This window comes from Castor canadensis, chromosome 3 (assembly GCF_047511655.1).
Source record: "Castor canadensis chromosome 3, mCasCan1.hap1v2, whole genome shotgun sequence".
NCBI classification, from domain to species: domain Eukaryota; kingdom Metazoa; phylum Chordata; class Mammalia; order Rodentia; family Castoridae; genus Castor; species Castor canadensis.
Window position 1 is genome coordinate 113,151,894 of NC_133388.1, and position 59,767 is coordinate 113,211,660.

Consider the following 59,767-nt stretch of genomic DNA (forward strand, 5'->3'; position numbering starts at 1 on the left):
GAAGTGAAGCTCTTCAGTGAAGCCAGTTCAGTGCATGGCAGCAGCAGTGCATGTGGAGGAAGGCAGCAGGGAGGCTTCACTCAGGAAGTGCCAATGCATTCTGCTCCTCAAACCATCTTCTGCAGATCATTTCTAGAACTTTCATCAAGTTACACATGCTGTTCAAAATTGATGTTGTGGTTGAGGAAACTGAAGACAGATGGATGTTGAAAACTAAAGCAACACAAAAGTAACAAAAAATGATAGCGTGATTTCAACTGACTAGTCCTCTAGTGTACACATAAAATGTCCTTTCTCAATAAGAATTTTCACTCATTTAAATATTTAACATATCAGTGTCCATGAGATCACAGAATTTAGTGAATGGTCTGTAGCTAAATTTTTAATGTGAGATGCACAGACATAAAATCTTTACATTGAGAAATATGGGAGCAGGCGTCTGAAACTTTGGATAGAAGCCTTTTTGGCTTGAGATTGACTAATCTGCTTTACAATACTGAAAGTGGATGTCTAAATGGCTGATGCTTCCTTGTTCAGACATCAATAAAAATAATTAGTTCCACCCTCTCAAGCAGGAGAAAGGTTAGCATAAATAAAGAACATTCCTCAGTAGTATATTAGCCCTAAGTGTAATTGGACTTGCTTATTTAAATGTTGACCACACAGCCCATGGTACTATTTTCAGTGTTTGCCTAATATTTATTTTTCATCATTTGTTTTCTGTAATAGTTTGAACTGGGTTGATATTCTGCTGTGCTTTCCATACTGTAACTTATTTAGTAGGACAGAGCCCTTCTTGTGCCATTTTTAGTACCTGAGTATGGTAGGCAATAGATAGCTGGAAAAATAAATTGTGTTATGATAAAACTTCAGTTTCCTTACATGTTTTCCACCTCTAATTTCTTTTAATCTAATATTTGTCCAACATTCTTGTTCTCTTGCATTATGTTTTTAGAATCCTTTTACCTTTTAACTAGTTCTTCATTCTTTTTCAATCCTTTAATTAATTCAAAGTATAATGAGCAACTTTGATAAGCTTCATTCCGAGTACAATACCAATATAAGAAAATTTCTGCCTAAAAGTACATTGTGACCTAAAAAGCTAAAAAGTATGGAGGCACATGAATGGACTTCAGATCCATTATGGTGGGGACCGATACAGGTCCTGAAGCCACACTGGGTGGAGAGTGGTGATGAGGATGCCTCCACAAGCTGAGTCCTTAAGATGAACAGGAGAGGCTCTGATTATGAAGTCTCCGTCTACCATGGACAATTTTTGTTGCTGTCCTCAAATAAATTAATGATCCTTTTTAGAATGATTGTAATGTAATTCCTTTATAGTATTTGTCTGCTGTTCTTTCAAGGCACTTTTCATTTATTTATGTTATTGCTATACTTATAAATTCCCCTTGAGAGAGTTGCCTATCTTCTTACCTTTTGTACCCCGATGGCTTTCTTATGAAACATACTGAGTAGCTGCACTGATGTGTCACAGTAATGTTACGAGGCTCTCCTGGGTAGGGTGTTTTGTCATGCTTTTGCTCAATAGTCCTTCTCAAATGTGGACTTTGTGGAACTCAGAAATACACATGGTACTTGCTTTGTTCAATAAAATGTGAAGGAAAACAATGTTTATAATTTCAGGAAGAAGCATTAAGATACTAAATGTGGTTCCATGCTATCTTTTACCGTGTGAGAGGAAGAATGTTTACCAAAGATACTTATACTCCAATCCCATATCTGTGCTTATCTTATCTTGGGTGACAGGAAGACTCTGAAGAAGTGGTTAACAATACGATGGGGAGATTATCCTGGGTGATGTAATTGCACTGGTCTATAAAGGCAGTGGGAACATGCTGACTGTGGTCAGACAGGAATATGTCTGAATATGAGAGTGAAAGAGATGTGAGTCTACAGCTGCCATTGTTGGCTTTTAAGATAGAAGATAGAGACAGTGAGCCATGAAACATACAGGTATTCCTCTTTGAATGCTGCCATAACTAGGCATAACTAGGCATCACAAAATTGGTATCTTATAACAGCAGAAATGCAATTTCTCCCAGTACTGCAGGCCAGAAGTATAGAATCATGATGTCAATAGATCTGTGTTCCTTCTGTGGAGAACAAGCATGGTTCCTTTGCTCTTCTGGTTTCTGCTGGTTGCTGGCTTCCTTGGTTTGTGGCCAACTTACTTCAATCTCTGCCTCCATTTTCACCTTCTCCTTGGGGTGTTGAGTAAGTCTTCCTTTGCCCCACTCTTATAAGGGCCCAGTCAGATAATTCAGGAGGAGTTCCTTCTCTCAAAGTCTTTAACTTCATCACATCTTTTGCCATGTAATATAATAACTTTAATCACAGCTAGTAATATTCACACATCTTGGGGATTAGGATGTATACATATATTTTGGGGCCATCACTCGGCCCCAAAGTGAGTATCCTCAAGAAGTGAGAAGCAAAGAAATGGATTCTCCCCTAGAGCCTCCAGAAGAAATGAAGTCCTGCCTAGCCTTGATATTAGCCAGGCGACAATTGTGTTGGATTTCTAACCTACACAATTGGAAGATCAGAAATGAATGTGGTTTTGTGTCATTGAGTTTATGGTGACTTATTGCAACAGCAATATAAATGAAGACATTGTGTGCTGGCACCTGGCTGTGTCCCAGATCGAGGCTGTGTTACATACCTCCACTATGCAGTAATGAAGACTGTAGAGTTATATGGACATGTTTCATGAGCACCAATGCTTGTTATAATCTTCTGAGTCCTGAGGTATCTTTTGTCTGCAAGCTGACTTAGTCAATGCTGGACAAGAAGGTTAGAAAGCCTTCATGAACCTGAAAAATTTAAAAACAAAACAAATAAAAGCCAGTAGATTTGAAAACAGTCAGATGTAAGTGTCAAAATGGTTCTGCTACTTGTCAGAAGACATTAGATACATCTTACTCATTTTGATAATTGAATTTAATTTATAAAGTGAAAGCAAGAGCAATAACTGAATCTTCAGTCATATTTAAGACTAACATTTTTGAAGAATGAATATTATTCTTAAATTTGCATGTCAATAATCATTATTCTTTTCAAATCTGAGTTACTCTTATTGATCTTTTGTGTTGTTTTCTTTTGAAAATAAATGTATAAGTATTGTCCAATTTTCTCTCACTGTCAATTTGTACTTTGTTTCTTGCAGAGTGACATAATTCCTATCTGCTCTTGGATCAGAGCTAAGACTTTACACTAGCATGATTATTACACATTTGATTTGATTTCATTTTAAATATCCACTGACATACCCTTTTGGGGCTTCTATCAAATAATACAGACACTAAGCATCACTAAAATCTATTCGTTTTCCTTACCTTTGAAATGCTTTGCTTTGGATTATAAGCCTTCAAAATATTTTCCAATGCAAGGTGACCTTCATGCAATGAGCCATTATAACTTGCTCTTCATACATGAAGGCTGTGAAATAGTCCATTCCTTACAGCCCAAGTGACAGTTTTATCATCATTTCCAAAAAGGTACATTATTAAGGAATTGATAAAATATCACTGACAATAGCATTGAAAAATGCAATTTCCTACCTGTGAAATGGATGTTCTATATTATTCCTTCTTGAGTACTTTTTGATATGCTCATGGGAAAAGAAAAGATAAATCATTTATTTTAAGTATGGGAGCATCTATAAATATTTATGTAGGATTATGTATAACAAAGATTTTTTAGCCTGTACTTTGTACTAATAACTTCCCTTTGAAAGTGTATTTATTTTTCTAAAGTATTTAATGCTGTGAGAATATTTCTAATGCATTCATTATTTTGTTTTTAATGGATATTTTGAGTTCTATGTGTGGGTATTCGCATATACATACATATTTATCAATGAATTTAATAAAGATGAAGTACTAATATTACTTTAACTCTCTAATATAAATCTAAATATAAATTTCATTGCATAATATGCATTCAGATGAATATATTTTGTTGTCAAATGTTTTCTTCTTGAGTCTTCTTTCTAAACTTTGATGTTGATAATTTATAACCACTGAAGAAAACAGAAAAGGCCTCTCAGCATGCTTATTATTATACATGAAAAATAAAAGTCTTATAAAAGTAGCACCAGAAGAAAGCATGAAAAAGCATTATAAAATGTAACATATAACATTAATAAATAGAAAATGTCACTCACTTGGTTTAAACAAAGTTAAAAAATGGCCTTTTGGGAAAATAAAAGTTACATTCCTGTACAAACTTCTCATAGAGTTTGAAATCATAGCGACTTGGAATAAGATGTTATTGAAAATAATTCAGTTCTGAATGTCCCATAGGAACTAAATATAAGCCCAAGCATGATTAATTAGTTAATTTTTGCACCATTGAAGGTGAATTTATGAACAGGCAGCTGTATTGACATTATCACTGAAATGGTGGTTGGGATAATTTAATTACATTCAACAAGCTGCTCTTTGAGGCATTCAGATACCTACTTACATGCTAGCTTCTGCCTGCATGTGCTATTTCAGTACATTGAAGTGGAGTTGAATGAAGAACTAAGAGTTGTTTGAGCATTATTTGGCAGCTGCAATGTCTTAGTAAAATAAATTGTATGGCTATTATGCACCTTCTCCACACACCAGGATCTACCAGCTACCAACACCATTAAAAGGAAAAATAAGTTCAAAAGCATCTACACTTTGCCATTAATGAAGAAAGGAATCAAATAATGACACTTTCATTATATACATTGTTTGTAGGACTTAAAAAAGCATTTAGTCCAGAAATACAGTCAAAATTTCCTATGAGCTGTAATTACCTTCCTTCATAGTTAAGGGTTCATAAATAAACTCATTTGGGACTCTTATGTATTCCTTAATTAGAGTAAGATTTCTTTTAGCATACTTAATGGGTATGTGTTTTGTGCTATAAGTCCACTGTACCAGGGGGAAAAAACCTGATCTGGTTGCAGATTGGAAGAATCAATTTTTTTTTAAAGTTTACAGGCTCTGCAGTGAATATTTTGAATGAGAATGCTCAATCCATTAACAGTTAATGCAGTTATTAACATGCCAGTATTCCTGGTCATTATGTGTTTTCTGTTGGCATTCTCTGTTCTTGTTTGCCCCTTTTAGATTGGAAAGAGGAGTCATGATCTCAACACCTGCAACAAGGTATGCTTCTAATATAACCAATGGAAAAGTCAACGGCCTAATAATCACTGGCCATAAGGAAGAGCACATTCACTCTTTGGCCATTCTCTCTGTCTCATTAAAGAGAGAGTAGTACAAGGAAATTTAATTTCCTCCATGTAAATCAAGTGACATAATGTTGACTATTTCACTTTGGACAAACCCTGACACATGTTCTGAACTGTTGAAGCCACTGGGACAGCAGTGGGTTGTGGTGGGAAGTGGGAGGCCTTAGATTCAGTGTGAAATAATAGTGGTGCTTGAGAAAGAACAAATTTAAATAAAATAAAAATGCCTTTTGAAAATGCTTATTATAAAAATTTCCAAGCATACACAGATAATTGAATACACAGTGACACCAAGAGGAATCTGAGCAGATACCTTGCTGTGTAACCCCAGTTTGTGAGCACCAAACCATGTCCCCTTTACTTAGTCTTACTTCTGCAGAACTGCCCTGTCTTCATTGATCTTGGTCAAAAAACACACGGTCTTCTTGTTTTGGGACCTTCACCTTTGAATGCTTCTATGTCATGTGAACCCTAAATAAAATAAATGTGTATGCTTTTCTGCCTTAGAAATGAATCTTGTGAAGAGTAAGAGAAAGGTATTTCCTTTTATTAGCAAGCTTTGCATTACTATGACAAAATACCTGATATGCCTTATTTGTGGAATAAAGAGAGACTGACTTAGCTTACAGCATTGGAAGCTCAGAGTTCAAACAGGGTCTTGTGGGTTCAGCGAGTACCAAGTACTGCCCCTTGGCTGCATTCCTTCATAGCGTTGGTGGCAATAGCAGGAATGTGTGTCAAGAGAAAGTACATGACTACATCTCAATCCAGGAGCAGGGGAGTGGGAGGGAATAACCCAGGGTCCCATCACATTGAAGGCAATGCCTCCAATCACCCAGGACCTTCCACAAGGCCCCACCATGGCTCCCACATATGGTCCTTTGGGGGACACTATCTATATGCAAACCACAGCACTCCTACAGGTGCAAACTCTCCATATCTTTCTCCTTGCTTAATATTTTAACATAATTCTGAGATTTCAGTTTAACACACAAACATTTCAGTGTCTCCAAAAGACAACAGTATTTCTAAAAAACATCTGACAATACTATAATTGCACCAAAAATTAAACTACATAGATAAAAATTTCTCCTTGTTTACATGTATTTGTTAAGAAAACTAGATCACCCTTCCTAAAGAATTTAGCACATTTTTCATTTGGATTATGTACTTCATTGTGTCTTTTAACAAGTTTTTGCCCCCTGCCTACAAGCTGCTGGTTTGAGCTAGAGGACTGGCAAGGAACATTTCATAGAGTATGGCTGTACTCCTCCCATGCGGCATACCAGGATTCCTGCAGCTCATTTACCATGCTTAAGTCACAAGATCCAGTTATGATTATGACAAAAAAGCTTGCAGTCCATCAAAAATCCTAATGACAACTATAGAAAGTCTAGGCAATTTTTTTAAAAACCTGTTTAAACGTATCCAAGATTTACCAAAGTCTCTGCAGAGGACCACAGCAGGAAGGCAAGGTTGTTACATTAGGTTACCAAAACAAGAGGAGCTACCAAGATGCAGCTACTTCTTTCTAAAAGCCCATTACCAGTTTAGCACAAAAGAAGGAAATTTGAGAATTCAGACTGTGCACAGAGAGGAGAATGCTTTTGCCATGGAGAGACAGAAATTAACAAGGTCTCCAAAGATGAAGACCTGGTCAGAATATAAGGCCATCTTTATTTTAAGGAAAATTTTCAAATATTGCAGTGGCCTAGGATTGTAGGTTAAGAACGAAACTGTTAACCCTCTGAAAATCAGAGCACTGTTTCAGAAGCCTTGTTGTAGTAAGAATGAGGACCTTCTCAGGAGAAGGGCCGTGCCAGAGCACACCATCGTCATTTGTAAGTTGGGTGGGATTCACACTGGTTGTGGGAAGCACCAAAGTAGATGGAAATTTAGCAAATGTGTATTGGAGCCCAAGTCACAGAATCACCCCTGTGTCTGTGATTATGGAAGAAAATGGCATCATTTTACACTGTGCTTATACAAACATTGATTGGGCATCCAGTCAATGATAAGAAGATAAATAATATATTAAAATACAAATTAAAAAAGTGAAGAAATAGACCTAGACCTAATTCAGATATGAGATTAGCAACAAGGACTTTATATAACTAAATTTATTATCTACAAAACCTCAAAAAGATGGAGAAGTATATACAAAAAGTCAACATTCGCCAGAGAATGAGAACTCATAAAACTTTCAATTGAAAGTTATGCAGTCTAAAGATGGATTAGCTAAAATTATGTATTCAATAAATGAATGTAACAGTAAATTAAATGTAAGAATAAATCACTTGCAAAGAAGTCGGACCTGTAGAGAATATCCAAATGGAAGCACACAGAGAAAAAAGTACAATACAAAAGCTGGCATAAGAGATATGTGGAAAAAATTTAAATTCTATAAGTAAGATATTAGAAAGAGACTCCCATCAAAATTATGCAGGAGAGCAGAGATAATGGACAGAAATTTTTGTAAATTAAAGTGTTCATCCCAGAGTCAAGAAGTTCTGTGACTACCAAGCAGAATAAATAAGAAGGAAATAGTTACATTATCACAAATGTGATGAAAGGCAAGGGAAAAGAGAAATCCTTACAAATAGGTAAAGAAAAAAGGTATATTGCTTTCCAAAGAGCCAATGCTGATTCTTTGGTAAAAATGTTGGGAAGCTAGACAATATCGACAGACATTATTAAAAAGCTTAAATCAATGACTGCCCAAGAAATCCATTCACATTTAATATGGGAAAGACAAAACCTTAATAGAAAATAAAGATGCTTTAAAAATGAAATATGAAAAAGTTCTAAATACAGTAATTCTTGTGGGAGAGAAATGATTACATGTTTGAATGCAGAAACGCATAAAGAAATAAAGAGCTGCAGAAAAAGTGCCTGCCTCCCATATAATGAAAGTATGTATCAATTTTAAATACCTCTGAAGTCATTATGTAAGTCATGTTAGGAGTTAAGCAGAATTACAGTTTTAACATACTTATCTAGTTTTCTCAAATAAGTAAAAGTATTATGAAAGATGGAATCTGAATTCAAATAGAGCTCAGCAAGATAAAGTGATGATTAAAAACTAAAATTGTAATTTAAGATGAATAAGTATAATGACCTACATTCTGGTCATGTGAAATCCTGTAGGGCTCTTGAGAGTGTGTGTTATGTGTTGTTTATAAGATATCAATAGAGCCCTTTCAAATGGTCTTGGGCATGGTAGGAACAGGAAACTTTCTGCATTACTAAATGTAATTAACAATAATGTTTTACATATCTCAAAATAGATTTCCAATGTATTCATTATAAAAATGGTAACATTTATCATCATTATTATGCTAATTACCCTGATTTGATCATTGGCCAGTATATACATGAATACAAACATCATATGTATCTTACAAATGTTATGTATCAATAAAAATTAAAAAGTGGAACTAAAGAATTACAGTTTTATGATTCTCACATTACCAAGGAGTACAAATGCAAAAGTTTTCCAAGATATAACAATTAAAATCCAAAAAATAAAAACATAAACTAAATTAAAAGTCCTGAGATTTAGTCAACAGGACAGGAATGTGGAGAAACTAGATTTTTTCCTTTATACCCTACACAAAAATCAACTGCAATTTGATTACAACTCTACTTATAAGGGGTATAGCACAAAGAAAAATCCATAGAAGGATACTGTCACAGCCTGGGATGAGGCAAAGAGAAACAATAATTGTGAATTTGAATTGCTATTTCCAACTCAAATTTAAGATTAAATACTTCCAATTCATATTTTATTTGCCTGCTCTTAATGTAATAATTGTGATTCATAATGGCTTTAAAATAAATCATATACTTTTATAGTTTCAAAATAAACACTATATTTCTACTGAATGTGGTTAGTGAAAATACCTCAGAATTTCTTTGCACTTCTATTTTTAAGATAGCATTTTAAAGGCACTTGAAAATTCTTTTCTTTGTGTGTTTTAGCCATCAACTTGTTATATGGTTCTATTTTGAAAAATCAATTTTTGTATTTAATGAGTAATTTTAAAATTCCATTTCTAGTAAGTAATTTCTTGTGTTTTTCTTATTTCCCTTTCTTTGTACCAGTGCACATATTGCTCAGCACCTTGATTTTGTCTTTGAAGAGTATCCTCTAGGGATTCCTCCAGAGAAACAAAAGTGTAGGAAAAATTATCCTTAGCGATGTTCACAATCCAGTGAGACATGGGGGGGAAGAGGTTTTTGACAGAAAGAAGTTCTTGGTCTCTGTTCACGTCACAATTCTTCAGTCAAAGCAGCTGCACCTGACCCTTCACTTTGCATGTAAGAGAGGCAGCCCCATCCATAGGAAGGCTGCCTAGGCAGCTGTCCTTGGATCTCCATTTTCTTTGAAACACTACAAGTCAAGTGAATGTGGAGTGTTCTACAGTAGTGAGAATCAGCGGTGGGCTGCCAGGCAGCAGTGAGACTCATGATATAAAGGAAGTAAACCTTCTGAGCCTTTCCTCAGTGTTGGGTAGAAGCATGCCTCCAGAAATGCTAGCATACTATGCCTAGAACTGTGGGCATTTTTGTCAGCTGTTCTGTTCCCAAGGATCATAAAAGTTTCGTGATGTCTCTCAGAGGGCCACAGGCTGCAGCCCAGACTACATCCCAGGTTAAGACCCAAGGTCCCAGATAGAGGTGCATAACTTGCCAGGACTATACACTCTGAGGGGGAAGGAGGAATAGAAATTTGGGAAGACATCCAGATTGTAAAGGGCCAGACACATGGAATGTGTAGCTCCAATAGAGACTTTATCTACATTTAAAAAGTTGGGGCTGGACTCAGGGCCATCATATTACTATGGAGACCCTTTTAGGGATGGAGGAAGACACCTGTCTTCTACATCTTTTAAAATAGAGTTCATTTATCCTGGACCCTCTCCAATGGGTGTCTGACTTGATGGACAGAAAGACTGCCCTGAATCCCTTCATGTCACCCAGGGGATAGGACTAGGGTGGGGGCCCCCGTACACTTATGTTTTGCTATGAGAAAGAAACCTGTCTTCAGGCTGGGAATGCAGCTCCAAGAGAGAGTTCTTGGTTAGTAAGCATGTGACTCTGGATTTGATCCTAGGAAATATACATGTACACACACAAACACACTCACAACACACACTCATACAAATGCACATGCACACAAACACAATTAAAAAAGAAACCTTCATCCAATCAAGCCCATTCCATGTACACATTTAGGATAATTTTATTAAATGTGAATATTAAAAATATAATAACTATTACTTTCCCCCATATACACATACTCTAATATAAATACATCCCTTTAATTGTACAACTTGCCTTCTGATTAATCCTAAGTGGAAGGAAGACTTCTTTAATTAGACCTACTCCAAGACTGACCTCAAATTTGAGATCCTCTTGTTGCAGTACCACCACGTGGGGCTAGTGTATTTTTTTTTTTAATTTGAAACAGTTAGTTGGTGTTTTTATTCTAGCAAAGTCAGCTCATTACTCAGGCAAGAACTGTCTCCTGGAAGATGAGGAAGTGAAGGGAAAGAGACAGCACAGAGATCTGTGGCTTTTGGGGTTAGAACAGTCACTGCTTTTGGACTCCAAATAGGAAGAAGTGGTCCTGAGAAAAGGCTTGAGCAAAAAACTCCTGTATGTAGTGTGTTAAAATGAGGGCACAGGTACAGAGCAAAGAAAATGGAAGCCTTTTTTTTTCTCTTTGTAAAACATAGTGTGACTATAAAGATTGACCCTACGTCTTCAAACTCTTGCCAGCAGAAAGGAGCTGTGAACATGCTTGGCCTCCACTCAGTCAGATCCAAAGCTCCATCAGATGTGGCCATGGAGGACAATGTGTAAGAACCCAACAGAAGTCAACCAGAGCCAAAGAAGAACCAACAAGGGAATCCTGTATGGAAAGCAGAACTGTGGTACAAACAAGGGTCTCCCCACAAGCCTCTGGGTAAGGGGTGCCCTGTCTGGTCATAGGGATGTCACAACTGTGGACCCAGGTCTATGCTTTGTCCCCAGACTACTCTTCAGTCCACTGGAGGTTTTTCTGGAAGCATCCTGGCCACTCATCACCATTGTGTTCTAGAGGTACCGGTGTAGGAGGCAGACAACTTGTTTCAATTTATATCGAGGTCAATATATACAAGGGCAAACCAGAAGGATAGTTGGAGAACATGCCACACCTACTTTGAGTTCAGTTCACTGCTGGGCTGTCTGAGAAGGAACACATGTGTTTACATGTGTGAAAGGAACAGAAATAGGATATTTGGTAATGGGAGGGTCAAACTGATATAATTTGAATTCCATGTCTCATGATTTTCAGGTGTCCTGGGATGTGGCTACAGCTTGATAACAGCTGTATTTATAGTACTAAGCAATTGTACAGAAAGAAAATATGGAAACCTGTCTTCTTCCTCTCACAGTGAGAGTTCATTCCAAGTCCTGAAAGACATCTAATCAAAAGATGTGCTGGAAAATCCTGCAGAGTAGACCTTAACAAACTCGTGTACAGGATTTTCCAACTATAAATAACTTCTCCAGGAGCCAAGGATCTGAGAAAACTACATACTCATTAATATCAACCAGATATTATTTTGTCCATCTATCCTATGTTTTGAACATTCATTCTTGAATAATGTGTAATTGCTATTAAATCAGTAAAAGTGATTAATGAGTGGATTTATAAAACAATAAATGTCCAAGCAGTTAGTTAAATGTTATCATTATCAATTCCCCATAAAATATACTATGACCATTAAGCTTCATGTCAGCATAAAGTTACATATATTGTAAAAAAATATGGTAATCATAATAAGCTATCTTTAAACATAATTAGTGAGAATTCAAATTTGCACACAAGAATTCAAAGTGATCAGGAAAAGAAAAGGAATTTTATTACAATCAGTATATCAATATTTTCACAGGACCATATGAGCACTGAACAGTGAGTCATTCAACTTGTGAAACATAAAGACAGCATTTTTATCATGGTTTTGAGGACAAATTCCAGCTATGGTGTATGCGATCCAATAATGGTTAGATGTATCCAAAAATCTGCTAAAGATGATGAAAATAATGGGTTAATTTAAAACAGTGTTACATTGAAGGAATTCATTCTCTCCTCTGCACAGTGCAGTAAAGTTGGGGCATTGGTTGGAGTGTGTGTTGTAGAAGCTTCATTACTCTGTGTAGAATATTCATTCCAAGCTTTTGCTTACATTGAGTTTGCTGGCAACCAAAAGGAAATAAAGCAACAGCACCTTTTGTTAGCAGTCTCAATCATGAATGAAAAAATGGAGCCACTGTAGTTAACACATTAAGCAGGAAGAGTATTATAATCTCTCTGCTCCTTTCTTCCTCTTGTTCTCTTCGGAAATGCATATTGTTGATGCCCAACCTGTCCCTTTGGCAACATTCACTTTCTTCAATCTTTTTCTCTATCTGTTCCTTGGACTTGATCATTTCCACCATTTTATATTCAAAGTTCATTGATTGCTATTTGTGCACAAATCTGCCATGGAGTTCATCTAGCAAATTTTTATTTCAATATCTTTCAGCTCCATGCTTTCTTTTAGATTATTTTTAGGTTTTGCGTCTCTTTATTGATAATTCTGTTTTGCCCATAAATCATTTTCTTTGTGTTCCTCATGTCTTCCTGTACTTCTTTGAGCATCTTTCAGAAGTGGTTATAAAGTCTTTGTTTAGCAGACCCACCATTGAGCCCTTCTCAGGGACAGTGTCTGCTGCTTTATTTGTTTGCACAGGCTGTGCTTACTATTTCTTGGTATGATTTATCAATTTTTTTTTTTTGCTGAAAACTAGGCATCTGAATTTAATAATGGTTAACTCTGGAAATCAGTTTCTCCCTTTCCCAAAGTTTCTTTCCTTCCTTTCTTCCTTCTTTCTTCCCTCCCTCCTTTTTCCTCCCTCTCTATTTCTGTTTTCTTGTTTTACTTTTATTAGAGATTGGTACCTTCTTTTTGTGTTTTTCTTGTTTTTAACTTCTGTGTGCTGTCTTTGAGCCAAGGTTCAAACTTAGCGTCCTTTCAATCTTTTCTGAGCCTGCCTCTTTCACTGGGCATGTGGAATTCTAATTTCCCCCATACATAGACTGACTTCTGAGTGTCCTTGTTTTTATGTTCATCTCTCCAAAGGGGGAAAAAAATGATGAAGTCGGGTGGATGTGGGTCCCTTAAATACCCTGGCACACGTATCAGCTGGAGTGGGAGGGGTTAGCAACTGTTGGGAAGCATTACAACAATGGCCACCTGCACCTCTGTGATCAGAAGCACCAATCAGTGATCAGAATACAGATTCCATCTGTTTGGAGGACACACCTTTTGCTCACTTTATCTCCAGCAAGTTGGGTAGAAGCAGCTCCAGGAATCTATCTACACAGGGCTCTCTGCCATGGGACAGGAGTTGGGGATGGGCAGCTGCTACTGTGCTGAGAGTTGGAATTGACTGAAATTAACTGCACTTACAGCCCAAGCCTTCCTCTGGGAGTTGTAAAGCTTTAGTAGAATCCATAGTTCCAAAAATGTTACACAGTACAGATTCTATCAGGGAAAGTGCTGTGAATAGATGGGACAAAGCTTCCTGGTGCTTTCTACTCCATTATTTTCATATATGCACCCATATGCACCTGTATACATCTACAGGTGTTTATTTACATCATCATACCAGTATGTGCATTAAATAGCAAATTATAATCTTGAGTAATTATAATCTGACCTTTTCAGACTTTTTCATCATTTTCACTTTAGCAAAGATAACGTAATTAAGTTTGTAACTAAACATAGCATGCAAGTATGGATTCTAGTTGCTTATTTTCAGTCACATTATAGGGAAGACACTGAGTTTAGAGGAAAACTCAGTGGTTGTTCAGCAGAACAAGTTATATAAGAAAAAAGGAGATGAATCATAAGGGTAAAAACATAGATTAACACTCTATAATTTATAAAGAAGACAATTTTGAAGACAAAGAAGCTCAGAGCAAAATCCTGTTCAAAAAATTAATTTTTAAAATTAATACAGCTTTGTTTATTACTTGTGTTCCCTGAGAACTTGAAGAGATTCCCAGAAAACTTCATTACCATGCCAAAGACTGAAAGAAACTGATGCATACCAGGCATTGCTCTTTCTCTAATCATTGATCAATACCATATGAAGGGTTCCAAAAAATTGTCTCAGGTATGTATAACATGCTAGTATTTTATCTAATGTGTTTATGCAAACTAAATGACAAAATTTGCTATTTGTGAAGAAAAGAGAACAGATATGTCTCAATGGTTACTCACCAGTTTTGAAATCTTCAGCTTAAAAAAACAGAGGCAGCTTAAGTCAGTTTCTTTTCTCATGTTTCAGGAGTGAGATGTGGGAGCAAGTGAAGGGATGGCAGAAAATCTGGATGGGAGATGCGGTCTGCTTCATCATGTGGCCAGTCTCCCAGCAATCTATGTGTCCATCCATTCATATCTTTAGCTCATGATAACCAAAAGAAATTAATTATCTAATCTTCATAACAACCACTTATAGGAAGGTTAGATGAGAACTGAGGTCAGTTTACAATATCATTAGAATGGTGAGCTTGCTGCAAAGGATCAGGAAGAATAGGATTTAGATGTAGATCTAGCTATAGATGAAATAAATGTGAACATACAGAAAAGTATTTTCTATGAGAGATTAACTAATGTCAACATGAGAGCGGAAAAATCTAATCTGTCACCTGCCTTGACTTAAATTTTTACTTGATATGTTTATTTTTCTCAATGTATTTTTCTTTAAATGTACATGCCATTTATTTTTTATTATTATTATTATTAAGATGTCAGGTTCTTTCTTTTTTTGTTATTCATATGTGCATACAATGTTTGGGTCATTTCTCCCCCCTCCCCCCACTCCCTCATTTACCCACCACACCACCCCCTCCCTCTTCCACCCACCCCCTTAATACCAGCAAGAACTATTTGCCCTTATCTCTAATTTTGTTGAAGAGAGAATATAAGTAATAATAGGAAGTAACAAGGGTTTTGCTAATTGAGATAAGGATAACTAAACAGGGAGTTGACTCACATTGATTTCCTGTGCATGTGTGTTACCTTCTAGGTTAATTCTTCTTGATCTAACCTTTTCTCTAGTTCCTGGTCCCCTTCTCCTATTGGTCTCAGTTGCTATTAAGGTATCTGCTTTAGTTTCTCTGCCTTGAGGGCAACAAATTCTATCTAGTTTTTTAGGTGTATTACCTATCCTCATATCTCCTTTGTGTGCTCTTGCTTTTATCTTATGATCAAAATCCAGTCACCTTGTTGTGTTTTCCCTTGATCTAATGTCTGCATATGAAGGAGAACATATGATTTTTGGTCTTTTGGGCCAGGCTAACCTCACTCAGAATAATGTTCTCCGATTCCATCCATTTACCAGCAAATGGTAACATTTTGTTCTTCTTCATGGCTGCATAAAATTCCATTGTGTATAGATACCATATTTTCTTGATTCATTCCTCAGTAGTGGGGCATCTTGGCTGTTTCCATAACTTGGCTATTGTGAATAGTGCTGCAATAAACATGGGTGTTCAGGTGCCTCTGGAGTAACCTGTGTCATAGTCTTTTGGGTATATCCCCAAGAGTGGTATTGCTGGGTCAAATGGTAGATCAATGTTTAGCTTTTTAAGTAGCCTCCAGATTTTTTTCCAGAGTGGTTGTACTAGTTTACATTCCCACCAACAGTGTAAGAGGGTTCGTTTTTCCCCACATCCTCACCAACACCTGTTGTTGGTGGCATTGCTAATGATGGCTATTCTAACAGGGGTGAGGTAGAATCTTAGCGTGGTTTTAATTTGCATTTCCTTTATTGCTAGAGATGGTGCGCATTTTTTCATGTGTTTTTTGGCCATTTGAATTTCCTCTTTTGAGAATGTTCTATTTAGTTCACCTGCCCATTTCTTTATTGGTTCATTAATTTTGGAAGAATTTAATTTTTCAAGTTTCCTATATATTCTCGTTATCAGTCCTTTGTCTGATGGGTAGCTGGCAAATATTTTCTCCCACTCTGTGGGAGTTCTCTTCAGTTTAAAGACCATTTCTTTTGATGAATAGAAGGTTTTTAGTTTTATGAAGTCCCATCTATCTATGCTATCTCTTAGTTACTGTGCTGCTGGGGTTCCATTCAGAAAGTTCTTACCTATAGCTACTAATTCCAGAGTATTTCCTACTCTTTCCTGTATCAACTTTAGAGTTTGTGGTCTGATATTAAGATCCTTGATCCATTTTGAGTTAATATTGGTATAGGGTGATATACATGGATCTAGTTTCAGTTTTTTACAGACTGCTAACCAGTTTTCCAAGAAGTTTTTGTTGAAGAGGCTGCTATTTCTCCATTGTATATTTTTAGCACCTTTGACAAAGATAAGTTGGTTATAGTTTTGTGGCTTCACATCTGGGTCCTCTATTCTGTTCCACTGGTCTTCATGTCTGTTTTTGTGTCAGTACCATGCTGTTTTTATTGTTATTGCTTTCTAATATAGTTTGAAATTGGGTATCGTGATACCTCCAGCATTGTTCTTTTACTGAGTACTGCCTCGGCTATTCGTGGCCTCTTGTGTTTCCATATAAATTTAATGGTAGATTTTTCAATCTCTTTAATGAATGTCATTGGAATTGTGATGGGAATTGCATTAAACATGTAGATTATTTTTGAGAGTATAGACATTTTTACTATGTTGATTCTACCAATCCATGAGCATGGAGGTCTCTCTACTTTCTATAGTTTTCCTCAATCTCTTTCTTCAGAAGTTTATAGTTTTCCTTGTAGAGGTCGTTCACATCCTTTGTTAGGTTTACACCTAGGTATTTGATTTTTTTTGGAAAATGGAATTGTTTTCATATATTCTTTTTCAGTTTGTTCGTTGTTAATATATAGAAATGCTAATGATTTTTCTATGTTGATTTTATATCCTGCAACCTTGCTATAGCTACTGAAGGTGTCTAGGAGCTTTTGAATAGTTTTTTGGGTCTTTAAGGTGTAGGATCATGTCATATGCAAATAAGGATATTTTGACAGTTTCTATATCTATTTGTATTCCTTGTATTCCTTCTTCTTGCCTAATTGCTCTGGCTAGGAATTCCAGTACTATGTTGAATAGGAGTGGAGATAGTGGGCATCCTTGTCTTGTTCCTGATTTTAGAGGGAATGATTTCAGTTTTTCTCCATTTAGTATAATGCTGACTGTAGGTTTGTCATATGTAGCTTTTATAATGTTGAGGTACTTTCCTTCTATTCCTAGTTTTCTTAGAGTTTTTATCATGAAATGGTGTTGGATCTTATCAAAGGCTTTTGCTGCATGTATTGAGATGATCAAGTAGTTTTTTCTTTGCTTCTGTTAATGTGGGTTATTATGTTTATTGATTTTTGTATGTTGAACCACCCCTGCATTCCTGGGATGAAGCCTACTTGGCGGTGAATAATCTTTTTGATGTGTTGTTGAATTTGGTTTGCCATTATTTTGTTGAGGATTTTTGTGTCAATGTTCATTAAGGAGATTAGCCTATAGTTCTCCTTTTTGGAGGTGTCTTTGCCTAGTTTTAGAATACATGTAATACTGGCTTTGTAAAATGTGTTAGGCAGTTTTCCTTTCCTTTCTATTTGGTGGAACAATTTAAGGAGGGTTGGTATCAGTTCTTCTTTAAAGGTCTGATAGAATTTACCAGAGAATCCATCAGGTCCTGGACTTTTCTTTTTGGGGAGACTCTTGATTGCTGCTTCAATTTCATTTTGTGTTATAGATCTATTCAGGTGATTGATTTCCTCTTGGTTCAGTTTTGGATGATCATATGTATATAGAAATCTGTCCATTTCTTTAAGATTTTCAAATTTATTCGAATATAGGTTATCGAAGTAGTCTCTGATGATGTCCTGGACTTAATGGTGTTTGTTGTTATCTGCCATTTTGCATTCCTGATTCTACTAATTTGGGTTTTTTCTCTCCTTATTTAGTCAGGTTTGCCAGGGGTCTGTCGATCTTGTTTAGTTTTTCAAAGAACCAACTTTTTATTTCATTAATTCTTTGTATGTTTTTTTTTGGTTTCTATTTTGTTGATTTCAGCTCTTATTTTTATTATTTCTCTCCTATTTGTTTTGGGATTTGCTTGTTCTTCTTTTTCTCAGAGTTTGAGATGTATCATAGGTCATTGACTTGGGAATCTTTCAGTCTTTTTAATATATGCACTCATGGCTATAAACTTTCCTCTCAGCACTGCCTTTGCTCTGTCTCATAGGTTCCAGTAGGTTGTGTTTTCATTTTCATTGACTTCCAGGAACTTTTAAATTACCTCTTTTATTTCATCAATGACCTATTGTTCACTAAATAATGAGTTATTCAGTTTCCAGCTGTTTGCATGTTTTTTGTCTTTACATTTGTTGTTGAGTTCTAGTTTTATTTCATTGTGATCAGATAGTATGCACGATATAATTTCTGTTTTCTTATATTTTCTGAGGCTTGCTTTGTGTCCTAGGATATGATTTATTTTGGAGAAGTTTCCATGGGCTGCTGAAAAGAATGTATATTGTGTAGAAGTTGAATGAAATGTTCTGTAGACATCAAGTAGGTCCATTTGAAAGAAATCCTGGATTTCTTTATTGATTTTTTGTTTGAATGACCTATCTATTGATGATAATGGGGTTTAAAATGTCCCACAACCACTGTGTTGGAGTTACTATATGCTTTTAGGTCTTTCAGAGTATGTTTGATGAAATTGAGTATGTTGACATTGGGTGCATACAGGTTGAAGATTATTATTTCCTTTTGGTCTATTTCCCCTTTTATTAGCATGGAGTGTCCTTCTTTATCTTGTTTGATCAATGTAGGTTTGAAGTTTACTTTATCAGAGATAAGTATTGCTACTCCCGTCTGTTTTTGGGGCCATTGGCTTGGTAAATCTTCTTCCAGCCTTTCTTCCTAAGCCTATGCTTATTTCTGTCAGTGAGATGTTTCTCCTGTAAGCAACAAAATGTCAGATGTTCCTTTTTAATCCATTTTGTCAAATGGTGCCTTTTGATGGGTGAATTAAATCCATTAACATTAACTGTTAGTACTGATAGGTATGTGGTGATTCCAGTCATTTAGTTGTCTTAGTTGTTTGAAGATTAGATTGTGTGTACCTATGTTGTGGTTACTCTCTACTTTCTTGCTTTTTCTTTTCCAGTAGTTTGGTGCTGCCTGCCCTTTCATGGTTATGTTGGGTTTCACTTTCTGTGTACAGAATTCCTTGAAGAATCTTTTGTAGTGGTGTCTTTGTGGTCATGTATTGTTTTAGTTTCTGCTTATCATGGAAGACTTTTATTGCTGTATCTATTTTGAATGATAGTTTTGCTGGGTAGAGTACCCTGGGGTTGAATTTACTTTCATTCAATGCCCAGAAGATCTCTCCCCAAGCTATTCTTGCTTTTAATGTTTCTGTTGAGAAGTCTGCTGTGATTTTGATGGGTTTACCTTTGTATGGTATTTGGTTTTTCTCTCTTACAGCCTTCAATATTCTTTCCCTGATTTCTGAACTTGTTGTTTTAATGATGATATGCCGTGGGGTTTTTGATCTGGTCTGTTTGGTGTCCTGGAGGCCTGTTTTACCTGTATGGGAATAGCCTTCTCTAGATTTGGGAAATTTTCTGTTATTATTTTGTTGAATATGTTACGCATTCCCTTTGCTTGCACCTCTTCTCCTTCTTCAATGCCCATGCATCTCAGGTTTGGTGTTTTGATGGAGTCAGTGAGTTCTTGCATTTTCTTTTCACAGGTCTTGTATTGTTTAACTAATAGTTCTTCAGTTTTTCCTTTAATTACCATTTTATCTTTGAGTTCTGAGATCTGTCTTCTGTTTGTTCTATTCTGCTGTATTGGCCTCCCGTTTTGTTTTGCAGTTCTGTTTCATTCTTTTTTCTGAGGTTTTCCATATCCTGGCTGGTTTCCTCTTTAATGTTGTCTATTTTTGTCCTGAGTTCATTTATCCATTTATTCATCGTGTTCTCTCTTTCACTTTGGTGTTTATACAGTGCTTCTATGGTTTCCTTTATTTCTTCTTTTGCTTTTTCAAATTCTCTATTTTTGTTGTCTTGGAATTTCTTGAGTGTCTCCTGTACATTTTGGTTGACCATATCCAGTATCATCTCTATAAAACTCTCATTGAGTACCTGTAGTATTTCTTCTTTTAAATTATTCCTGTGGGCTTCATTGTGTTCTTTGGCACAGTTTATCTTCATTTTGTTGGAGTCTGGATCTGAGTATCTGCTCTCTTCATTTTCCTCTGGTTCCTGTACTAATTTTTTGCTGTGGGGAAATTGGTTTCCCTGTTTTTATTGTCTTCCCCTCACTGCCCTTGGTTTTGTTATTGTCTCTGTACTGTGTGCAATGAAGTATTTTCCAGCTTGTAATAATAGCACTGGTGATATTTAGAATGGAAGGGTGAGAGGAGATGGAAAACAAAGAAGTTAAAGGAAAAGGGAAAAACAAATAAACAAGTAGAAAAAAGAAAACAAAGAAACAAACAAAAAATTTCAAACATATAAAGAGGGAGAGATAGTGTACTAATCAACTGTAAGCTGAACAGGCATTACAGAGACAGAGAGAGGATTGAAAATAAAAAATAAAATAAAAATAAAAATAAGAAATAAATAAGTGAAAATAAATAAATTAATTAATTAAAAACTGTAAAAAAAATCTCCAAGTTCAAATGCAATAAAGTTTCAGTCATAATAATTTTGGTGTTAGTCCCTCAGCCTCCAATCCTGCAGATGGTGCCTCAGAATTAGTTCTGTGGTTGTCTCATCAAAGGGGAAAAAACTAGAAAGAATAAAATAAAACAAAACAGCACAAAACAAAACAAAACAAAAACCCACAAAGAGTCCCAAGCTCAAGTGCAATACAGTTTCAGTAAGTCTTTCAGCATGCAAGTGTAGTTCAGTTGTTGTCTCATCAAAGGTAGGAAGAGAAAAAAAAAAGAGTCTAGAGACAGTTCTGTGAATGGCTATCTGCGGCTGTGGCTCACTTGCCCACTGCTGTCAGCCTGCTGTTGCTGGAGGCTTTTTCATGCAGATGTCAGGAGTGAGCTTAACACTCACCTGGCCCTGCAGGCTTTGTTTACTGAGAGTTCTCCTGTGTGTGAGCCGCTGCTACAAGCTTTCCCCTTTCCAGGCACACTGGGGGAGGTGACACTGCACCCGCTTTCTCAGGCCTGCATGTTTATTTACAGCTCACATAGGAAGTGGTCTTACCCCCCTTCTGTGGAATTTTCCTCCCTCTGCCACTTTTACAAGCTTTCCTGCTCCTGGTTGCTGGGTGTGTGCTGCTGCTCCTGCCTTCTCTGGCCTGGCTTGTTTATTTACAGTTTGTGAGGGATTCACCTCCCCCATCTTCGGTGCTCAGGGTGCCCCACCCTCTTTGCTACGTGTCTTTTTTGTTGTTATTGCTTATTATTCAGTTTCTTTTTTTTCCCTGGGTGGGGATCAGTCTGTCCAGGGGGCTTCGCTGAGCTGGCCCAGGGTTGTCTGTGGGAGTACCGCATACCACTTAACTCACTTTGTGGTCTGCGTTTTCCTAAGCCATCTGGGTGCTGGTGTCTTGCGGAGGTGCGGGAGCCCTCCTGGTTTCTCCATTTAACGTGAAGTGGAGATGCTCTGCTCAGACTGGAGGTGTGGAGGAGTCAAAGTTTTGCCTCTTCTCGGTGGTTTTTCCTGTAAGGTGTGTCTCCAGTGTCTCTCCCAGATTTTACTTTAGGAGGCACACTTTCTGCTCCCTCCCTCTAGCTGCCATCTTGGAATTCCCTGTCTCTATGCCATGTTTTTTAATACTTCAACCTTTATTTCATAGGTCCACAAAACAGGTAAACTGGGGAGCTGGACACTCAGATTTGCTGGGGTATCTTAAAATTTAGTCCTCTGAATCAGATTTAGAAACACACTTGCCCACATGCTCATGCCTGAGAGACTATAGACAGGCTCCTCCTTCTAGGATAAATCTGCTTCTTCTGATCTCTAATCTGTCAAAACCTATGGACTCCTCAAAACAAAACTTTTTCCTAATAATGATGAATAGTTGATTTTTGTAGCCTCTGAAGTATTCTTATCCTGGCCTACCCTATCTCATTTGCAATTTTGTCACTATGCTAGATTCCCCAGGAAGGGGCCTCATCTCTCATCAGATAGACTCAGTCATCATTTTCTCCAGGCATCCCCTCTCTGGGCTCTCCAATGCATCTCTTAACCCAAACTTTATAAAAAAAATGTGAAACCTTCTAGAATTCTGTTTAAACCCTAGAATTGCTCTGCAGTACCTAAATGATGGTGTTCAACTTCCTTACAGTGGGATAGCGAACTACCCATGACCCCACGCTTGTCAATTTGCTTAGTGTTATTTCCTATGCTATTCCTTGACATATATTCTGAGTCATGGACAATTATTTACCATTTCACAATGCATTTGACTATGTACATTTTGGAATCTTTCTGAAATACCCAACTAATTATTCTTACCAGATCATTTAAGATTCACTTATTTTTATCTCTTCCTCTGTCCCTCTCCCTCTGTCCTTCTTTCCTTCTTTCCCTATTCTATTCTTCCTTCCTCCCTTAGATCTTATTAAACATTTTCTCTCCCACAGATACACTCAAAGGGTAGGGAAAAACATATGCATCTTTATATTCCTGCTTGTTCCAGATACATTTAAGCATATATTCCTGTGTGATGTCAGATTCATAGTCATAAAGTTTCTGTTTTTTTTCTACTTCTCTAGGAGCTGTGCTTGTAATGCCATCATATAGCACAGTACCAGCACACTAGAAGTATAAGTTTTAATATTTATCTTTCAAAGCCATTCTCTCTGGTAGCATAAAGCTGCAATGTACAGCATATTCAATACATACTAGCTGGATGCCACATGCATTGTAAGGACAGTTATCTAATGGAACATGGGTCAAACAACAAACCCTGAGCCCCATTTTTGTCCTGACAGTGGTTGCTTAGTCAGCTCACACTGGGTTTCCCTGATTCATATTTGTCTCAGAAGGAAAGTAAAGAGATTGTTTCAGGAACATTTCAAGAGTTTCTTCCTTATGTCCACTGATGTGATACTGAGTTTGGAAATATGTTACACACAACAAAGAAAGTTTAATCATTATTCAGCCCTATTGTCTCTAGTCAGCCTAAAATAAAATATTCTGAACTTTATGTCTGGTGCCAGTGGACCAACCTTATCCTCATTCCATTCACTCACAAATGTTTGCTCTTAAAAGAAAAAAAAAACACAAATAATCCATAAGGAAACATATTTTATTGCTTAACTTAGCCTTTTTCTAATTTAAAATTAAAATGTAAACATAGAGATGAAGAAACAAAACCTTTTCAAAAGCATATCTATATGAGGTTATAAATGATTGATAGGGAGATTTCCTTCAATCAATGTTTCTAGTTTCAATGAGTGGAAAATTTAAGGTAAGCACAAATAACAACCCCCAGACATGGGGTTGGGTTGAGAACCTGAGTTCTCTCACTTTGTGATTCTTATATTCCTTCAATATTGTGGTACTTGTTAGAGATGTAGGTAGGTAAATATAGATAGATAGATGATAGATAGATAGATATGTAGATAGAGATACAGCTATATAAAAGACTTGATTTTGCTTTGCACTCTCCTAAGAGAAATAGAGAAACTTGAAAGTCTGAATGAAGACAACACTTACACAAACAACACTTGTTGACTAGCCTGTTCACTTTCTGATGATCTTCAAACTTCTGTGAGATAAGTGTGACATCCAATCCTTGTCATTATTCTTAGAAATCATTTGTATCATACATGCAGCATAAGTTATTTATTTTCTTTCCTTTTTCTATGGAAAAAATTGTTTCTATATCAAAATAGAATTCTCATTTTCAATGTTATAATTTTAAATTTTCTTTTGAACACATACTAGTGGACTAGTGCCTCCTATAGACACTAAATGTTGGAGTTACATAGAAAAACCAGTGATCTTTTTGTAGTACAATAATAGTAGTTAAATTTCAACTAAATAATAATGTAATCTTTTTACAATATGACAAAGTGTCTTCCATACTGGGAAGACAATGAAATTCTTCCTTATCTTTCTAAATTTGTTTGAGAACTCCAGAGAGTTCTAAAGAAGTTAACTTGGTATTTTGGTCATGCTTCACCATTAATAAGTGAAAGGATTTGAGCATATTATGTGTGAGATTTTAATATTCTACATTTAACAACTAAATGTGACTTTGATTGAACCTAAATACTCATGGGAATGTTCAATATTAGGCTGAGGGAAGCTGTGGAGATCCATCTTGACGTGACCCAGCCATCTTGTTTATAACTACAATTTTGCCTGCCTGGTGACTGGCATGCATCCCAAACCCTACAGGACAAACAAGTCACTAAGTCAGGCAGCCAGGCATTGTGTGTTGGTCACTGACATACAAACTGTCTCTTAAATGGCATTAGACAGGTTAATATTTTTTGAGAAAGACCAGGTAAATCCAGGCTGGCCATGGTGAACATTTGTCTAGTATGGTATAAGCTCCTTCTTCCTCCTTGAGGTGTTGGGATCACCCATCTTGGCCCTTCCCAAAAGACTCTTCTGTGTGAAAGTCCTCAGTAAATCATACTATTTGCAATCCTGGTTCTATTTGTCTCCCTTTTTTTCCCTTGGTCTCAGCACCTTCCACCTGGGAAGGTAGCTGGTTCTCATATACCTGGACCATTCTTTTCTAAATGAAAAGTAAAGAGATAAAGACACTAACTGTAGTCAGGAGATAAAATGATAGCTGGATGGGGCTGGAGATGTGGCTGAGTGGTAGGGCACTTGACTAATTGTGTGAGAAGTCCTGGGTTCAGTCCCTTGCATTGAAGGAAAAGAAAAGCTAGACACATGGATTTACTAAATTCAGAAGGCATTTTTCTCAGGTTACTTTCATCTATGCATCTTTTCTTTCTTCTGAGAGCCACCTAGTGAAGCAGAAGTCTGTTACACATGACAGATAGAGATATTCTAAGCCAGAACTAATAATCACCTGCCTGCCATCCTCAGCTTGCAAATGAGCCTTGAGAATACCACTTATATTTTGCTACTCAGAGAACAATGGAAAATCAAATCTTATGCTCTCAAGAATTCTGAAAGGCTGGGTATGTAATCCCAGATATTTGTAAGATAAAGATTGAAAGAAGCACAGATTGAGGCCAGCCTGGGCAACAAGTTGGTAAGACCCCATTTCTGCTAAGAAGCTGGGCATGATAATGAATGCCTATAATCTAATCTATGTGGGAGGCTTAGGTAGGAAGATCACAGTGCAAGGCTGAACCAGGGCAAAAGCTTGAGACTTTATCAGAAAAGTAACTAAAATGAAAATGGGCTAAAGGGCTGGGGGCATAGGTCAAGTGGCAGAGTGCTTACCTATCAAACACAAGATTCTGAGTACAAAAGCACGGTACTGAAAAAAAAAAGAATTCTTAGATGGTGTGTGAGCTGGCTCACTCCTGTAATCTCAGCACTTGAGAGGCAGAGGCAGGAGAATCATGAGCTCCAGGTCAGCTTGGGCTTCAGAGAGATCTCAACCTGTCTCAAAAAAACAAACAAAGAATTCTAAGATGGATATAACTTAGAATTTAATGGAGAAAAATACAACATTAACACTTCTAATCTATTTCCTTTTTCCCCTCAAAACATGTTGTTTGTGCTATCAAAAATAATTTTTATGCTGCACATCATCCTGGTGGGACCACAGTGGAAGTTCTAATATTATCCATGGCTCTGAGAATTGAGAATGACAGGGAATTTTAGAAGTTTTTGGTATTCAGAAATCCCCTTTTAGACATTGTTCATCATTATTGTATCATAATATTGCATTGTTTCTTTCAAACAAAAACTTTCAAAGAGCATAAATTCTTCTGGCTTTTCTAAGTAGCTGAATCATAGCACTACAAATTTCAGTATCCTAACAGGTAAAGCAGAACTAATATGTCAATTAGACACAAAAAGCTCAGAGGATAGGTCCATCCACAGAAGGGTAGAAGTGTGCTCATTATCTGCTGTCAATCAAAGTCCAGATAATTTCAATATGCTGAGACTACAGTGCTCTGGTGTTACCCTGCTTTTAGGATTTAGGTCATTCTCTTCTTTTCTCTCGTAAATACCATCCTGGTTACAAGATAACTGAGCAAGAACAGGGCTAGGCACAGATATCAGCAAGGAAAGAAAGAATTGGAAAGGGAGAATATAGCTTGGATTATCCATAAAACTAGAAGTCACCATGTTGTAATTGAGGACACAGTAGAACACAGAAAAGGAGGAGGGTGGGGCAAATGGCAAGGCCTTGGTGGTGGCCCTGGTGTCACTCACCAAGAAGAACCAAATGTGCTCCATTGTTTACATCTGTTCTGCAGCATGCCTGAGTACTGACTACCACAGCTTTGCAGCCCCCAGTGTTCCAGGAAGGCCTGTGCTATCAGGACCTTAAAAGGCTTATAAGACCTCTTATTGTCTCAGTGCAGGGACCAGTGCACTGGTCCCTTGAGCCTCACTGCACTGGCAGCAGCCAAAACCTCCCTCAGGAAGCTGCAGATCAAATCTGGAATCAAATACTTGTTCTGGAAGCACTAGAGTCTACACATCCCAAGCCCTATTGCTAATCCTAAGTGTTTTAGAGTCCTAGAATGTTCATTTGTATGTCAGCCATGGTTTCTAGGTTTCAGATGGTTGGGCACCTTGAGTACTGACAGATTCATTGGAAAAGACCACATTGTAAGTGATGAAATTGCCTTTCGGATATAGAAATTAGGAAGCAAGAGTAAATTTTCAGAGTTTTATTTTGCTCCTCATTAATGATGTATGCTGAAGCCACGTTGCACTGCGTAAAATGTGTTGAAGAAATTTAAACAATTTTGACTCAAAAGTTCCCACTTGCATAGTGGGAACACACATAAATGATAAATGCAAAAAACAGGAAGATCCTGAGCCTGAGACAAGCATGGTAGTACATATCTATAATCTCAGCTATTCTGGAGGTAAAGGCAGGAAGATCAAGATTTTGAGGCCATACCCAGCATAGCTAGAGACCCTATCTCAAAAACAAAATAAAAATAAAATGGCTGGGTACATGGATCAAGTGGAAGAGCACTTGCTTTAGGCAAGCATGAGGTTATGGGTTCAATTCCCTGTACCAGAAAACAAAATCCTCACAATAATAACAAAAAAAAAAATCCCCAAAACAGGAGAATATAAGAAAAACCCTGAAATGATATCTTTGTAGCATAACTTAATAATTCCAGGGGCAAAGCACAACTCACTATTCTAGGTCTGTTGCCAATCCACTCATTAAAAGATATACTGTGCCCATTCTTGTGGGAGAAAGCAGAGGTAAATATCCAAACATAATTTTGCATTATTAGTACAACATTTATCATTGACTAAATTGTAAATGTACTCTAACGAATAAAATTTCAACATTTTATAGTAAAATCCTTACCTTGAGTTTGGGTATCAGGTAAAAACTTTCAAAGGGTGTTGGCCAAAAATTACCTTCATGGGGACGGTAGGAGATACATTTCTTTACAAACTTTTTTTTGTACCTTTTAAGATTCTTTTCATGTATCAGTAATAGAATCATAAACCAGAAGTTTGTGTTTAAAAATATTTTTAAAAATATTTTTACTAAAGAAAATGTCTTCCTTTAATTTCTCATTCTCTTCCCTATTTTATAGCTAGTAAATTCTCTAAGTTAATTTAACTCAAAGACTCATAACCACAGGCCAAGTATTGAAACTTTTTAACCAAGAAGGAACCCATTGAATTTACATGATAAATTTCCATACAGTCTATTTACCATTTCAGGTACTCTAGAATTCTTTGCCCCGGGTTCTGAAACCAACCTTGAAGTAGAAATTAGGAAGTACTGAATTGACTACAGGTCATTTGCAAACACTGACCTGCAGTTTAAGCTGAGCAGCATCTGGGATCCTACACCTCCAGTACTGAGCTTGGAAAGGGGCTACAGTCTCAGCCCAACACATGCAAACACTCAAACTGCCAACTCCACAACATCAAAGGAGAGTGAGAGACAAGGCAGAAGACCTGAAGTAACAGAGAGCCTAAATAATGCTTGAAAGGAAGAACTGTGTGTTTTAGAACAAGATGTTTTCTTTTAAATGATAACAAGTGTTGCTTCTAGGGAAGCAAGGTATTTGAAAATCTTAACAATGGCCACCTTTTCCTAAAACTGCATGATCTTGGGTATTGGTAAGAATAGTTTCGGAGGAGCTAAATAGGATCAAGACCCTTATTCATTCTGATGTGAAGGTTAAGCTGTTAGAAGGGCCGTCAGGTTTAAGTGGCCCAAAGTAGAATCATGACTGCACATTTCTTTCAAACAGAAACTCACTCCAAAATACTTTTTTTGTAACAGGTGTCCCGCAGTCAGTACCCAAGCTTCATCTTAAGGTAGGTATGTAAGGGTGACTGAGGGAAATACAGGTTTTGGCCCTGGAACTCCAATGAGTCCATTGCACACCCCAGATACTTCAGCATCAGTCATCGTGAGGCAGGGGTGTGAGTGTGTGTGTGTGTGTGTGTGTGTGTGTGTGTGTGTGTGTGTGTGGAGAGTGGGCCCAGAGGGAAAGCTGGATCACAAAGGAGCTATATTAGGTAGTTGCAAGTGACTTTTCCCTGGACAGTGTTCTATACTCTAGGACTGTGATATTTTCCATAACCATGAGGAAATGCATGGCATTTTGCCTCATTTGAGAGAGGAGCACAAACAGAAGAATGCAGATTTTCAGTTAATTCCAGACCTTAGTGTGGGTGGTAAGTCCTGTGTGGTGGGACATTCAGAAACTTCAGATGGTGTTGACAGTTGTAGTTATAACACTCAAGGTCCAGCATTCTGGTCATGAGGATGGGTGCAAAGCATTAGACTAACTGCTGCTGTTGACTGACTTTCCCATTTTTTAATAAGGTCACAAAATAGTTTTGAGAAAGGAGGAATGAACCACATATAACCTCAACCCCAGGGGCTCAGAAGCATTTCATTTCGAATACTAAATGAAATGGCAACCTCATTTTTTGTCTTATTTTGGTGAGGTGCCACATATTTGTCACACATATGAGCCAAAGCATATGACTTCTAGGTATCAAAGTTAAGCTACTTAGAGTAATTGGCCTAAGATTTAATTTGTCTATGAGTCAAACAAAAGAAACTTCCTGAACATGTGTTCCAAATTCAGAGGAGAGAGCAAAGGAAGGCAGGAGAGCACAGAAAAAGTGATCTGTGTGTCACGAAAGGCCACTCAGCTCCCACTTGGTTCTTGAAGTGTGTACCGTGGTTGGTGTCAGTCACTATATAGGACATTCCACTGCACTGCTAGAGATTCAACAGGGAGATGCTGGCTGACAGTCACAGTTGTTCCCATGTAACCAGCTGTGTAAGTGAGTCCTCTTCTTCAGTCGGGACCAGCCTTCCTGTCAACTGAGCTTTGTGCTTGGAATGAGCATCCCAGAGGAACAGAAGCAGAGCCAACTGTCTCCTCTGAAACTCCTGAACTATAGGAAAGGACTGCTGTGTTATACCAGTGAGTTTGAGGTAATTTGTCACAAACAGTAAGCATTGGAATCCTTCACTCATCAAATTAGCAAAGGGTAAAAAAAAATGATGTTTAAAATCTATTGGGGTGAACCTTGCAATGGATTCCTGTTGCCTTAGAACCCTCCTATGTGTGCTTAACGTGCTCATAGAGAGAAGCAGGCTTGGTCCCACACTGCTTCTGCTTTACCTAGAGATAAGAGCACCTCTCCTACCTAGCAGACTGGGCTATTGCTCTCCTACCACTTCTGTTAAAGGAACACTTCAGAATTTACACTAATGCTTAAAGTGAACCCCCCTTGCCAATTCAAGTGCCTTATACAGTCACTAGCTGTGTACTTGCTGTCTCTCTTCCTGACTCTTCATTTCTGCCCAGAAAACTGCTCTTCTAACTTGCTGTGTCTTCTTTGCCCAGGATCTGTAAGTAAAAACTCCTTGACTTTCTTTCTTACTGTAGGAATGTATTAAATGTGCCCCCTCATCTGAAGAACCAGGGTTACCCCAAGCTAGTTTTTTTTTCCCAGGACTTGGGGGAAACACAAGGTACTAGTGAATGAGCAATGGTCAAGCAGGCATAATCTCAACACAGGTCAGAAAGACCCTGAATAGCCTTTGTCAGTTTCCCTCCTAAGGATGCTTGTTTGCTGGTGAAACAATTAATAATTAATCTGTCTGTAAATGAAAGTATATGGCACACTGTGAATACCCATATTCTAACTTCCTACTGGGGCAAGCCTGCTAGCCACTCTGATATGGGAACCCAAATGTAGCTGAAGGTTGTCAAAACATTCATTGATTCAGCTCTGTTTGAAAATAACTATAATATAATAAGGGTTTTAAAATATCCACTTGTTTTGGTTCTGTGGTACTCTCCTAAAGACCTGATCAGATATGTAGATAAATAATTAATGTGCAAAATATGAATATCTGCATTATTTCTAATAACTTATAGTTGTATATAAATTAATGACAAAGAACTAAATAATTTCACTTGATGAAATCATGATTTAGAAATTAATTTATACTATGTAAGTATTTTTAATAATGCAAGTATAAGTGAGAGTCCAGACATGAAACAGTACTATTCTCAGTATTCAAATATATTGAGGAAGAGGGACATGTACACAGGGTTAGGATACGGGGGAGAGGCCTATGAGAGGGGCCACCTAGCAGAAACAGGGACCTGTAAAGAAGATACCATCTAGAAAAACAGAGAAGGAAGGTGCCCTTCTGTTCCCTCCAATCACACCTGACTAGAATTTGCAGACCTGGTTGAGGAACACAACATGTAAAGTGAGCCCTTAGGAGGACAAAGCAGGGGTTCAGGGGAAGACTAGATCAAAAGACAAAAAGCCTAAGAAGAGCAAAAAATACAGTGATCACTGGATGTAAATGCCACAATGCATACACCAAAAACCATTCTCACACAGACCAGTATGAGGATTAATCCCTTGATTTTAAGTGATGGAGTTATTCGAAAGTGGTTTAACTCTAAAGGAAATGTAACTCTTTACAAGTTTAACTTCAAAAATATTCTGGTAATAAAGTAAGATTTCAAAAGAAATTGCTTTTTTCTCTTTTATTTATTTTTTATTTTATGTTATTTTACTTTATATTTATTTGACAGTACTAGGGTTTGAATCAGGGCCTCCTGCTTGTGCTAGGCAGGCACTTTACCACTTGAGTCACGCTTCCAGCCCTAGGCCATTTGTGTTTTAATCAACTCTGTAGACAGAAAAAAGTACCAATTTTTTCTCTTTTGTTGTTTTATAGCAACTGCTTTAATTAACATACCTTCTTGGCTACTTAATTTTAAGTGAAAAAACATGCAGATCTACCAGTTGTTTTGATATTCATGTTCACATTACAATGTACTGATTATAGTTTCTTTCCTTCCTCTCTCTCTCTGTCTTTTTCTGTCTCTGCTTCTCTTTCTCAGTCTCTTTTTCTCTCTCTCTCTCCTTCTTTGCTGTTCTGGGATTGAACCCAGGGCCTCCCACGTGCTAGGCAAGCACTCTATCACTATACACTCAGTCCATTTATTGAAATTTGGTTTTAAGACACAGTTTCTCTGATTAACTTTGTTAGACTGATCTTGAACTTGTATTTCTACCTCCTTAGTAGCTGGGAATGCAGGCATGAGGCATAAGCCACCATGCCCAGTTTATAGTTTCTGATATTTCAATTTTCTTTGGTGACTATTTTATTATTTTGGAAAATATAGTGGGATTACACAACAACCTAAAATGATCAGAATTAGCAGAGAAAAGGTAGCTGTGCATGTGAGAAGCTCATAATCTCACATGCCATGGGTATAAAATAACATGATGTGAAATGAAATCTTCATCACCACATTCCCCGTGGACTTGTAAGGTCATAGGACTGCTTCTGTGAGCATCATTTTCCCCATATACCTGAATATAACCACCCAAGAACAAGTCCTACAGACAGCACCCAATGCATGAACTTTTAGTGGCTACTATTTCAGGAACACAGTTACTAAGAATTCAGAGTCCAAACTGGGAAAGAAAGGGGTATGTGGTTAGAAGCCATCTCAAATAATTTGGGGAGTAAGTTAAGAGTTACACAGAAGTATACACACAAAATATTGGGGTGGGCAATATGAGGTCGTGGGTCACACCCCTGAGACCTTGAAGCAACCAGCTCCTCCCTGGAGATTCTTGGCTGGGCTGCACCTGCTGCAGCAGATCTCTTGACCAGTCCCTGCCATGTGGGTGCAAACAGAGGTCAATTCCTCTTCTCCAGTGAGGATCCCCTCGGTGGCAGTATCCACACTTCCCAGGGGGCAGATGACTCCTTCACTCCAGTCCCTGGTGTCCTGTAGCCTGAGAAGGCAGGAGACATTCTGGCCTCAAAGAGAAGCAAGTGAATGGCAGAAATCTAGCTCCAGCTCTTCCGTGGATCAAGCCAGGGGCAGACTTTGCCTAAGCCCAGAGCTTGGTTTATCTCATCCCATTTTCCTCTTTTGCTCTCAGGTTTTTCATCAAGAGCACACAAATATCCAAATGAGATCCAAGTACCCATTTCATCCTTTGATTCTCAGATAAGTGGCATAGATACTATTAAAGGAGGGTTTTATTCTTAGCTGAAAATTTGGTCATAATATAAGAACATCATTCTTCTCCTGAGCAGGGATGTTACAATCACTTTACATTTACCCTCTGCCTCAACAATCCAGCTATTCCTGGGTTCTCATCTTGTCCTACTAGACTGAAGTGGGCCAACTTTTTTCTTCCTCTTGAAGCCTAGGGCAGGGCTTTTGTAAATTTGGCATCATAGCTTCTTTCTTTGCTTCTTTTATTGTTGTACTGAGTGTTGAATACATTGTGGCATTTATAAAAGTTCTTACAACATATTAAATGTATCATACTTGAATTCACCACCTCCACTATTCTCCTTTATCATCCCTGTGAGCTTCTGTGATGGTCCTCTATTGCTACATGACAAATGAGCACATATACAGTGGCTTGAAACTCTAAAACTAATTATATTACAGTTTCTATGTCTCAGAAATCTGGACACAACTTACCTGGTGCTTTGTTCAATGTCTCACAAGACTTCAATCAAAGTTTCTATAAGAAAAAGGGTCTTATTTAGAGGCATGGTTGAGAAGAATCCTCTCACAGCAACATACAGGTTGTTGGAAGAACTCATTTCATTGTTACAGGAGGAATTCTGTTAGAGGCTGAAGGCTACCCTCGTCTCCTAGGGACTGCCCTCCAATTTCAGTGGGGGCTGCTATTCCTGAAGACCATACTCCACTCTTAAGACCACCTTCTACTCCTAGGACCACCCTCTTTTCCCAGCATCACTCTCTATTCTTAGAGACTATTCTCCACTCCTGGATGTTGTCTACTGTTAGAGACAGAACCCCATCCCTTCAGGCTCATCCTGCATTCTTACAGACTATCATCCATTCCTAAAGACTGCCCTGCACTCAAAGAGTCACCTTCCAATCCTAGAGGCCATGTTCCACTTCTGGATACGCCCATTCATTCTTAGAGGATATTTTCCATATCTAAACATTGTCTTCTATTACTTAAAGCCACCCTCCATTCCTAAAGATGAACCTCTTCTCCTAGAAAATGTCCTCCACAATCAGACACCACCCACCACTCCTGTTGGCCCTCCTCTCTTCTCCTAGAGATTGCCCTCCTTTTCTTGTCACATGGCCTACCACAGCACAGTTCCTTTGTCATGCCAGCCATTAAAATCTATAATGAGATTGTGTTAACAAGATGCAATCTTACATAATATTCCATAATCATGAGTGGCATCTTTTGCCATGTTCTATTGATAAAAAATGGGCACTCAAAGAGTAGATCATGCCTATGTGTGAATGTGGGGGGTGTGGGTTGTTGAGCACTACCTGAAGGTCTGTCTACAGTAGATTCAAGGTGAGACCAAAGGCCCTGCATCTGACACAATCATTTGAGTAACAAGAGAGGGAAAGTGCTCAAAGCAGGTAGTACTGAAGAATATAGCAATAGGATAATAATAATGCCATGATGCCAACAAATGTCCTTCAGAATCAAATTAACTGGGGAGTAGTTTCCAAGATGCTAGGAAAAGTACTCTGAAATAAAATAAACTAAGACATATGACGTAACCACTCATATGTTAACTTAACCAAAAAAATTAAGTTAACTTACCCATAAAAAAAGAGGCCCACTTACAAAATCCATCATTTCTCTTCATATGCAGACATATTCCAAAGTTGATTCTCAGTTATGTTTGCATCTTTGATGGTAATTGATTTATTATACTGTATTTTACATGCTTTTGTGAAAAAAAAGAAAATTAACTATCTCATTAATCTCAACTTTATGTTTTATTTTTAAAAATTTTAAGGACTTTATTTCTTAGGACAACCGCAAGTACAAGAAAAGTTGCCAGGAAGATGCAGATAGTTCCCATTTCCATAGATCTCTTACCCCACACTTGCATAGCCTCCCTGATCATCTACATCCCTTGCCAGAGTGGTACACTTGCACCACCAGATAACTAGCCTACATTAATGAACCACATCCAGAAGAGTTTACAGTTTCCATTTAGGTTCACTCTTCTTTTTCCATATTCCACAGGTTTGGACAAAATATAACACACAATGATATTTAGGAACTGAGGTTAACGCTTTAGCCTACAAGCTCTGGGATGAATCCTCAGCACCTCTGTACCCTGAAAATAGATTGAAATGCTGCATGGCTGTTTCTCACAGCTTGTATGTCTGGTAGAGTAAATCTCCTTTCCCTGTCATGTACCATAATCAGACTCTTTATTTGGTACATTGGAGCAAGTGGTCATACCTGACATGATAGAATTCTTAGAGTTTAGCATCTGTCATATCACTCCAGTTATCCTGCAATCCCAGCATGCAGGATGCTGACATGGGAGCATTGAAAGTGCAAGGCCAGCCTGGGCTTTACAGGGAGACCATGCCTCAAAAAAAAAAAAAAAAAAAGGAACAAACACAAAAAGATCAGTAATAGATATAATTTCAAAGATATTATTAAAAAGACAAAAAATGAGGACTTTAGAAGCAAATAATGGTGCAAGAAAGAATATGGAACTCACCTCAGTGTGTACCTGAAATACTACTGCACAAAACATTGTATTTAAAAGTCAAAACCTTATCAGAGAGGATTAAAAAGGGAGGACTGATAATGTGATAATTCAAAATGGAAACACTTTAAATATAAAACCACAAATTTGTGCTCTGACAGCACCCCCTCCCGCCAAGATCCTGAGTCTAAACTCCCTGAGTGGAAACCTCCAAAATCTATTCAGGAGAGGGTCAACATTGATTATCACTCAGGCCAGCCTATCAACACTAAGAAAGGACAGGACCCAGATTAGAAATCCATGCCCAGTGCACTCATTGAACTCAGAGGTAACCCACTTCTCTCCATAACAAGGAAGAAATATGGACTAAAAAAATTTTATTACTTGTCTCTATTTCCATCCTGTTGAAATTTAAATTTGGTTAGCCTTCTCTAGTTCTACCTGCTTTTTTCTCCCCAATTTTTTCTCTTTTCTTTTCTTTCTTCCTTTCTCCCCTTATTTTCCTTTCTTCCACCTTCTTTTTCTCCCACTGTCTCTGCCTACTCTCCACTAACCACTTTCCAAGTAGTCTATTATACTAACTTTACACAATACTCCCATGGTTCCTATGCTCCTGCAATCCCTGATCATACCACCCATCCCTACAATGACTGACTACACCTTTAAACACATTAGGGTCTGATTATATAGTAGCTTCCACACCTCATACATATTTTCATCCTCGCTTCGTCCCGCACACACTGACTTGATCCCCTTCATTTAAAAAATCTAAGTATCAATCTCTACACAAAAAACTGTTATCTCCCCAATACCTGCTGTTTATAGATAATACTTCTAAGGGTTTTATATATTATGTAAATAATTGCTTTGGCATTTTGTCTGTAAATTTGTTATTGCTATGTCTTACATCCATGTCAGTGAATAGAAACGTTACAACAACCTAAGGAACAACTAAGTTAGGCAGACCATAGGAATTAAGTCAAAGGAAAGATAACATTTGATTAAAACCCCCAGCCAACTAATAAACAACACATGACCAAATCTCAAAATAGAAATATGAGAAATAAAAGAAGGCAGAGGCAGAAGGGTGAATGTGGTGAAAATATTAAGTACTCATGTATGCAAGTGGAAAAATGAGACCTGTTGAAACTATTCCGTGAATGGTGGGATGGGGTATAAAGAAGAATGATGGAGGGGGTGAATTCAACTATGATGCAGTGTAAGAAATTTTGTAAATGTCATGATGTATCCCCCTGTAGCAATAATATGATAATAAAAAATAACATTTGGACTTTTTAACACACCTGTACTCTCTAACTGGTATAATAGGTACTGAAAAATATTTGTAAGAACACAGGAGGACTGAGCAATGTGATGAAAAAATTTGTCATAGTTGCAGGAAATGAATGAAAACACATTTATTTCAAATACAATTGGACAGTTCATGTGCTCAACTAAAAACAAGTAACATGTTTCAGATGAAAACAAAATGACCTTTGATCAGAATGTCATCAAACTAGAAATTAACAAAAAGAAAACTAATGTCTAAATTTGATAAACAAGAAAACTAATTCTAAATAGACTATGAACAATAAAAAAGATCATAATAAAATCAGAGAACTTTTGAACTGAAGTAGAAAAGGATATAAATGAAAACATGGAGTACAATTAAAGCAAAGATTAGAGGAAGTTTATTGCTTTAAATACATAAATTGAAAAGAAAACAGATGGAAATTGATGACTTAAGTTTTATACCAAAAAAGCAAGAAAATAAAGAACAAAAAATTTTCAAAATATAGAAGAATTGGAAAATATAGTCATGAGACATAAATAAAAGATATATAAAAAAGTGAATAGAGAAAATACACAAAGGTTTATTTTCCAAATTTATTAATAGCATTCATAAATACTTCTTCCAATTCACAATTCAGACCTGGCACAGGGTCTAGGCAGAGGTGAATTTGGGGTAAGTTTACATTGGCTCAACTTTCTACATAGTCAGCATCAGAACACAGCCTGTGGTAAGCACCAGGAGGCCTGATAAACACTTCTTATTTAGACTTATCAAGATAAAAACAGCAAACACAAAGATTATAATTATCATGAATGAAATATGAGCATCACTACATAGCCTATAGACATGATCATAGTGAAAATATATTTGAATAATTTTTCATCAATGCAACTGATACTTTATATGTAAATTTAAAGTTCAAAAATTAAAATTTATGCCTAATAAGAAATTTAAACAATAAAAATTGAAATAGCGGGTAATGCCATTGAAGTTGCAATTTAAAAAGTTTATTTAATGGAAAGTTCAAAGACAAATATTTTCATTGGTGAATTCTGTCAAAATTGTGAGGAAGAAATAGAACTTAGCTTACATAAATTCTTTCGGAATGTAGAAGGGTCTGAGGTACAAATTCCCATTATATCATCAGCATAATTTGTATTTAAAAATCCACAAAGATTTTGAGAGAGCAAAAGGGAGAAAGAAGGAAAAGGAAAAGAGAATGAAGAGGAGGAGGAGGATGAATATGAAGAAAGGGAAAAGGGGAAGGAAGAGAGAGAAGAGAAGAGAAGAGAGAAGGAAGGAGAGAGGGAAAGAAGAAGGGGTAATTGGAAGGCTAGAAAGAAGGAAGGAGGGAAAGGGAGGAAAGGAAGGAAAGAGTGCAAGACAAAACTCTTCTAGGAACATGACTTTTTAAAGATAGCAAATTCCAAGAAAGCAATATGTAGAAAGGATTGCACATAGTGATCAAATGTTTAAGGAAGAAAAGCAAAGTTGATTGAACAAAGCTGATGGATTGAAAGTTAAATACTACTTAATGAAATTCAGTATGTTAATAAAAAAGGTAGCTCATGAGATCATCCCAATCATTGCAGAAAATCTTTTGCTACATATAATACATATCCATCACAAAAGTTTTAATAATCTATTAAATTAAAGGAATTTTCTTAATCTAAGTGAAAATACCATTTAGCATGTTGGTAACAGCCCTGCAGTAAACATGCATAATGGTTGCAGTAGAACCAGCAGACTTTATTTCTTATTAACAAGAGTGGGTAGATGTTAGATGTACAGAGTGGTTTGTTACTTTTCTGATATTCAGAGTGTAAGAAAGCATTTTGATCTGAATATTTCTCAAATGCCAGCCATTAGCCTGTCACTAAGGCAATTTAGCTCTATCTGAATCCATTTAATTTCTGTCTGAAAGCAAGCCTTCTTTTTAACAGGGAGAGCAGACATTGACACATGCTCTATTAAGAATCCTGTGATAATGGCCAGGTGTGAGAGTTGTGATGATTTGTTTGGAAGGAGGAATGTGAGCTTGTTAATGAAGGGTATTGTTAGCAATGTTTTCATCTGGTTAATATGATGTTATCCTTAATCCAAATCTAATATTATTCTCCATTTCCAATCTCCACATAAAGTGTCAGTATTAATTGTTTTCAGTCAATTTCCTCTGATAGTTTATAACGATGTTGACAGCAGTTTACTTTCACAGCCAGTAGTTCAATGCTTGACACAGATGAGACACTCAGTGCAGTTTGCTAATTAATTGCAACCCTGGTATTATTCTGAGTCACACTGAAGAGATCTCCTTTCAACTGTAGGAATCATCTCTATCAAACAACTCAAAGATGATAAAAAAATGTGTTACTCAAAGCATTTGATCTTGATTCCAAATCAGAGTACATTTAGAAAACTTGTTAAAGAGGAAATTCATCAAATATAAGGGGGTGATATAATGCCACACTTTATCTTCAGATTTGCCTGATGTACAATAGTGCTATCATCCCAGAGAGATGCATTTCAACACCTTACAGAATTTCAAAGTGTAGGGAAATAAAACCAGACATGGACTTTTAGCCTAGCAAAAGAAGAGAAAATCTGAGGTAAGAAAAGAGTGCTGTGTCTTCTTGGTTCCATACACAGCAGGCAGAGTGAAGGGGAATCTATGAGAGCATCTAAGAGTTAGAGAGGGCTTTAGTTGGTTCATCTTTGAGAGTTTGCATAGAATGGATACAAAGAAGAGATTTCCAACCCACCAAATGTTCAAAAAGCTCTGCTTATGGTGGAGCTAGGAGAGGACATTATGATAGGATCAATTATCCTGTTCTCATCAAGATAGTGGGGTGAAGAATCTGGGAAGGTTCTGCAGATGGGTTGCTTGCACAACAGAGCTGATTGGTATTACCTCACCTCCAGGCGACAGGGTCTACCCAGCTGTCAAGAAGAACTACAAGGTCACAGAAAAAAGCAGGAGTCTAATAATATGTTTGCCAAACTTTTTTATTTTCTTCCTGAAAACAGAAAAAGACTGCATTTCCTTGAACTTTCATATGTTGCAAATATGTATGACTTTAAAATATATGCATTCATTTGTCATTGTATATATTTAAAGTGTGACACATGGTTTGCACACATATATTTTTAAAGGTGAGCACTCTTGTTAGTAAATTAACCTATCTATAACCTTTCTTTTTTAATAGTAGGAGTACCTAAGGTCTATTAACAAGTGTCTATTATACAATGAAAAGATATCAATTATGGTTCTCAATGCTAAGTAGATGTCTAGAATGATTTGTCCTATAATTATTTATACTCTTTCTTATATCTCCTACCCTGGTGAGAGTTCTATATTTTGTTTTTGTGCATCTTATTTTACTTTTTGTTTAGATTCCATATATAAATGAGATCATGTAATATTTTTCTTTCTTTTTCTGGCTTATTCAACTTAACATAATGTCCTCTGGTTTCATTTATGTTGCTACAAATGGCAAGGTATCTTTCTTTTTTAAAGTGGAAGGACATTCAACCAAATATATGTCATAATTTCATTATTCATTCATGTGCAGATGGGTCCCTGGGCTACTGTGAATAACGATTCAATGAATATGGGAGTGCAGATGTTTTATGAACAGGTTCGAGTCATTGGAAGATAAGCAGAAATGATCCATCCCACTTTAACACTAGGCTCATAAAAAATTCCTCAGATGAACTTTGTCCTCTATTGCCTCATTAATAGCTTTGAAGGCCAACTGTTTCAGGTGGTGTCTTCGCAGATGCACCTGGGTCCTGGAATTGGGTTTATAGAGCAGGGGCCCTTAATGTCCACATGTGGTTCTCATCCATTCAGGTGAAACATGTGTGTGTGTGTGAGCACTTGTGTGTTAAGCCAGTGAGATTTGAAGTTGTGTATGATAGAACATAACATGGGTGACCAGCAAAAGGACAGATTTAAATGAACAGTTAGAAGCCAGAATAATGTTGTTCTACAGTTTATCTACAGTTGTTCTAAAGTTTATCACATGAGCTCTTCAGGATAGTGCTTAGCAGTATTCTTTTCTTGTCTTGCAAATATAATAAGTACACAATTATACCAAGAGTATGAATTATTCAGGAAATTTGAAAGAATTATTCAGGTGTACATGTAAGAAAAAAATGCTAATTTATGACAATTGAGTGTATTTTTCTTTGAAGCATTCTGGACTTTATTTAACTGTGTTGTCTGTGGCTTGCAGTAGCTCAGTCATAATGCAAATAAGGAGAATATCATTAGCATTGAAATTTGAGATAGCATTTTCCCTTTGAAGTGAAAGTAATGGTACGCATCACCTATTTTACAGTTCATATATTGAAACTCTACAGAATTTTAATAAACTGGCAACTTTTCAAAGGAAAAGTTGGTAACAAATAGAATTATAGGTGATTTACGTCTCCACAGTTTTTTCATCTTGCTGTAACAATAAAGTCTTTACAGTACACCACATTTTTGCTTTTATTTTTTGTTTTATTTTATGTCTTCAAAAATATTGCTTTAAAATATTGATGGGATGAAGAGACTGCTCCAATTACTGAAATATTAAAATATAAAAACATATTTAGGGGGCAAACACTTTTGAAAATATAGAATACATTTGAACCTTAACATTTTTTAATTTCTTGATTTGATCTCTACTAGTCATCTCTAAATGTTTGTAATGATAACACCTTTCATTTTCTGAACTCTATGGGTCAGCAGTAAGTATAAGAGATTCATATATGCAATAATTTAGGCACTAATGTTCAAGATCCAGGGATCTCAATCGCCTTTCTCAACAGTGAGTTGAGATAGAACTGGGATTTAAATTGACCTCTAGCTTCAAGACTCCTAACCACTGCTCAAAATTAGCTGTATAGGAATGTTGACTTCTTACACATCTATGTCATACACTTAGAAATTCACTTGAAATGTCTCAAAATGCTCTTAAGAGTTAACATTTGGTCCATACATTTTAAGTTACATGTTGGAATTGCAAAAATTCACTCATGTTAGAATTCAGTTGCATTAAGAAAATACAGGTTCTCTATTCTGGTATCAATAAGCAAAGGATGGAGAATGATAAGGAGAGGGAGAAAAGCTTATTTAATTACACAAATTCTATCTGGTAAACCTGTTGGAATAAAAATGACTCACAATTTATTTTAGGAGATTAAGTTTATTTTAAAATTTAAAAATCTCATTCTCTCCCTTCTACATATCTAAGGACAGCTGTCCAGTAGACAATGGTAGAAGGATTGGCCAGTAAATGACTCTAAATCCTCGGGGAGGCCTGGAGTTCTTGGGAGAAACAGTCTTTCTGCTCTCTCTTTAACTCTACCCCTTGTTCACTGGCTTTGCTGTTGGCTGGATTTGCTCTGGGTGAACCTGCCTGCTGTTGGTTCCTGCAGACTCCTGAGTCTCTACCTCAGCTTTCATCCAACCCAGTTTGATGTTGAGTAAGTCACTTCCTTCCTCTTCCTAGTGTGGGGAATTCAGTGCATACTTGGGGAAACTCATGGCTGGTCTAGAACAGCTCTCAGGTGTGCATCCTGTGTCTGGGATCCTCCCTGTGCATGGCTGAACTGGGGTCTTGATTCTCTGTAACATGCTGCAGGTTGTAGGTAAGGACACAGGCTTAAGACAATGGGTAAGTGTCCCTGTGATGATACTTTTATAGAAATAAAAGTGAACCAGTGCTCTAGAGATCACTGTGCACTTAATGGGTCCCTCACATATTGAAAATATTGTCTTCCTTCAGTTCTTGCATAGATCATAATATTTTATGATGAGAGAATCAGATTCTAAAGGGAAAGAATTCAGCATTGCTATACAATAATGGTATAATTCCTTATCACAATCCCTACTACATTAACATTAGATGCAAACTTTATTTATATTTTAAGGTTATTAGGTAAGTCCAGGGAATATGGCTTACATAGATATCATTCTTATTGTTTCTAAAACTGATTTTAGTTTGTCAGACCTGTCACACTACCTACCTACCTGACAGGACTCAAAGAAGAGATGGAGATGTCAGGCAGTATTAGTGACTCTAATTTTTTAATGTAATTTTTAACAGGAACTGTCTTTTCCACATCTGGCATCTGAACACTCTGGGTTCTTGGGTTTGTTTGTTATGCATCAGGACATCAAGGCTGAATCTTGCATGTTTTAAATTGCAGCACACACATTTTCTTTAAGAATGGCAGAACCTACCCTGCTTGGTATCAAAGCCCATCTTATGAAGCCAAACCCTGACCTCCAGGGTAGGTGTAAGTTTGAAAGAATGCATGCTCATTTTCGTGAGGAAGTAGATGTGGTCCTGTGTCACACAATATTCGAGGCTTCCACTGGCAGTAAGAATGGTCAGAACAGCTTGCTTTGTGGTGCTGAGGTGGGAAACTTATAACCCATAACTTTGTGCTTACTAACAGATTAGTCTGAATGAAAAAAAGCCATTAAGTTTGAGAATATTGAGAAATAAAGATTGATAGCCAGAAACAAGAATCGCTTAACAGATAACATGCAACAAAGCCACAGACTTTACATTTTTTATTCCCTGAAAAGAAAAATCATATCAAATGCTGGGAAAAATAGATGCTAACTGGAGAATTATACAGATAGATGTTATTTTAATGAAAAGTAAAAGCAATAATTTCCTCCCTCTCTCCCTCTGTTCTTCTGCCCCACTGCTAAGGTCAACACCACCTCAGTTTCTTAGCTGGAGCTGTGGCTAATATCAACCAAAGAGCTCCATCTTTTGCCTCCCTGGGGATTTCTATAGGTGTGCCTGCTGCTGCTGTTTTGCTTGCTGGATTTTCTTCAATTTACAGTCCATGCACGGGATGTGCCAGGCTTTTACACCTCTGGGGCATGCCTGCAGTCCCATGGATGTGCTTTGCCTGCAGTGACAGGTACTCTTGGGCTGTTGATGGAATCAAAACTACTTTGCCACTAGCACTCACTTCCTTTGCAGTTGTTACTTGCTCAATTATGAGTTGCAGGAAGCAGAAAAATGAATCAATGGCTATGAAGATAAAATGACTGAAATTACATGGCCATTTCCCACTGCTCATCCATCTAGGTGTCCTCCCTGGGGTTCCTGAAGTCAGGGTAAATCACAAAGCTGCTGAGACTGACACTAGAGAAATCTCTCTGCAGCACACACTGGGCAAAAATCCTACCCTCATATTTTAAATGAAACAGAATACAGAAAAGGCAAAACTGTGAAGCTTCTTGAAGTCAATACCGTGGGGAGGGAATGTAGACTCAAACCTTTCCATCCAAGGTTGCAGGCTGCTGAAGTAAGCCTCTTGCCACTGAGTTACTTTCATAGTTGAAGAGCACCATTGTTATTGAAACACAGAACCAAGCAGATAGATGAGTTCACAGTGAGGCTGGATTTATGAATTAGCTGCTAATATATTCTTTTCAGGACTCTGAGTATTTGTAAATGGTGGGTAACAGTTTGGATGATACATTAAAATTCACCATGCAAGTTTTCCTCTGTGAGCTGAGTAGAAAGCACACAACTGTTCTTGGCAAAAATAATGATTTCACTCAATTGCAAACCAGAGTAGTTGCAACTAATGTATTTTGTGTTTTGTGCAAAACTACTTTACATTTTGTACATTTTATCTGCTAAAGGTTTTTGTTTTGTGCCGGATAAATTCATTTTCAGAAACTGAAAAGTAAACTAAGATGATATGAGGTATATTTTCCGTTGGGCTTGTCCTTTTTTTATCTCCTTACTTATATTGGTGGGTCAAACAGAAAAGGTGACAAGACCAGCAATTACCTTTAAAAATAGATTATGAAAACATTTTTTGAGATCTTTAAAACATTTTTTTGTTCTTTAAAGGTTTTTTTTTGGTTTGTTTATTCATTATTCATATGTGCATACATTGTTTAGGACATTTTTCCCCCATGCCCCCCCACACCTTGCTTCTCCCCCTACCCTCCTCACTTCCAGGCAGAACAAGTTCTGTTCTCCAATTTTGTTGAAGAGAAGACATAAGCAATAATAAGAAATACACAGTGTTTTTGCTACTTGATATTGGGATAGCTATTTTAAAAGCAAAACACACTGCCATTTGGCCTTGAAATTTGGCATTACCCACCATGCTGTCTACCACGTAAACATTGAGACTGATTGTCTTTACCAAATGACCACTACTCAGGCTTAACATTTTCTGTAACTTTCCCATATGGCTTAGAAAGCCTTCACTCATTCACCTAAAATATGCTAAACTGTACATATTTTAGTATATTCAATATATATAATATTTTGTACTTTTTTAGTAGATAATTTCTAAATTTTCTTCTTTTGTAAGTAAAAATGCCTTGCAGTATTTTATTTTTTCCTCTGAATTGTGATCTGTACAGAGCTAGTAAACTGGTTTGTCTAAAAGCTAAGGCAATGTGCACCATGTAACACTCCCACTAGGCAGATCCCGAGTTATCGATGTGATATCACTGAAGGTAAGAAATGGGGAGGAGAGGATGACAGTGAACTCACTGAGACACCTAAGTCCAGTTTCAGGATAACACCCTCTACTTTAGATGCCATGATACTTGGGTAGGTGGAATTTCTAAAACACAGTGGAAAAATGCAGATAAACTAAGGAAACTTGGGGCAATATTAACGTTCATTAAGTCAATATATTATACCTTCATTGCAAAATAGTGACTTTGTCATTATTAAATAATATTTAAATTAACATTATACATGGAAGTAACTACAAACACTTTTAAGGAGAAGCTCTACTAGCTGTTATAAGTCACTAATGAGAAGTGTTATGATCCTTTAGAACTAATATATAAATCCAGAACAAATGCAGATTTATCTTGTGAATCCTTGCTTTATACTGTTTTTTTGTTAATAATTTTGAGAATAAAATCACTGGTAGTGAAAAATGTAAATTGAAAAACATTATAAATTGAATTCTACAGTTTAATATTATTAAATTAAAAAAATGAAAAAATTGGTTTTCTTTATCCTTCTTATAAGTAAACCAAGAGAAACCCATTAGTAAGAAAATTATTTCTAAAAAATATGTAGGGGTTCTTGCCTTATTTATGGTTAGATCCTAAAGCGATCATTGCATAGTCATAAAAGTGCATCCAGAAATGTAGCTTTTCATACCAGTAAGGAATAAAACCAGGGATAGACACCAACATTTTTTTGTTTATTGTTAATGTGTATTGGTTATGGGAATACTGTGTACTTGAATTTCAAGGAGTATATATATATATATATATATATATATATATATATATAGTATCTGTAAAAAAGAGATTAAGGTTCAAATCACTATGCTTTCATTTAACAGATGGACAATTTAAGTAATAATTACAACTTTGTTTTCTCATATACAACACAGAGATAATAGCTTTGTCTTTGTGAGATTATTTTAAGGATTGAACCAATGTGGTAGAGCCCCACCCTACTGGAATAAAAGAGATGTTCAAGAAATAGTATCTCACAATATTAATTTAAATGTTTAGAACACAGTAAGGAAGTAGGAACTTCAAATGTTTAGGAAATGCTTATTATTGAAAGGATACTTAGAAACAAAAAAAACTGGCTTTGAACCCAAGTTAATTTTCTTTTTTCTTATTGGTATAGGGATTTGCACTCAGGGTTTTGACCTTGTGTGACAAGTGCTCTATCACTTGAGTCACACCCTCAGTCATTTTTGCTTTCCTTTTTGGATGGGATCTTATGTGTTTGCCTGCCTTGACCTTGAACCTTCTGCATAGCTGGGTTTATAACCATGATAATTTGTTGACATGGGTTCTCCCTAACTTTTTGCCTGAGCTGACCTTGAACCACAATCCCTGATCTCTAGGAAGCTGGTATTATATGCATAACCACCATAGTCCACCTTGAATCCAAATATCTTGAATCATATGCTTTTTCTATCATATATAACATTGAACATACACATGTAATTTGTGAAAAATTGAATTATTGAAAATATAATTGACTCTACTAAAATCAATACTTTCATTTTTTAGCTATGCAGAGAGGTATGTATACTCCATATTATGCTTCACTGGTGAAGATGGAATGGTATGGGTAATTTTAAATGTGAAGTTGACACTTAAAAGCCATGCTTCCTCAATATTTGGGGAGCATTAGTTGGGTGTGTCTGTCAGCTTGCATTTGGAGGACATCAGCATTTGAGTCATAGATTGATAAAGCATAGGGCATAGGGCTCTCTCTAACATGAATGACCCCCATCCAATCAATTGGGGACCTGAATAGAATAAAAAGTTTGAATAACAGAGGCCTTCCTGACCTGAAGAGAGCACAATGTGATCTTATGCACATGTAGACCAGGAGTCCTCTGGGGTCCCAGAGTGGGGAATGCAGATGTTCAAATTCTCAGCTTACATAGTGTGAGAGCCAAACCTTAGGGTTAATCATAGGCAAATCTATAGTCAGGTGGTTAGATGATAAGTAGGTTGAGATGATACACAGATATGTTATAGCTACAGCTATGACTGATAGGAAGATAGAATAGCTATAGATGATAAAGAGAGAGGGTAGAGAGAAAATCAGATAGCAATGATGGATCATAGATACACAGATAATTTCCTATTGTTGTTTCTCTAGATAGCCCTAGTGTACCTGGCAATTGATTAATTTTTTTTTAAAGTTGTTATGCATAGTGTTTTTTACAAGTCTAAAACTGATTTTTTGAAAACATCTAAAAACTATAGATTTAAAAAGAACACATGAAAAAATGTTGTTTGCTTTGACAAAATTTTTGAGAAGTAGCATCATCAGGCTAAGCAGCAAGGACATTGATGGTCCCTTATCGTGGCTCTCTAGGCAGTTTCTATTTAGTTTCTCTTAAGTTTCTGTTGCTACAAAGCCATGACCACCACTCACGTGTTGCCAGGTTGTACTTCATCAGGAGGCTGCACTGGGGAATCATCTGCTTTATGTTTTTCATGTTGTGAGTAGAATTCATTCACTGTAGCTGCATAACCATGGAATCTAGCTCTGGTCATCCCTCAGTCATAAGCCACACTCAGGAGGACACCTACAGTCTTTGCATTGTGGGATTCTCCAAAATCAGCCAACAAAGAAATTCTCTAAGCCCATTTGCAAAGATAGAGTATTACATAATAACAAAATCATGGCAATCATATCCCATTATTTTTTCCACATATTATTGATTGAAAGAAAAATCGCAAGTCCCATCCACATTGAAGGAAAGGAGATTAAACAAACTGACTGTGAACACCAGGAAGGAAGGACATAGCCCACCTTCAGGTCAATCAGCCACAAATACTGATCAGAACTAGAATTGACTTGTGTGTTTGTTTTTAATGATGCTAGGACCAGAACACAGGGATTTTATTTGTACATGTTCTCTACCACTGATCTGTACCCTGGGTCCCTTTTATTATTCTCATGTTACAGGTAACAAAAAAGACCCATACAGGGTAAGTAAATTTGCCTGAGATCGCAGTTAATAAAGGCTGGGTCTAAGAATATAGTGAGATTTTGTATGTGTGTGTTAGGAGTTAAGCACAAAGTCTCTATCTCTTTCCCTCTCCTTTGCCTTGGCTATTCAGAAACCAGAGTAGAAGATCTGTGTTGCCTGATCTTGGCTCCTTAACACATTCTCCTTTGCTTCCTTCTTTACTGAGGCTGATAAATCACTAATCCCTTCAGACTGCTCATAGCCTCTCCTGCTACTTAAGCAACAATTTTGAGCATATAAGCCTAATTACTCTTTAATGCTATATTGACTCTCCCTTTCCTGTCCCTTAATTACATCCTGTGAAATTTCCATAAATTTTCAGTAGTCACATTCAATTATTCAGAGTCTAATCCAGTCCAAAAACTCAACCTCTAACTTGATATAATGCATCACCTGTATTTCTCCTGAAGCAGGCTTCATCTGTGTCAAGGGAACTGGGGTGAGGAGATGGGGTAGGGTTTCCTTCCCTCTTGCTCTGACTCCTTTCTGTCTTGGCTCTGTTCACCCATGCACCCTTCCCCCGTTAAACAAGATACACTGGGGTTGCAAGTAATCATAAGATCAGGCTTAAAATTTTCAATGGAATTCTCAAGATCAAGGCTCCAAAAATGCATTCCCTGTCCTCACTTGCTGCACACCAAAACTGAATCATCTCCTTATGCGAGCCCCAGAGCCCCAAGAATTATCTATTATTTCTGGAAACTTCCTTGAACCAAATTTGTTACTCTCACTTGGTGAGGGAAACAAACACTCTGCTTTTATTGTTTTCCTAGAAACATGTGATCAGTGCTTTTTTGTAAAAAGAAAAACAGGACTCTGTAGCAAGCTAAAGACTTCCATTATTTGAACTGTGTCCAGTGGCACAATTACCTTTCTTCCTACAGATTTTCACTCTGGAGAAGTAATGTTGTATCTGCATAGAAGGCAGACTGAAGGCCTCTAAAGATTCCCTTACTGAGGATGCTACAAATGGAACATTGACCTTGATGGGCACAAAGTAGCCACCAAGGTCCTAGAACCAGAAGAGGAAGGAAGAGTGAATCCAAGCACCAGAAGAATAAAGTAAGATAATAAATGTAGTCTTTCTCAGATACTAAGTATATAACAATTTGTTAGAACAGCAATAGAAAGGGAATGCAGTAGTCTTGTATTTGTTTTGTTTAAATTTGACTCACAGACATCCTTTGTAATAGAATATGCAGAAATTACAGCATATAGACTGACTTCCATTCTTGCAGGGATCAAAATGAATATTCCCTAGGCTGTGGGCATGTGTCAGCACCTATGCATACACAAGAATCATAATCACTTTTTATCAGTTCTGCATTAATTGGCCTGCTACATAGGCAATAAAATCCACTCAAGTTTTTTTGAACTTGGTATAATTGCCATTTCATGAAGTAGAAGAATGATCTCAGTTTTAGTCCATATTTTAGCCTATTCACTCATGGCCTGCCTAGTATGCTATAAAGCCCCATATCATGTATGAGGTTAATCATTGAACACCGTTTACTGTTTCCATATTTGTCCCTACAGAGTCTAGAACCTCCAAATATAAGCTCCTTGAATGCTAATACATGCATTTCTTACTAACATTGATACAAGCACTTGGCATGTGTAACTGGCCTGTTGTCAATGTTTATTAATGAATGCTTTTTATAAAGAACAGCTGCATCTTATATTTCATTAATGCCTCCATGTTCTTTAATCCTTTAATCTCTCTTAACAATTATTTTGGGAGGAGGAAATATTGTGTGTTTGAAGTCAGGGCCTTGTGCTTGACAGACAGTTTCTATAACGCTTAATCCACACCCCCAACTCTTTTTGATTTAGGTTATTTTTCAGACATAGTATCTCTTTTTGCCTGGGCCAGCCTGAGACTATGACCTTCCAACATATGCCTAGTAAATAACTGGGACCACAGATGTGAGCCACGATGCTCAGTTTGTTTGTTGAGATGGGGTCTTGTAAACTTTTTTTTGTTTGGACTGGCCTTGAATTGCCATTCTCCTGATCTCCACCTCTCAAGTCATGTCAGTGTCACCAATAGTAATCTATGTTATAATGATGGATTACAAGCCAACCGCTGATATCCCACACCTATGATCTTAGTGACTCAGGAGGCAGAGATCAGTACCTTAGCAGTTTGAAGCCACCCAGAGCAAATAGTTCATGTGACCCTATCTCAAAAATACCCAACACAGAAAGGACAGGTGCAGTAGTAGCTCAAGTGGTAGATTGCTACCAAGCAAGTATAAAGCCCTGAGTTCAAACCCTAGCAGTGCCAGAAAAAAAAGAGTATTGCATTGGGAAAATATTCATTTTTAAACAACATGTAACATCATTTTTTCTCATCAGATTCACATACTTAGTGTGCAAAGAGAATAGTAAATAAAATTAAATGATTCAATTTTTTTCAAGGAAGGTCATTCTTTAATGACAAAAATAAGTACAACTAACTAGGAGTTATTTCAACTTGATACTATTTAGCATATATACCTCTAATAAAAGAGTTAGATATGTGCATTTAGCACTTATCTATTTAAATAGTTTCCACAATATTCAAATAATTGTAACTGTTCATAGATATGTCATCACAGCTTTTCTTTAATTGTGCAGTTATAATAAATATGCCACCACAATCTATATTGAACATGCAAATATAAAACTTGTATAGCTGACATGGGAGATTGGTTGAACATCTGTTGGATCAAAATGAATGTGTCTAAATTCTCAGAGTATGCTTTTTTTCCCTCTTATGTAATCATAAAATACGATGGAATATAATATTTCAGTTCTGGTAACTGATTTGGTCAGATGTCAGCAGGGAAAAGTGACTAAGAGACTAATTAGGTGGTTTCACAGAGCAGAGCAATAAGTATAGGCCAGTCATATGGGAAAGCAAGGGTAACCTTCTAACATGAATTATAAAGACTATGGATGTCTGTACAAGAGAACTTGTCACATGTGAGTTGTGTGGACAGCTGTTTGTTGCATAACTGTATATGATTTAAAATTACATTTCACATCAACATACTTTAGTCAAATCATGTTACTGTTACAGTGCTTCAAACATTTGTGTATTGCCATGTGTTCAGGTCCTTCTCCACATGATTTTGTTGCCCTACCTACATGGTAGAGTACATTTTGCAGGCCTTTTGATGTTTGATCTGTCTCTGTCTAAGGAGATGTTAGCAGATGCTATAAGAAGAAAGGCTCATTTAACACTAGCCTGAGAATATGCATCAGGTAGACAAGGGTGGTATGGGAGAGAGTGGAGGTTCCCTACACAGACATGCAGCATACAGCCAAGCCAATCTTAGATTAAACAACCCCAGTCAATGCACAGCTTGTGAGAAAAGTAACTGTTCTTTTGGCCAATGAACTTTGGATGATGATGCAACATAGCATCCTAAAGACAATAAATGATACAATGTTTTCCAAAGTAATTAAGTACACAGATTTGTCTAAGCATGTATGGATTCCCAAGTAGTTAATACCTACACAGATCACCCAAATCAAACTTTTTAATTGTTCATGAAGGGAATTTCCTTTAGATATTTCCACTGTGGTAGTATTAATACAATAACAGTATCAATAGTACCAGAACCTCAAAAGTGTATTTTACTTTTTTCATGCCAGTCTGCTTTCCCTCAGATGAAGAAATGAAAATGATTCTGGATATACATGTGAAGAAAGGCGCACGCTCACACCCAATTAAGGTTTTTCTGACCAGTTCTCCATAGTATTGAAAACAAACTGTATCACTTACAGTCTTGTCACACAGGGTAGTTGCAAGAGGGCACTGTGGATGATGCTCAAGGAAAGGAACCAGAAAAGGCACCAATACAGACAGGAGGAAGAAGCAACTTTGGGCTCCCACACAGAATGAAGCAAGCCTGGCTGCCAGGGCTGGAGAGAGGGCTCAGCTTGTTTTGTAATGTTTATAGATTACACTGTTTCAGGTGTTGTCTGCACTTTTTACTCTCCAAAAGTCAAATATTTCTCTTCTAACGTGTTTCATCACTCATACTTTACTTCCTTTGGTGAATTAATTATACCACCCAGAACATCAAAAGTAGCAAATCAAGTTAGATCAAACAAATCTAGTTTGCTGAAGAGAAGCAGCATGCAATTGCTGAACCTAAACAGGTTTTTATCATTTCTATGGTTCCATTGTCTCATGCCTCGAAAACATAATAAATAAGAACTCCTGAGACCAGAGGGTTAGGTGGAGGTTTATAGTTATAGTAATAGTATAAAAATGAAAATTCTCAAGTAAAAATAAGAGACCATGATAAGTAAAAATCTCTAATTTAAATAATTAATTAATTAGTAGCTATAATGATAGCTACTGGTGCAACTCACAAGGTAATTTTCTTCTGGAATTTCACTTTACATTTGTAGTTACATGGCATATTTAATTATTCTTTTTCTTTGTATAACAAATTTCCCTAATTCGTGTACAATGTTAGCTTTGGTATATATACATTTAAAGAAGGAATAGCTAAAGATGTGACTAAAAATGTCAATAACATAAGTTTGATATACATTTAAAAACAGCCTTGGAAATGAAACACTGGTCCTTTTACCCAAATCTATTTTTTTTTAATTTGGCTTACTTATTTAGTCTTTTTGTACCTCGCCTACCACTGTACCTTTAATTAAAGGAATCAATTTAAATATTTTATTTTTCTAAGAGTTCGTAACTGTATCATATTTTTTCAGAGACAAGTTCTTTCTTTTATAGGCCAGGCTGGCTTTGAACTCATGAGCTTCCTGCCTCTGCCTCCCCATTGCTGGGATTAGAGGTGTGCACCACAATGCCCCACTATCATATTTATTTTAATGATGGAAATGTCACAAGGTGAACTCCCTCTCCAACCTTAAAAAAACAATCCTTTTTATCTGACCAGTGTTCTGCTTCAGACAAGTTATCTGCTTACCCAGCCACACAGACATCTGGGCCCTGAGCTCTTGCTAAACAGGATGCAAGATGGAACAGGGTAAATTGGGTTCAACCATGAAGGAGACTTTGTGGACCTTCTATTCACCTGAGACTCTTTACCATCCATTGTAATACAATGACATAATAAAATTCCTGCTGGGCAGTGCCAACTTGATCCAGTCTGACCCATATAAGGATTAAAGGTTTAAAGGAAGGTGCTCCCAAATCCCCTAGATGGACCAAACTCTTTTCAGAAAAGTCATGAATATTCCTTCTGCCTATTAACAAACCCTCCCCCCTTTCTCCCTTTAGTCTTAAAATCAACCTTCTCTTGAAAAGCTGATCTGTGACTATTTCTCTCAACTTCTCCTCACTCTCCATCTAAAGAATACACTTCCCTTCACTGCATAACAGCTCTCAGCTTTGTCGCTGGGTGGTAAGGAGGCTTTGGTCACTGGCCTAACTGACTTCATTTTGTCTCTCTCTGGCTCAATTTTTTGCCTCTTTACCACATTCATCCTGCCTATCTCCCCATAAACATGATGGACTCCCAGAAATTCAGGGCTGTTTGATAAACATCTTGTGACAAGAGTGTAAACTGTTTCCCAGACAACAATGCCTTTCTTATTGTGACCAGGCCTCCCTGACCATCCTGGGATAATGGCCAACCAGACAGCATCCTTGACCGGGATGATAATTATGCATAGCTCTCACCTCCTGTCCCAACTCTTTCTCTAATTAAACCTAAAGCTCATGTTTACTGATGTAAACTTACTTGCTAATGTAAGAAGATGATCTTGGGGTCACAAAGTCCCTTTATCTGTATTCCCCACATGGTTGTGTTTAATTTAAATTGGTTTACTCTGACATCCACCGTTACTCATTTCTTTAACTGGTGTGCTGGGACAGATAGCCAGGACTAGTTTTCTTGGGACTCCCAGAGCCAGAGCTTTTTGCCCTAAAAACACTGACCATAGATCTGCAAATCTGAGAGATGGAAAGAACACATTTTGAGTGAGAAATTGGCAATAGAAATAATTTTGGTTTTTCTCCAGTTATAACATTACTACATAGTCATATAAATTGTTTAGATAATACTGAAAGCCCCAAAGTAGAAATGAAAATGAATCCTAATATTTTGATAGATTGCCCTAGAAAAGGGATCAACATGGTGCTCAACTTTCATGTGCTTTGCACATTTTTTTGAATAATTCACCAGATCTGGGGAAATTGTAAAATAGGCCATCTTGTGCACTTTCACTTTTGAGATGGGTAACCATTCTACCCATGTTTTAGAGACATGTGATGTTGCTTATCTATAGATGTTACAGGTCATAAACTTAGTTTTTATAAGGTAATATTGTCTAGCTCTGACATTTCTGCATGTTTCATGAAGTAAAAAAAAATTTTGTAAGAATTTGATCCTTTTGAATTTATTGAGCTTGTTTTATATCCTGCCATCTACTCTGTTCTGTACAATGATCCAGGAGCCTTGGTGAATAATTTATTCTGCTTTTATTGAGTGGTGTGTTCTGTAGATGTTTATGGGTTGTGTTGTTCTGTAGTGCAGTTCACAACTTCTATTGTTGATTTTTCGTCCTCATTCTGTCTGTTATTGAAATTGGGACACTGAAGCCTTCAACTATCTTTGCTGAATGACCTATTTCTTTATTTAATTCTGTCAATTTTTCCCAGGAATATTTTGGAGCAACCATTTTAGGTACATATATGTTTGTAAGTGTCATATCTTCCTGATGGTTTCGCCCTTCTGTCATTATGAATCATCTGTTTTTGCCTTTAGGAAATAATTATGTTTTATAGTGTGAGATTTTAAAGCACCTAGGGGGTATACTCATCACAATTCTGGCTACTGCTTGGCATTGTAGCTTTTTCCATCCAATCACTTTCAGCTTATTTATATTTTAGTATTAAAATAGTATCTTTTACAATGAAATACAGTTCAATTATGCTTTAGGAAACTTGTTCTGCCTACATCTGACTTTTTACATAAGTGTTTTTACATAAGTGTTTACTATTCTATTAATAGTGAGATGTGATATAAATTTGCTCTTTTAATCTTTGCTACCTTTGTATTTTTTAAATATATTCTCTTTCTTGGTTTTTCTTTTTCTCATGACTGACTGTTATGAGAAACATTGATTTCTAGAATATGTATGCTGTTTCTTTTACTAATTTTGATTGGTTTTATAATGGTTTCTCTGGGGTTGTGATTAATATCTTAGAATAATTTAGATTAATACTAACAATTTCAACAGTATACTAGAATTTTCTATGAATGTGGTGCTTACCACATTCTTTCCTCCTTCTTTGTGCTATTTTGAAATACAAATTATATTTTTATGCTATGAGCCCCATCAATAGTTTTATAATAATTGCTTGACAGAATTGTCTTTGATAGGTGATAGGCATAAAAGAGTTTCATATGAAAATATATTTGTCCTTTCTTGTATTTGCCTGACTATTGTTCTTCATTCGTCCATGTGCTTCTCATTGCTAGTTCATGTCTAAATGACTCCCTTAAAGACCTACAGGCTTTCTTGTATGCAAGGTCTTCCAACATCCTTTCAGCTCTTTTCTATCTTAGAATGGCTCCTTTAAGGCTAGCATAGATGAGTATGTATGGATTTCTTGCTTCTCTTTTTCTTTGAAGTCTCAGAACATGTCACCCCATTGCCATATGGCCCATCTGGTTCTGGTGAGTGGTTATCCTTAATCCTGCTGCTGATCTCTCCATGAAGCATGTCCCATTTGCATGGTTCTCCAAGATGCTCTTTGTCTTTACTTGTTGGGAATTTGAGTATAATCTGTCTAGCTTTGGATCTTTAAGTATACACTTACTGAAGTAACCCAAACTTCTTAGATATGTACATTTTTTTCTATCATATTTCAGACACGTGCTGTTAATCTTTTAAAATATTCTTTCTGTTTCTATATTGTGCTCTTCTCTGTCTGGAACTATATATGTATATTCAGAGACATCAGTCTCAGAGCTTTCTTTCTCTATTGAGATAAGGAACATATCTACAATGGCTGGCAGAATCTTTGTATAATTAGTGAACTCTCTCAGCTTCCTCCCGGACAGTTTCTGTTGACTGCTTTTTTCCTTTCTGTGTAAGGACCATGGTTGCTATTCTTAAAATATATATATATATTTTTTTTTGTTGAGAAGCAGGAATTTTAATTATTTGATACACTTTAAATTATACTCTGGACTAGTCTAATTGTTGCTGATGTGTTTGTTGTGGTTTTGTGGGGGGGTGGCACTGCGGGATAGCATTCAGGATCTCATGTTTGCTAGACAGGAATTCTACCACTTCAGCCATGCCCGCAGTCTTTTTTGCTTTACTTATTTTTCTACTAGGGTCTTACATTTTTGTCCCTAACTTCCTCCTATTTATGCTTCCCAAGAAGCTGGGATTCCAGGAATAAAGCCTCTGTACTCAGCCTTTTGTGTTTGTTGTTGTCATTTGCTTTTTGATTTTCCTGAACTTATTCTATAATGTAACAATTAATTGATGTTTCATTGCCTATGCCTAAAGTTTTCATTGTCTATGTCTAAAGAACATGCTAGAGTTTGTCACAGCCCCCTGTGATATTACACCTCCATTTTTCTCTCTTAGGTGCTGGTCAGCTTCATGTTACATCCAACTATTATCATAGCCTCATATGGCTGAGAAGTTCCTTCCAACAAAAACCTGGACATAATTGTTCATGAAGAGCAAACCCTGACCCAAGCCAGGTATAGCCATCCCCTCAGAATGGAGCATTGCAGGGAGTTGCCACTGAGATCAATGGTGATCATTCTGACTTCTAAGGAGTTCTAGTACCATTCTCTCCCTTTCACTGGTTATTATGCTACTGCTTTACAAGACTGATTGTGAGGCTATTAGTTTTTGAGATCACCACCAAATTACATACAGAAGAACTGGAGAAGGACAAATTCAAAGGCTATTAGTTTTTTTGTTTTGATCAAGATTCATGTGCTTTTCCTATATAAGCATTGTTACAAATATTTGATTAATTTCAAGAGTTTCAAAAAAGTTTGTATTGACAATTTTTGCCATTTTCCCTTTGGTTTTTTGGAAGAATGGACTGATAGAAGTCCTATTTCCATTCTAGGAGTGTGTCTCTAGCACTTCTCTTCATGATATTTTTATAACAATACCTTGATATTGGTCTAATAAATTGTGGAGGCTGAGATTTAAACTTTCATAGACTTTCTTTTGTGCTACACTACATATTCTATATTGCAAGTGTTATAAATCTATTGATCATATGTTCTAGTCTATTTTATGTTTTATGAAATTCAAACAATTTAAAACTCAACAAGTACCTAAGAAAATGTTGTTAAAATTGTTGTTTCTAAAATATTATATGAATTATAATATTGACTCACAATTTTAATATTGTCTCGAATAGTAATAAGGTTTTTGATCATGAGAAAAGGGAAATAAAATGTGAATGAAACTATACAGTCATTATAAAAATATTTTTAAATTTTCTAAAATAATTATATATTCATCCTAAGTGCTCCTAGTAAAAACAGAAAAAAGATAATTCATAGTTTATTATTGAGTGCTTAGCACAATTTTTATTAACCCATTTTTATTAAGGTTGATTCTAAATTTAAAATTTTAACTGTTAAAATGTGTCTAACTCTTAAAGGATTAAAATATTACTGAGTAGAACCATAGAGTCAGTAATTATTATGAAAATTTGGGTACTATTCCATAGTAATCATTGATTTCTATAACACATGTAGAGAGATTAATAGAATTCTATAGCAAAAACTGTGGACTTCAATTTATGCCATATATATGCACACATACACACACACGCTTAGATCAGAGGATCCCAAGATGGAATGGAGACTTTGGATAAAGTATATAAATTTATTGTAAGAACATGGGAAATAACCTTGAAAGAGAGAGTGGAGGAAATGTTCTTTTTTAAAATGAATAGTATCTGTAGAATAGGGCAAAAGAAAATTATAAAGCCTGCACTCTGATTCATAAAATAATTTCCAATGCAGTTAAGGGTTAACAAGATGGAGATCATTGTACTTCTATATAGGAGTTGAAAAATTAAGCAAATGAAAGGTAGATACAAGTTGCCAGGTTTCTTGTGAGAATGGGAGATTAAAGATGAGCAGAGACAGAAGCCTAGAAGTATCTATGTATAATAAATACGTATTGAAATATAAATTTGTGTTTAGTTTATTATAAAGGCAGATGGACATGTAGTCAGTAGTATTTATAGGTGCTTTCATATACACATGTCAGTACATACACACAAATACACATACATTTTCTTGCTTTCCAGCTAAGAGGGACTAGAGAGATGACACTGCAATGATGAATTCAGCTAGGCGTAACTCTTGGTTTTTAGTACCATTCACCAACAAAAGCAATGAGGGTTTCTTGGGCAGATGGCTGGTTCTGGACGAGGACAGAAATTACACAAAATGAGACTAGAGGATCTTTTAGTTTCAGAATGTTAAGGAAATGCTCAAAAATAAGAAAAGAAAGAAAAAGGAAATGAGGGTTGTCCAAAAGACCCTCATGCCAATTGGAGGAGCTCCTAATGGCCAGAATTAGAACATTTAAGCAAAGAAATACAAAATATAATGTGGGATCATAAAACAAATATCTGTGAGTTTATATTGCTGCAATTAATGGTTAAAAAAATAAAAAGCAATCTCTTGTGAAGGAGAATTGTAAATTCCTATATACATAGTAAGGGGTTCAGCCTCATTCCCCACTTCTTAGGTCTGTGCTGTGCCCAGGGACTTCCTTCTGAAATGTGAATGATGAGAGAGGGAAAAGAGAGTTACTTATACTGGAGAAACCTGACAGATACATCTCAGTAAGATGGTCAAGATCAGCATCAACAGTGGTGAGTCGGGTTGATAGCAAGATTCCTTGATTAAATGTAATGAACATGTGATAAAAATGCCTCTTAATTATGTACTGAAAATGAGCAATTAAGTAAGTTACAGGGGAAAGTAGCTGTATGGCATGTATTAACGTTACAATTTTTCTACAAATATGAAGCTGTTCTGAAACAGTTAATTTTTATAAAGTATGTATTGAGGTATACACTAAATAATGCAAACAAATTTAATGAAGAAAACTGATTTAATATTTTTCCATTTAAGTTTTATTTTCAATGTAGCAATTATCACAGAGCTTATGTGCATTTCTGGGCAAAAGAAGTTGAGAACATCCTATTCTTATGGCCTGGAAAGATTGCCAAAGTTACACAAAGCAAAAAAGCACAGCACAGATTCCTGAATCACGCAAATAAAGGACAGAGTAGCAGTTTATGGTGTGTTGTCTTCATAATTCTGTGATAAAGAATCCACCTAGCCATTGTTAAATATGCTTACCTGGACTGGGTAACCATAAGCTGCCATCAAGAGTCTAGAACCCATATGCAACAAAAGTAGTAGCACATAAATATTTAAATTCTTTAGAGGATAATTTATACCTAGTTGCAGTGAGCATATGA

General features: G+C 36.7%; 1 long non-coding RNA gene and 1 other non-coding gene across 2 annotated transcripts; one reads left to right on the forward strand and one right to left on the reverse strand.

Moving 5' to 3' along the window:
• Positions 1-14,234: 14,234 nt before the first annotated feature.
• LOC141421330 (uncharacterized) lies at positions 14,235-57,312 on the forward strand. Its single transcript, XR_012445923.1, has 4 exons — positions 14,235-14,464; positions 28,722-28,756; positions 49,173-49,350; positions 56,878-57,312. It is a non-coding gene; the product is annotated as an uncharacterized lncRNA (long non-coding RNA).
• On the reverse strand, positions 37,384-37,515 carry LOC141421787 (small nucleolar RNA SNORA51). Its single transcript, XR_012446493.1, has one exon. It is a non-coding gene; the product is annotated as a small nucleolar RNA SNORA51 (small nucleolar RNA).
• Positions 57,313-59,767: the final 2,455 nt, after the last annotated feature.